At 41.1% G+C, this 72089-nt stretch overlaps 1 protein-coding gene across 3 annotated transcripts; it reads right to left on the reverse strand.

Moving 5' to 3' along the window:
* Positions 1–23929: 23929 nt before the first annotated feature.
* On the reverse strand, positions 23930–60194 carry LOC117248561 (cationic amino acid transporter 2-like). 3 transcript variants are annotated; one of them, XM_033613761.2, is made up of 12 exons: positions 60032–60194; positions 59374–59759; positions 54769–54924; positions 54499–54664; positions 52905–53041; positions 52549–52729; positions 51927–52063; positions 48585–48687; positions 48345–48469; positions 46029–46195; positions 24592–24700; positions 23930–24471 (listed from the first exon to the last, which is right to left on the reverse strand). In XM_033613761.2, exons 1-12 carry the CDS (start codon positions 60040–60042, stop codon positions 24359–24361), a joined length of 1791 nt encoding a protein of 596 aa, XP_033469652.2. In that variant the 5' UTR covers positions 60043–60194; the 3' UTR covers positions 23930–24358. The 3 variants fall into 3 exon arrangements, with proteins under 3 accessions (XP_033469652.2, XP_033469651.2, XP_078032326.1); XM_033613760.2 differs by having other exon boundaries at positions 52507–52729; XM_078176200.1 differs by lacking the exon at positions 46029–46195 and having other exon boundaries at positions 52507–52729.
* Between the last annotated feature and the right edge of the window lie 11895 nt (positions 60195–72089).

Genomic DNA, 72089 nt, shown 5'->3' on the forward strand with positions numbered 1-72089 from the left:
ATATTAAGTGTGGCATCTAAATGTTAAATGTTAAATCTAAATATTAAATCTAAATCTAAATGCTATATGTAAATCTAAATGTTAAATCTAAATATTAAATCTAAATCTAAATGTTAAATCTAAATGTTAAATCTAAATGCTAAATATAAATATAAATATAAATGTTAAATCTAAATGCTAAATATAAATATAAATGTTAAATCTAAATATTAAATCTAAATCTAAATCTAAATGTTAAATCTAAATGCTAAATATAAATCTAAATGTTAAATGTTAAATCTAAATGTTCTGGGTGAAACTAAATATTTAGCTAATATGCAAATTCACACTGCCGGTCACTGGAAGTACTAAAATAAAAGCTCGAGATGGTCATACTGTATTTATAGAATCAAATAACGAATTAAAAACAACTTATCGGGGGAAATGGACAAAAACGTGTTTGGAGAAATTTTATTTGATGTGTACTTTGAGTTGTTAGTGTCCCTTCGGAGGGAATCACCTTGTTGTTTACAAATACTTCTGGGTAGAAAACCAGCGGAGTTTAGCTACATATATATATGCATATCTCACGTTTTTCACGTCACTATATCACCGTTTAGACTAATCTGGTGTTTGTAAAGTCTATAAACACAATGATTGAACAAACATTACTATCACATTCTGAAATTAATAACATGGTTATCGTAGATTAGCGGGGCTAACCGTTAGCTGTTAGCCCCCTTAGCGGTGTCTGTAATGACTCATTAACTCTAAACGGTCCGTGAAAAAAAAATTTTTTCCAGCAGATGTCTTAGTTACAACATGATTGAGCTAACTGGAGTAGTTTCATGTCGTATCCGACAACGGGAGGCTTTTAACAGATGACGTCCTGGTGTTAGCTTTGCTGCTGCTGCAGCCACTGATGCTTTCTAGACATCGTGATTTCCCAAAACTGAATAAATACCACACATCGCAACACAAAACTGCTTTGCTAGCTCAGTCATGTTGTAACTAAGACATCTGCTGGAAAAAAATATTTTTTTCACGGACCGTTTAAGAGTTAATGAGTCATTACAGACACTGCTAACGGTGCTAAGAGCTAACGGTTGTTAGCTTAGCTTAGGTTGTTAGTCCCTCCGAAGGGACACTAACAACTCAAAGTACACATCAAATAAAATTTCTCCAAACATGTTTCTTGTTATTTTAGGTAGTTATTATCACGCTAATGTATGTTCAAGTGTTCACTTCCCCCGATAAGTTGGTTTTAATTCGTTATTTGATTCTATAAACACAGTCTGACCATCTCAAGCTTTTATTTTGGTACTTCCGGTGACCGGCAGTGTGAATTTGCATATTAGCTAAATATTTAGTTTCACCCAGAACATTTAGATTTAACATTTAACATTCAGATTTAGCATTTAGATTTAATATTTAGATTTAACATTTATATTTATATTTATATTTAGCATTTAGATTTAAAATTTATATTTATATTTAGCATTTAGATTTAACATTTAGATTTAGATTTAGATTTAATATTTAGATTTAACATTTAGATTTAATATTTAGATTTAACATTTAGATTTAGATTTAGCATTAGATTTAGATTTAATATTTAGATTTAACATTTAACATTTAGGTGCCACATTTAATATTTAGATTTAACTATTTAATATATTTCTAAGTTAACAAATATTGCTGTAAATGTGGTAAAAGGTAATGTTAAAAAAATCACAGTATTTTTTTAAACATTGTTTGAAGCTAAATGTGGCAAAATGTTGATGTTATTTTCAGCATGAGACACTTTACAAATGGCATCCCATACATATGAAGCCAGGATAAATCACTCATAAGACTTCAAATGCTATTTTGTGGTGTCTTTATTTTCTTCACAATTTATTGTTCATTATCTGTGAAACAAAAGTAAATAAAAGCTTTGTTTCCACTGAGGGAAATGGTTTTCAAAAATTCAAAAAATAGAGAGGAGGTTTGCATCTGCTCTGCATCAACCCAGAGCCCACAACATCGGTACGGCATTGATTGATATTTAAACTTACCTGGGCATTGAAATTATATAAAATAACTAGCTTTGTAAATTACAAAAATAAAATAAGATAGATGAATAAAAAATGTATCTAATCGATTAGCAGTACCTCTGCAGCTCACAGGATGGCACTCCGAGGCCCACCGGAGAATCACTGAGTGATAGTTTGATTTAATAATTTGCTCAACCATTTGGTAGAGCACAGTTTGAATTAATACATTTCATTGAAAAGTATGTTGAACTTAACTCAGCCTTGTTGAGCCATCTCTACCATTCCGTTGAGGTATGCTATGCAAAAAAAATCACTTCTAGGTCACTTTGCTTTTTGTTCCTTTCCCCCTTCCATCTGTCTGCCACCAGGAAGTTCGAAATTCAGAAATTACTCCTGACATTTTGAGCTATATTTTCCTGAATCTTCAGGGGTAAGCAGTTTTTTCAACATATTTTATAATCAAAAACAAAAACATCTTAAACAAGTCAAATCATTTTTTAAAACCTACCAGACTGTTGAGTTGACACCTTGGCACGGAGTGTCAACTCAACCGTTTGGTAGGATTTTTGTCATTGTATAACAAAAATGCTGACATGTAATGGTGCATATGTTCTTTTTCCCCTGTCTGTGTTTTACAAATAATAGATGTATGTTAGATCATTTTATGGTCCAAGGCCACGGGATGCCCTTGTACCAGAAGATCCCCAAGACTCTGAAGCTGATCTGAACGATGATGATGACGACATAGGGGATCCTGATTATGTGCCCAAACAAGCAGAGGTGATTGGAGATTGTTTTGAATCTATTGCAGATTTTTCCTTGGGATCTATGGATGACGAGCATCTGGATGGGGAACCCTCAACAAGCACTGCTAAGAAGTCTGCTAAGAAGAAGAAAGAAGGGAAAAATAGAAAAGTTTGAATGTCGACTGAAAACAGTCGACATCAAAGAATCGGATGACAACCCTGACTTTGCATCCCCCCCCAGGCTCAAAGAAAAAGAAAATGACAGAAAAGAAAGCAAAAGAGGCCAGGAGAATCTGGTAGTATGTGGATATTGAGGAATTACAGGTTCCTGATGCAAGTTTTATGCCCCCTGATGCTGTCAAGACACCCTTCCAGTACTTCAAAATGTTCTTCACTGATGAGATGATCCACCACATTAGTCACCACACCAGTCTGTACTCTGCCCAGGAGTTGGGGGATCCAAACAAGACTAACCCTGGTGAGATTGAAGCACCTAGAGTTGGCCGACCATCCTCTGCCTCTGCCAACACAGATGAAGCACCTCCCCCCACAACCCTCACGACCATAACCAGATGTGTGCTATGACAACTATGGACATTGGCCTCTTCACACTGACAAACGGGGGCGGTGCAGCCTCTGCCCAATGGGTCTGTCAAGATGGAAATGTGGGAAGTGCGATGTCTTCCTGTGCTTGATCGGAGAGAGGGAATGTTTTGCAGGATACCATCAAAAATAGGGTGGACAAGGTTCCCATGGACCCTTTTTTTATTTGTGCATTCGTTTGAGGGAAAACAAATTTTTGAATTTGTTCAGTGCAAGATCAGAAGTGAAGTTCTTTTGAATTTTTTTACAGCACAGTTGAGAAGTTGGACATGTCCCCATGGGTCATTTTTTGTGAATATGAGAGGGGTACATACATAAAGGCCCCATACATTTTTGAAGTTCTTTTGATAAAATTACTGGACATGACTTGTTTCTGATTATTTTTTTATTTTTTCTACTTTCTTTTTGTATTTGTAGCTAGAAAATTATCATAGAATTGTTATTATACATTTATCAAGTATACGGTACTTTTACCAACAGGTGGAATCTCAACCATTTAGTAGAGATCTATATTTTAAAAACTGGGGGGTCTATCAAAATTATTTTTTTTTTATTCTTGATACTTCATAGTTATTATTATAATGTTTGCATTGTTTTTTTTCTTGGGGGGAACATTAAAGGGTTAAAGTTCTGAATTACTTAGAGAGCTGAAATAGCGCCAGATGTGTTCTACCAAAAATGACCCTGCTCTGGCCCATACATGGCTGCCAGTTTTGGCATAATGTTGGAGGTGCAGACTCAGGCTAATTTAGCACTGAGAATTGGAGCATGTAGCAGCACCGGGGCTAGCTTTGGGCCTTGTGAAGCATCTTGGAGAATCTATCACAAGTCACAAGTGCTGTCATGGCAGTATGAACCCTTCTGGCATCAGCCTGCTGACACGCACACACACACACACACACACACACACACACACCAAACACACACACCAATGGTCCCAGTGACCTTGAAGGGTGTTAGATTTGGGTCAGGATCAGAAAGTCTCTTACAGCCCATCTGTGCAACTTAGGAAACAGGTCCAAGCAAATCCGCTGAGGGAGAGGACACCTTCACTGGTGTGACTGAGTAGACCAATAGGAAAACCCTGTGACAACCACAAAATATCAGAGGACAGTGTCAGACAGAGAAAAAGACAGACAGATGAGGGGACAACATAGAATGTTCAAGCAGACAAAGTACAGAAAAAATATGTGATGGAGAGAATGTTGATACAGTCTTGTTCAATGCATATTAAAAAAATCTTTGCTGGACATCCAAATGTGTGTGTGTGTGTGTGTGTGTGTGTGTGTGTGTGGTGATCAACACAGATGTTTAGAAGAACTATTATTTACACTCGAAATCAACAGTTCAGAAGCATGCACAGTTTTTCCCTTTCTTTATTCCAGTCTCCATTGTAGTGTCCCCTGAGGGTCAGAGTTCATGACCTCCTGCTGACAGGACAGCAGTGTTGACCTTTACTGGCGATGGAAGCCGAGTCCTTCTGAAATGTCAAGCTGAATGTCAAGGCATGACCCCAGGCCAGGGGTCGACACTTCACCCCCAAAGCACTGGATTGTGGCTAAAAAAAGCTGCTTTTGACATTCGTCAGCCAGTAAGGCATCCAGTCCACCTTCACACAGTCAATTGGCTGCTTTATCAGTGACCACTTTGTGCTTGTACTCAACTGTAAAAATCACAATGTGGAGGAATCTCCATTCTCATTCATTACCATTGCTTATGTTAGGGCGGGTGCTCTTGAAGGAACCATTCGAAATTTTGGGAAATATGCTTATGTGCCGCCACTGCCCCTCTTATACTCCCAAAGGCAATGCCCCACGTTCTTTCTATTCCTCTTTAACTATTGGCCCTGCACTTATTGTGTTTTGTTATGTTGTTTTTTTCCTTGTGCCCTAAATAAACCAGTGAGTAACTAAAACTTATTTACATAAAGTTCATATTGCATGCACTATCCCTTTAAATTCACTTCTAAGTTAATACCTTTTCCTCTTTCCCTTGCAGGTACTGGACCCCTCTCAGATAAGTGAAGGTTTTCCCTTATTCTCAGGTAAGTAACTTCAACACCTTATCAGTTTCATACACACCTCAACTTTGCAGGTAAGTGATTACACCATAAACACACACACAAACTCAGGTAAGTATGTATAGTGTAGGGAAATTTAATTAAGAGTTTAAAATGAAATACAACTTTAAGATATTTTTTGGGGCATTTTCAAGCCTTTAATCGATAGGATGGACAAGCGTGAAAGGGGGAGTGACATGCAGCAAAGGGCCACAGGCTGGAATCAAACCCGGGCCGCTGCAGCAACAGCCTTGTACATGGGGCGCCTGCTCTACCACTAAGCCAGAACCTGTGGTACAGAACCTGTGTTTTACCATGAAAATGGGTATGAGTGACACATTCATGCAACAATACCAACGTTACTCATATGTTGGCCCACACATGATAGTCACACTTTAACCTACGCCGGCAATATCAACTAACACCACAAAAACATTGCAGGCCTGATTCGATGCTTAGGGACGTTGTGGCTCAAAACTAAATGGCTGGTTCACTCCTAATGGAGCAAAAATAAATATCAAAAGGTTCCTTAAGTATGTGTCTGTGATGGAGGGTCAAATCTGTCACAGCATCAATCCCGCTCCAATGGTAGACGTTCCGACAGCAGGCCAGCAGCATACAGTTTCTCCCTCGCAGCCAGGGGGAGTCCGAGCCATACACTGAAGACTCAGAGCGCTATCTGGGGTCCTCCTGTCCAAACGTCACTACCGCTTCATTAACTTCAGTCTCACTGTTTTCGCAAGCCCCAATAGTCAAAGCTAATGTCCAAATGCCGTGCTAGCAAATGATGAGCTAAAAAATCACCTCAGGCCTACCATGTGCAGAGTCTGACACTTTCCAAACCTCATGTTGACTGAGAATTACAATAAAATTTGAATTCAAGCTAATTGTTTTCATTTCTCTCTCTCCTCTCTGAATGGCCTGACTCCTCTGCTGCCTTCATCACTCTGCTCCAGCAACCCTCCCAATCACCTTTCTTAACCAATCACATTTCTTAACAAATCAAATGTCTGGATTGTCCTTCAATCACATGATCACTGCATGGTCAACTCAATACATCATATCAAGGTAAATTAAGTCTCATAACTTATCTCAACTTTTAAACAATATGAATCACAATAAAATACACATGAAATTTGAAACATACATACAGAAAATAAAACAAAATACCTTTATAAAAAACACAATTTATTTTATTTATTCAAAAATATATTTTCCCACTGAGTTACACTTATTCATTTTTTTGGTGAGGGTTAGATGACAAGATCAGTGATTTTCATGTCTGTATGCTAACTTTGTAGCAAGACCCAGGAGGTCATTATTTTAGCTTAGCATAAAGTCTGGAATCAAGAGGAAACAGCTAGCCTGTCTTTGTGCAGAGTTCAAAAATATGCTCAACTTAATAACAATGTTTGGGTAGGAGTGCTTCCTGGACTCACTTGGAGATTGTTTAGGGGGTTCATTGGGCAAGGATACATAAAGACACATAAACCACAAGAGAACTTAAAGGTCTCCTTTCAAACATTCAAAATGCCTGGGCACTTAAAATGTAAAAACAGTCTCCAATGGCATCACGCCTATATCAGGGAATCAAACAGATGTTATGGAACAAAAGACCCTCTGATAGTGATGTTCTACCAGTTGGAATCTTCATTTGGACATGGGTTGTGGTCTAGAGAGGGTGTGGGCATCATTTGGCCCAAAACATTGATCAAAGCTGAATTAAAGAACAACATGGCAAAAACAAAGAAATTGGTTACAAAACACAAAAACAAATGAATTATCTTAATTTAAGCCTGGGGAGCCTGTAATTTATTACTCTAAAAAGCTTCTCGTTGGTAAAGTTTTTTACGTCACCTTTTCTTATGGAAGATGGGTTGTGGTCAATGCCAATGGCTTGTTATGTAGATGGGTTACAGTTATGGAAGTCCAGAGAGTGTCTAGCCATAGAGTAGTTCACAATCCCTTTGCTAATGGCATATTGCAAATGTCTTTTTGTTTTCCCAGTGTAAAAGAACGTAGCAGCTGTTTATCTTTAATCTTCTTTAATCTTCTGGGATATAAATCCATAAATGTCTTGGTCTGTATTACATTTGAGCCGTGGTTACATTAGTTACACTTGGATCCCCTGAGCTTTGTACCTAACCATGTTTGTTGGGTGTTACGTTGAAGACAGCTGTGTACCAGTTTATCTCATAGAGTCTGGCATCTCCTAGAGGTAATTAATGGTGGTTCAGGGAAGATTTGTTTATTTATTTATTTATTTATTTTATTTATTATTGCTCTCTGTTTCAATACGGTATGTTGTGACATTTTGTTAGTTTGGGAGCATTTTTTAAAGTAGAGTTTGTGTGTCTAGATGTTTGGCTCTAGTGTCAGCGTTCTCTCAACACATTCTCACTCTGACCTCGTCACATATCACTGCTTTATCATGGACTTTCCATGTTGACGTATGATGTGCAAGATAGCCTGGGTGTGTCTGTTGTTGACGTTCTTCGACACCTTGTCAACGTCTGCCTGTATTGTGTCTTTTCAAAATACACTTCTATTTTTTATTTTTTTTTTTTTACATATGGTCTCTTTCAAAATAAATGTATACATCGATACAGCGCTGCAAATTGACCTTTTTTTATCTTCAACAACAAACGCACGTGGTTACACTTAGCTTAGTTAGGTTTACGCAACAAAGGCATGTGGATAGGTTTAAAAAAAGGATAACAGGGTTTGGCTTTACAATTGACCTATGGCTAAGGTCCGCCCTCAAACGCGATGAGCCAATCACAGTGTATAGCCATTCCCATACACTCGGACATTCTCTGTCTGGACGTTCATTGAAATGCATTACAGAAAGTCAGTTTTGTTCAGTTTTAGGAGCTTTTTTGAACTTTGAAAATGGTCAAACGGTGTGCATGGGGTACATGCAACTCCGACACAAGGTATCCTGAGAGGCTGGGCGACGGGATGTATTTTTTACACTTTGAACCACATCTCAGCCAAGAAAAGTGTCTCCTTTGGATAAAGTTGTGCGGTAACATTAGACCACAACATCAACTCAACGTGAATAAGATTAACAATGATGTCTACATCTGTTCTAAGGTAAGTTAACATTGTGTTTGAGGCAACATATTGTCACTTTGCTGGAAAGAAATATAAAGTTATCTTTAACATCTCTAGCTAACGTTAGCTTAAGTTAGCCTCACGTTAGCCTCACGTTAGCTCCTAGCTGCGTTGTTCATCATGTCACCTTGTTTGCTGGGAGTTCATTAGCCTATTTTGTTCTAGTTTTGTACTTTGGTGATCGTACATCATTGTTAGCTGTTGTCCAAAGGGCTCTAGATAAGCTAACGTTAACTTCTGGAGTTTAGCTTCATCAGAGATATTGGATAAAGCGAGATACCCCACTCAGCTCACTTCCTGATTCAGTGACATCAGCGCCACGCCCTCGTAGGAGACTTGCGGCAACTCTGAATGTATTGTCGTCAATGAGGAAAATGAACGTGATCACAATTTATGGTCAATTCTTTCACCCTATAGTCACTAAAGTAAATATTGGGTTCATTTTCCACAAGCCACACATCTTACCAACATTCTGACACTAAAGCTGCATTTTTCATCTGCACAGATCAAGAGAAAGTTAACTTTGTTTTGTCTCAGAAAACAAGTTCTCGCGAGGGAGAACAGGCTCTGATTGGAGGGAGAGCTAACCACGCCCACTTAGGAGACAGGAAGAGTAACCGTTTTCTTAACATTGGATAAGCCTACGGTGGGGTATCTCCTTTATCCAATATCTCTGGCTTCATTAACTTATCTGTAATCGCAGAGATAACAAAGATTGGCAAACATTATGCTGAATGATTCAGTGTAAATACTGTAGCACCAAACTAACAGAGAGACACTCTGGGTAAAGATGGTAAAAAGGCTGTTATCCTTTTCTTATATTCTGAGCCAAAAACCTTAACTTCAGTGGCACTTTAACTTGTTGTCTTTGATGGCGACGGCAACGAGATGCAGTTCACAAGCGTACACTGTGACCTGTAAATTTTGGCTTGTAATTTAAGCTTCTCATCGACCTTCTCAACAATAAAATGATGAATATATCCCTCCAATGCGTAGTTTAGGCTATTTTGATTACTTCTCAATGACATCTGATCATTATGTCCCCAAAAATTCATGAATTGTCTCCTGCGACATGCCGTGTACTGTGACACCTGCCATAGCACCGGTCACTTAATGTTGATACTTTGTCTGAGTGAGTGGAAGGGGGCGTGGCTTAGCCATGGGTCAATTACACGGGAAGCAAACACAGGTGAAAGTTTTTGAATGTTGGACCAACCCACCAGCCCTTCCAACCACTCTACTCTGAGTTTTCACCCCTTAACATTTCCTATAATTTGGCCTCAAACTTGTTTGTTTAACACAAAGTCTTCTAAAAGCCATTAGACTGTTTAGACTCTTAATATAAGATAGTAATGGAAAAGTCAGAGACAAAGTCTTTCATTGTCCGCATGGGGCTGTTTAAATCCTTATTGACGTGTAACACACGTCAATAAGGATTTAAACAGTCCCTGAATAAACTGACAACAAACACTGTTGTCAGTTTAATTTTCATATTTAGTTTTATCAGACTATTAAGTGATAACCTCATAAGAATAAATATCATATTGAATAATACGGTTACTCTTGAGTCACAGATTGCAATAGTGATCTTATTTTCAGACGACTCAGTTGCTGGAAGGAAATGTTGGTATTGTATATTTCTGCAAACCATGGATACGTTACACACATTTCAAATGTATCATATCAGTCATGTCATGTCATCCCTATCATATCAGGCTGCAGCCCATTGTTCAAGACCAACAAGATATCGCTACCTTTTAGGAAAGTGCCACAAAAAGTAATTGTTCTTTACGGGAAAAATCACTGCTTTTCAGCGGGGATTGTGCCACCAAAACCAGGTATTTTAAGCCTAAACATGATCTCCATATCCATATCCAAGTGTTTTTTGTGCATAAACATAACCATACATAAACCACAGGACTGCTGAAACGTGAAGAAATATCAAGTTTCAACATATCTGCTACATAATACCATGCAAATGCAACATATCTGTGGTTTGCAGAAACGTACAGTACCAAATTTTTTTCTGGCAATTTGGCTGTTTTATGAGGATTTCAATCCAAAAACCAAAAAGGAAAAAGAACAGTATATCTGTAAAACTAAAGCATGCTTCTGTTTTTCTCTCTGTTCATTTCTTCTATTTTTCCTTCCAAGACAAAAAACAGCTGCTCAAGGTCATCCTCAAGGTCTCCTCCGTTCAGTTCCCTTTGTTTCCCCTGGTGAACTTTCCTCCTGAATAAAGAGGAAGACAGAGAGAAGCAAAGAGAGACAGGAGTAAAAGTCCTGAGTAAGCGTCGCCTGCTGAGAGAAGTTTTTCCCCACCATCAATCCTCTGTCGGCGTCTGGCTCCCTCGCCTCGTTAGCTAATTGAATAAATGAAAGATTGCTCTCTGCTCCTTGGGCATTGTGTGTCCCTTTGGCTTTAAGCTTTTTTTTTCCTGGTGTTCCTTTCTGTCTTTTCTGTCCTCCCCCGCCTATTTTCATGTTGAATTCGCATAAAAATAACATTACAGTAATGACACCAGAGGTAATGTGTGTCCATGCTGATCTACTGTATGCATGTGTGTGTGTGTGTGTGTGTGTGTGTGTGTGTGTGTGTAAGGTCCTGAAGGGATGGGGGTTTCGAATGACACCTCCAGATGTGCTGGGAAGAGGAGGAAAGAGGATGTGGGGGAGAAGAAGAGTGAACAGAGTTTATTTCAGCAAAGCAAAAATAATTAGCCTCAAGTAAGGAACAAGGAGGTAGATGAGGTGAGGGAAAGAAAGCAGGAGAGGTGAAAAGATGAGGAATGGAGGAACTGAGTGGAGAACGAGGAACAGAAGGAAAGAAGAAGAAAAGAAGAAAATGATAGGATAGAAAAGGATAATGATAAGGAATGTTAAGAAATAAAATTCCTCTTTTATTTTAATTCAAGCCCCTGGGAATCATCGAGAGAAACATGATATCGTTTGTAAATGTTTTTAGTGTGTGTATGTGTGTGTTGCTTTATTAATGCGGAGAAGGGCTGCTGTCACCCAGGCCTGTTCTGCTGTCATTAAACATTGACGTGCAGATGGTGGGAGCCTGTTAAAGCGCTCTCACCTCAGTCCTCGATTCCATACTGTTCACTGCCAGCTATTAATTATAATCAGCAGCCTCTCCTATAGAATCTCTGCTCTTTTACTTCACTGACTTCTGTCACTCTGTGAGTTTACCTGCACTGTGATCTACCTTCAGATGAACTCTTCATGGTGCTGCCTGCAGAATGTTGTCTTCCTGAAAATTCAATAAGCTTTAGGTCACCTGTCACCTTTGTTGACCTCAGTAAGTGTTACAACATCAGTGGAAGTCATTCTGAAGAGGTAATAAAGTACATCACTGAGCAAAATGCAGGCATAATGATAATACAAAGTTGGGGGGTCTTTGTTTTGAAATCTAAATGATTGTGAAGTTGATTTGGTATGAAAGAAAGAGACTTTTAAAGGCCAGATATACCTAAACATGGAGGAGTATTTCAAGAAGAAGGAGTCAATAGAGGAGCCCGATCTCACTCTGAAGTCGTCAAATCCCTGCACTTGGGCAGGGACCTGCAGCGTCAGAAACCAACAAAAAAAAAAAAGCGTCCTTTAACGTCGGCATATTTGGCCAGTTGACGTCATAGTTCAACGGTGCTCGGCGACGTCAGGGGGAAACGCAGCTGGACAAGGACAAAAGTAAGGGCAGCTAAAGTTCGAGAGGTGCGGGTGGATGGGTCCAACAAACACCAACGTTACCCGAGAGAAGATTCTACAGCCAAACCCTGTTCTTTTTTTCACTTAAACCTAACCACCTCCTTTTGTTGCCTAAACCTAACTGTGTTTTTGTCGCCTAAACCTAACCACATTTCTTTGTTGCCTAAAGCCAACCATGTGTGTTTGTTGTTGAAGGAAAAAAATGTCAATATGCGGTGTTGTACCGACATAGTGCATTTATTTTGAAAGAGACTGTATGCAAATGTTAAATCTCCTGTGAAAACAGAAGTGTACCTTGAAAGAAGAGAACTTGACACGGTGTCCCAAAGCATCAACAACCAACGCACCCAGGGTACCTTGCACGTAGTATGTATGGTATGACGTGGAAAGCCCATGACGGCTGGAGTGAGATTGTGTTGAATAGACTCATACCATGTACAGATCTGAATCATCATGCAGGTGTGGATCAAGCTCGCAGTGACAGAAATGATTTGTTGATGGCCTAAATGCTGAAAAAAATTATATTAAAAAAACCCCATAAAACTATAGCAATGTACTGGTTACATGTCTTTGTAGCATCCTATGTACATACTTACAGTTGAAATTTGCACACAATCTAAATGGTTGCAATCGCAAAATTCAGTGTCAAGTCTTTGGCAACAAAAAGTTAATTGCCAAATGATTTTTGGCAATGAATCTGGTAAACTTGCTCGGTAAACTCTGGTAAGCTGCCTACAGCCCTCTCAGAAGCACACCGAAATTGCTTTCAGCTCCCTTTTCCACTGTGACTTTTGCTCGTGTTGAATCAAGACATGCGTCACCAATTTTCGTTTCCATCGTCAGTTGGAAGCTGGCAGAAGATGTGCCAGAGATGGACCCTCTCCCGAGTAGTGGGGTAGTGGGGACGTCTCGCCGACCGCAGCCAACCCTCAACGAACCCACTTCTCCCCCTAAAACGAGCCGTGTCTGTTGCAAGACTCTACTCACCTCTGTCTGCAGGAGACCAGAGAGAAAGGCATTTTTAATCTCTGTATGTTAAACTCTCAGTACTACTGTAGCTTCTAACTGAATCTCTGTGGTTTGGAGTTTAGCTTCTCTCCTGCGTCCTGTTTTTACTTTAGATATCTGCTTTTTTTACTGTTTAATGTTCACTATCAGCCGTATTAGAAGTTGTGTGAAGTTGCTGCTTGAGAACTCAACATTTCCTTATTTTGCTGCTTCACAATGTAAGTTTTTACATACCAAAATAACAAGGGACTTTTACTGTGAAAAATCTAAAAGAGAGGAAATGTGTTTATCACTGAATTAGCAGAACTTTGCAAGTGGCTTTTCTTCAATAAAGTCAGGTCTAATAATACTGCAGGGGGGAAAGTAAAAGCAGAAACAGTCACAGTGAGATGTTAGATATAGAGCTGCAGATAACAGGCTCTTACTTCACAAACAGCTCACCTCCAATAGGTAAACTTCTTTTACCTGCCCTGCTTTGGAAACACATGCAGCAAAAATAACAGGGGACTTAAGCCGTGGATCAGCCTGCTGCTTTCAAACGTCATCACTCAAGACAAACAGTCATCAGTTAAAGACACACCTTCAAGTGGGTAGCCCTGTTATAATGGAAATGCAAATCCCTGCCATGCTTGGCTGATGGCCCAAACCAAACCAAGCAAAGCCAGCCCATGACTGTCAAAAAGGGATATTACAGTCCTGAAAGGTGATAAGTTTGTCCATGGAAGAGTGGACATGTCCTACACTGCTGGGTTTGTCTTATGTCAGGGTATGCTGCAAGAAAGAAATGGGTCCATATCCAAACAAAGAGGCCACATGCTATCGTTCCTGAACCTGGATGAACACCTATGGCTTACCACCAGTTACCTGAACTGTGTTAACACATATTCAAGGTACCATGCTTATTTACAATTGGACTTAAGGATTGAGAGAAGGAGCAAAAAAGGTGCCAAAAGTAAGAGTTGTTAGAGTAACATCACCAGCTCATACTATCAGCCTTTTGCCCAGTAAGAGAATTAAGAATGCCGATATAATGACATATTAGACATTATTACATTTGAGAGCCCCCATATTACCAGTCGGCAAAACTCATGTCGGTCAAGTTGATTTTGAATTATTGCAGATGCAGATATCCCAGGAAGCATTCCTGCTTTGCAATCAGGGCTAGGTCGGTGGTTAGGGTTTAGACAACAAAATTACTTGGTTAGGGTTAGGAAAGACTGTGGTTGAAGTTAGTCATGTGAGTCGATTCATGTGACAAATGACTGACCAAACAAAATAACTCAATGGTGACTTTTAATTTCACACAGACACAAACACCAGTCTCCTGGGTCAAAGTCCCTTGCTTGTTGGACCCATCCACCTCCCCTCCCACCTGCCCTAAGCGGACTCACACACTTAAATCTATTGTCCATTGCTCTGGAGGTCTATTAATGACTCGGATGGGTTTACATTGGAGTTGGTTGAAAGCCCAGTACATGTCATACAGAGGCAAAAATGTGCCTCCAGCTTCTTTATAAATGTGCCGAGGACACTGCCCACCAGCATATTTTGGCACTCTGGGAGTGAGACCAGGCTGGAGCTTTAAAGGCATCAGTATGTTGTGCAGTATGTTTCCATAACAGATAATCCAAAAATGATGTCCATTTCATCTAGTAATTGGCCAGGTGCGTGGAGGGGAAGTCTGCAGCATTTGAACTTCTCTCTCATGCTATCTTTTGCCTTAAGGTATGGTCCGATGACACTCAAGTACAACCTCACTTGAACGTCACCAGTTGCTATTTCTACCCTCAGGACTGCCTCTGAGAAATAGTTGCATTGCTAAACCCCCAACCATACTTGCAAACTCTGAAATGCTAAATACAAGTTAGGTTTCTCAGAATATATTTAAATACCTCAAACTGTAAAATTCTGTGGACAAATGTTCTTTATATGATGCAATGTGACTTGGATGGTGGACAGGCTTTCCCCTTATTGCCACCAGCAGGCAGGATGCAGTTGATAATAACTGAAAGTCACTTACAACACACTGTCTGTCTTTGAAGACAAATGACTATTAGCTCAGCTGTGTGTGTCCAGCCTGCCCTGCGGGATGTGAATGCATTTAGAAATGTGGTACATGTGCTGATAAAGTGAATACTGACACCCTTTGAGCCTCCCTCTGATCACACCTTAAATGTGCAGTCTTGTCATCCCCAAGAAAAGGAGCGCTTCCACTTGCATGATATTGCAATGCCCTCTGCAGGAGAGAGAGGAGTACCTCGGGCTCTCCTTCACCTAACAGTCTGCATAGATTTCAGTCTAAAGCCACTGCATGTCTGATTATATGCCGAGCATTTGATTTTTGACATTTTACATGGACATTCTGACTTTATTATAAGTGTGTGCTTTCTGGCCTTTCAATATCCAGCATGTTCAGAAAGTTTAACTAAATTTTGTTCATGCATTTCACTTTTTGAGATGACTTATTTATCAAATTATCAAATTACTACAAGCACAGTAAGTGATGCATAATAATTAAACTTGCATACTTTTAAACCACTTTCTGTCAGCTGTTATTTTCAGCAGGCTGTAATGTGAAATCACCCAGATGAGTGATCACACTCAGTCCATTCCTTCTGTAATACTGCTGCTGTAATTTCAGGATGACTCCAGCCGCCGAGGAGACATCTTAACCTGAGAAGAGACTTATTAAGACAGATGAGACATCATTTGCTTCAAGGCTTTTACCTTGAGGGAAGAAAATATATTTTCAAAATAACCCATCACTTAAGTTTCTGCATCTAAGTAGTGGTAAATGTAAGACCTTTAAATGAGTCTTGAGTTGGAAATGATTTGCTTAACATGCACTGCTTCTTCTTTCAAATGATGTACTCTAAGGTACAGAGCGCCTTAATGGTTTTCAGGAAATGCCACTTTTGTGTTGGAGTGCTTTGAAATCTGTGTGTGTGTGTGTCTTGTTAAAGGATAACCTTCTCTCCCTCGCTTCCCCTCTCCTGTGCACTAGAGGAAAAGTGTGTGTAGCCTATAGGCGGTGTCTGTGTGTCGGGGGAATGTGGAGTGTGTGTGACCGTGCTCTGATAGCGTGTCAGAGTGAATTAGCCTCCGTGTGGCGTCCGCCTGGCACACACCGCTGCCTGCCCTCTGCCCACCACCTCACATATGTGCCCAAGATTAGAATTAATAACCAGCACTGCCAATCATGCTTTAATCACAATAACTCTGCATTTAGGGGGCGCGGGGAGGTCACAGGCATCTGGGCCTCAGGATGGCCAATCTGGAACAGCTAATAAGGCGAGTTTACACGTGTGTGTATGTGTGTCCCTGATGGACTCATTTTCAGTGTTGGTGGTGGCAGCTGCTCAGGTGAGCCACGGAGACTGACAGGAGGAGTACGGGATTAAAAAAAGTGCAGGACAACACACCAACTGCTGGGAAATACATACAATATACTGTAGGTTAGTGTGTGTGCTTGTTGTGTGTCTTTGTGCCTGTATACTGAAGCCACCGTGAGGCAAAGTCTCACACAGAATGAGTGTAGCAGTTGCGTCTGGGCCAGTTGTGACATTACTGATCAACTGATCACACTGAATCCAGGATATCCACGATCTCCACACCAGTCTGCAATAATATATATATATATATATATATATATATATAAAACAAACTGCATTTAATTTTTTTTTTTAAAAAATCCCGCCTTATTTTTATTTATACAATGCTGTACTCCTTAAACTTTCCCTGAAGTGGCTGTAAGGTTAGAGAAACAAATCTGCATGCTGATTGGAATGCTTGTTTACACTCGCCATTGAAGATATGTGATGCTTTCACTGATAAGAACCCCCAAACACCATGTTTTTGTTGCTAAATTGATAAACTAAATTTGACTGAGGAATATTTTGTGCCATGGACGCTCAGTATACATAGCAAATATATTAAAGGGAAATTTCAGTTTATTTCAACCTGTCTCCTATCGCCCTAAATTTGTTTCAAGTGACTAGTGACATAAAAATAATAGTTAGCATGTTAGCCGTTAGCCTAGATACAGCCGGAGCGCATAGTAGCGTCAGACCTGTTAAAACGTAAGTGAGCGGGCAACATTCAAGTGCAAAGTTAGTCCACTAAACAAGCTTTTTTTTCCCACAAAGACCACCTCATATCGTTAGGATAAATGTCAGAGAACATATAGAAAACGACATGTGAACGTGTTGTCTTACCTTACTGGTGTGCTGCCATGTTTGTTTACCCATCTAGCTCTGCTTTCCAAAGCGCGGCCAAAATATCGCGAGAACAAGCAGCGATCTCATAGCGTGCCTGTACAAGCAGCAACAGCTGGAAGGCAGAACCAGACAGTAGCCTGAAAAGTTCATTCATTTATTTTATGAAAGATTTATAGAATAATGGCTGACTTTTTGCCAGACTTCGACTTTGTGGAGGAGGAATTTGATTTTGCAGAGTTTGATGGCCGCCCTTATTTATTTGAGCCAGAATACACTGACCAAGAGCTTCATGAAATTGAAGAACGGAGGAGGAGAGAGAGAGAGAGGCGCAACAGATAGAGGACGAGAGAGGAGGAATGGCTGCTGCAAGGCTGCGTAGCTCTGGAGATTGGTGGTGTACCTGTGAATGCTGTGCCCCAGTGCCCACAGAAGAGGAATGCCTCTGTTGCAAGGAATGGGACCGGTTGCAGCCTTATTTTCAAGGTCTGGATGTGACCGAGGACGAGACACCTCCACCTGGAGTAGTATCCAGCTGAGCTGGATATTTTTTTATCTATTCTTTATCTAGAGCTTGCGAGATATATTTTGGCCGCACTTTGGAAAGCAGAGCTAGAGGGGTAAATAAACATGGCAGCACACTGGTAAGGCTAACATGCTAACTATTATTTTTATGTCACTAGTCACTTGAAACAAATTTAGGACAACAGGAGACAGATTGAAATAAACCGAAAATTCCCTTTAAGTTTATGTTGTAGTAATTTTAGAGCTGGGGTGGGCAGAAATCTGGAAAAGGAAAAAAGGCAGAATTTGAAAATACACACTCCTGCAGCTCTTCTCTCTGTCCTAAGCCCCTCCCACCAGACCACCACAGGCATATGCACACACTTAATACAGTATACAAGTGTTTCCTATACAGTGATTTATTTGATCTTATTTTATTGTACAGTTGCCTGCAGCCCCTCCTTGCCCCACTCTCTCAGCGCTAGTCAGCTAGCCACACCACGGTGGCTCACTCCCTGCTGTTGTGGACTACTTCCCCATGAGGAGGGTGGGCAGGAGCCTGGGAGATGGACCTTTCATAGCCAAGTGGCAGCATCTGGGACTGAAAAATGAAGCCAACATGAAGTGCCACAAACTGCTGTTCCTTTAATAGCCACCTGAGGCTGACTCCAGGAACCAGTCAGTCCTCATAGACCTCAATGTTAAAATGCCCAAGCTAATGTCCCCATTACGACAAATGTGCAGGGTTTTTTTTTTTTTTTTTTCATATAACTCACCTGTTAACATTTTAAAAAGGCTTAAAGTTACACATAATTAAGGGCGGGCTGCTTTGAGAGACAGGCTGTCTGACGATAGTGTCCTCAGCTTCTATGTCAGATCCCCTCATCTTGATCCTCCACAGCTCGAATCTCTCGCCCACAGATGGTCACTTCTGGCACCAAATAACCAAGATGGGGACGGCCGAAATGCTGAACTTGAGGTTTCAGAACAGGAGTCTACAAACCAATAAGTGACATCAGGGTAGCTACCTTACCACAGTTGAGTAGTTAAGTTACAATTATTTTTAAAGTCTATGGTCACAGCAGGCTGGTGGCCAGTGGTGGCGATGGGTCTAACCTGTTTAACTGCAGCCACAGAAAGTTTGCTTCCAGCCAGGTGGTGTATCTTTATTTTCATGACTATTTACATTGTAGATTCTCACTGAAGGCATCAAAACTATGAATGAACACATGTGGAGTTATGTACTTAACAAAAAAAGGTGAAATAACTGGTTTCTAGTTTCTTCAAAATAGCCACCCTTTGCTCTGATTACTGCTTTGCACACTCTTGGCATTCTCTCCATGAGCTTCAAGAGGTAGTCACCTGAAATGGTTTTCCAACAGTCTTGAAGGAGTTCCCAGAGGTGTTTAGCACTTGTTGGCCCCTTTGCCTTCACTCTGCAGTCCAGCTCACCCCAAACCATCTCGATTGGGTTCAGGTCCGGTGACTGTGGAGGCCAGGTCATCTGCCGCAGCACTCCATCACTCTCCTTCTTGGTCAAATAGCCCTTACACAGCCTGGAGGTGTGTTTGGGGTCATTGTCCTGTTGAAAAATAAATGATCGTCCAACTAAACGCAAACCGGATGGGATGGCATGTCGCTGCAGGATGCTGTGGTAGCCATGCTGGTTCAGTGTGCCTTCAATTTTGAAAAAAATCCCCAACAGTGTCACAAGCAAAACACCCCCACACCATCACACCTCCTCCTCCATGCTTCACAGTGGGAACCAGGCATGTGGAATCCATCCGTTCACCTTTTCTGCGTCTCACAAAGACACGGCGGTTGGAACCAAAGATCTCAAATTTGGACTCATCAGACCAAAGCACAGATTTCCACTGGTCTAATGTCCATTCCTTGTGTTTCTTGGCCCAAACAAATCTCTTCTGCTTGTTGCCTCTCCTTAGCAGTGGTTTCCTAGCAGCTATTTGACCATGAAGGCCTGATTTGCACAGTCTCCTCTCAACAGTTGTTCTAGAGATGGGTCTGCTGCTAGAACTCTGTGTGGCATTCATCTGGTCTCTGATCTGAGCTGCTGTTAACTTGCCATTTCTGAGGCTGGTGACTCGGATGAACTTATCCTCAGAAGCAGAGGTGACTCTTGGTCTTCCTTTCCTGGGTCGGTCCTCATGCGTGCCAGTTTCGTTGTAGCGCTTGATGGTTTTTGCGACTCCACTTGGGGACACATTTAAAGTTTTTGCAATTTTCCGGACTGACTGACCTTCATTTCTTAAAGTAATGATGGCCACTCGTTTTTCTTTAGTTAGCTGATTGGTTCTTGCCATAATATGAATTTTAACAGTTGTCCAATAGGGCTGTCGGCTGTGTATTAACCTGATTTCTGCACAACACAACTGATGGTCCCAACCCCATTGATAAAACAAGAAATTCCACTAATTAACCCTGATAAGGCACACCTGTGAAGTGGAAACCATTTCAGGTGACTACCTCTTGAAGCTCATCGAGAGAATGCCAAGAGTGTGCAAAGCAGTAATCAGAGCAAAGGGTGGCTATTTTGAAGAAACTAGAATATAAAACATGTTTTCAGTTATTTCACCTTTTTTTGTTAAGTGCATAACTCCACATGTGTTCATTCATAGTTTTGATGCCTTCAGTGAGAATCTACAATGTAAATAGTCATGAAAATAAAGAAAACGCATTGAATGAGAAGGTGTGTCCAAACTTTTGGCCTGTACTGTACATATGTGTGAAGCCACATCCGTGAGCCTTAACCTCTGGTTAGCAGAGGGCTAAACTATTTGCAGCATTTCCTTTCCATCTCTCAAATGCTTCATTGATATTGACATTGTTTTTTTTAAATTGTCAGACTCATTTTGATAAGTCCGTCTTGATTTTTTTGGGCTGTTTTTCAATGTAGGCAGTTGTTTCAAGTGCTGGAATCAAACTTTCACTAAAAGGTGCGTGCATGTGCATTTGCATTTGTTGTACAACAAGAGCAATGCGAACACCCTCTCTCTGAAATGACCTGTGATTGGCAAAAGTCTTGTGATGTTGACTAAATTTTGTAAAACCTGAAATCAGAGCTAAGGGCAGGTGCAACGTATAGTTTTTACTCAGACCACTTGAATTACAATATGCTCAAAGTTTTCATGGGATTATTGCCCAGTGATGCCAAGATTTAACTGCCTCCCCGAGCTTTAAGGAAATACAAATGAGGGTGCAGCATGCAAATTGGTGCTGGTTAGTATGTCATAAAGGATAGCTATTGAGAAAAAAACAACACTGAACACAACAGTTGGATTACACAGAAATATAAAGGAACTGGAAAAGGCTACACAATTTTATGAAATTAAGATATTTTAAATGTTCTTATTTTTACACACATTTAGCCTGACATTTTTAGTGTCTTCGTAAACTTGGATCCTTCTTGTGAATTAAAAATAAAGTGTGCATAATTGCAGAACTTGGCCATACAACAGGACTTGGTATGAAAGGACCCACCTACTCCCTGGTATGTCTATAACCTATGGGATCTTCTCTGGAATTTAAAATAAAGTTTTTGGCTGCTGCCCACAGATGTGGGTACTGATTAACAAGGCAGCGTCCTTGAAAGGCTATAGAGCATTAAGACTCAAAAAAACAAAAAAAAAAAACAAAAAACAAAACAAAAAACATTCGAAATTCAAAGCAACAGAAATGTCCCTCACCAAAATTCTGAACTAGCAGTGAAAGGTATCATTTTGACTTGATTGCTCAAACATTCTACATCATGCCCGGAGAAAACCCACGCTGACATGGGGAGAACATGCAAACTCCACACAGAAGGGCTTCCCCACCCAGGGTTTGAACCCCTCACCTCGGGTTCAAAACCAGGAACCCTCTTGCTGTGAGGTGACAATGCTGTTGCAGGGATGTGACTAATTGCTGGATTTCAAATCAGTATGGGAGTGACAACAAGAGGTTGAAATTAGTTATTTGTTTGGGGGGTAAGTGTAACGGAACTTATTTGTAACACTACTCATTACTGGAAAAAGTAGTATTATTACTGTACCGCCTAACTCTGGCCTGAGCACAGCTTCACAGAGATGCATCGCTGTAGACCCTGAGTGTTGTTATTGTATTACAGTACTACAGTAATTTGTTCTTTGTGCATGCACATAATCACAAAAAAACCCCCACAAAATAAATTCTACAAAATTCCTCATAGAGAACAGAGAAATCCAACCCCCCCTTTCCTCTGTTGTTCTCTCTCCAGTAGCACTAAGGTGTGGCCATATTGCAGTGGTCACGTTCCACTGCCTCTTTAATACGCAGACACATCCTCTAATTGCAATCAAAACAACAAAACAACATATGTCAGGCCCTCAGAGACTGGCAGCAGCGTGTCCTGCAGGCTCCACAAATGATGAGTGATGCTTGACAAATGAACACTAGATTGGCTACATAAATTACCCTCTCTGTATATTCACCCTGTAACAACTGAAGCCCGGCAATCACAGCATCGATCAGAGCTGTGATTGAGGCACAGCACGGTGATGGTATGGATGGATAAAACAAAAGAATAGATGGGGAATGGGACATTGAGAGGATTAGGCAATGTGTGGATGACAAATGGAGAAATATAATGAAGGAAGAATGGAGAGTTGGAAAGCAGGAAGAGCACAATTTTAGTAGGGAAGTCAGCATCATAAGGAACAGTGCCTTGCTGCAGTCAGCTTAATTCACAAGGTGTTACTTAGATAAAACAACACCAGCAGTCATGGAAATAGGAGTTTAACTAGCCAAATATCCAGAAGCGAAAAACATAAAGGGCCAATTCACCCAAACTAGCAGTGGTAGCCAGCCATGTCAATTATTCTGGTTTTACTTGACCATAATTTGAGGTATCTGTCTCTATGATTTCTGCCTTAATGTTAAAAAAGAAAAAAGTACACATAATTACATTTGTGGTCTCCACAGCATTAAAAATGACATTCAATGTGTGTAACAGTGAAATCTTTTCCCAGATGTAGTGGATTAAGAGGTGTCATGGGGACTTTTTCCTCAGTGTTTCCACTGAAAACTGTTGTGACAGTGTGTTCTTTGGGTTATTGAGAGTAACGTGGACATTGTTTGTGAAAAGAGACACAGCTGCAATTTTTTTTAATGTCATTTTTAGATGCTATAAGCAAGGGCATAGGTTTTGTGTCAACATTACCAGGGACACAAATCAAAGCAGGGGGTTTGGAAATTTTGAGTGTCAAACAATTTCCTGCATATTGGTGATTTTTTTATGCATCAATCTGAGGCTTTTCTGCATAAATTTATTTGATTTTGATTTGCACAAATTAAAATATGCTCGCTTTAGCTGGGTTTTGTTTAATTCGAAAAAATGTTGATTTGCAAAATGGGGGATGGAAACAGTTATGTTCGAATTACGTCTGACGTAGCGCACCTCTCTCCATGGTGATATCCACACTCCGGGTCGGGAAGGCGGTAATGCATTTACAAGCTGGTTGCCAACCGCCAAAAAAATGTAGAAGAAGTCGTCGTCGAGACCTGTTTTGTTTCCAGTTCTGCGGAAAACTCGCACAAGTTCGTAGTTTTCACCAAAGTCCATACATTTAATGGAAACACACAGGATTCGTATTTCTTTTAATGCACATTTCCCAATGATTCGAATCACTTTTGGATGGAAACATAGCTAATAAAGGATTACCCTCTGGAGCTAAAATGAATGTAAATGTTGAACTTACATTAAGCAACAACATGACAGGGGGAATGACAGGGTGATGTGAACTAGTAAATGCCAGCACAGCACATTAACAACAACCTTATAAAGTAATAAGTTGATGTATAACCAGATTTTTCTGCTGCTCCTTAGTGGTAAAATAAATAAATTAATAGATAAGTAAACTGTAGCTTCCATTAGTATAAACTCATAGAAAAAGACAATACACTACAACTCTCATCCACTTAGTGAATTTTTTTTTCTTCAAATTTATTAACATGTATTCTTACTGATTTAAATAACCACTATAATAACAATGAATATTTTTTAAAAGTTTTGTCACAGTCAAATACAGATATTAAAAAACAATATCCAAGATTGCAAAGTCTTGAATGACTGATAAGCCATAATGAATAATATGACAAGACTTGTGATACAGGTACAAGACATAAAAATATTAAAGGTACAAGACATAATACTATTAGCATACAGTTAACAAAGCAGTTGTTAGCATAAAAACATGTCCCAAAGGAACAGGTCAATTCCACCAAGGCTGATTCCTGAATAAAATACTAAAAAATATTTCAAGGTAATTCCTTGATTAGTTTTAACATTCTGTGGCCATCTTATTCCATGTATGATGACAAAAAGATGTCACAGTTTTATAAAACACATCAAGCAGCAACATCAAAGTTCATGGGAACAATATTTAAGTGGGTGCGAGCCTCCTGGAGCCTTTGTTTTTGGACACTATGACGAACCCCATAGCAAAAGTAGATAATCAGGCCTGTGGAAAGATTTGAGAGGCTTTTTAGTGATGATGATTTTTTTTTTTTTTTTTTAAGGAATATATAGCCCTCCACATCAAGCTGGTTATCTAAGGCACTTGAAACCAGCATGTCCTTACCTACTGCCATCCAGACAGCATAGCTGATCCAAGTCTCTCCTCCCAGCTGAACCATCAGATAGGTATTGATGAAGACACTTAAAACTGGAATCACAGGTAGACAAGGAACCTACAATAGCATAGGAAGTCATTACTAGTTTGGTATGTTAAAACAATAGTTTGACATTTTGGAAACATTTATTTGCCTTCTTGCCAAGAGTTAGATGAGGGGATTTCTAGTCTCATACCAAAAAATTGGGGAGGAAAGAAAAACCAACTGACAATATCCTATTTTTGTACAATAACTGGCTACTTATCTAGCTGATAACTCAATATACTTTATTTTTTACAAAACACCCAGTGTTTCAGTAATGACTGCACTGTTTCGGTAGTGACCATTATTCTGTTTTTAAGGTTGCATCATATTTCCTGAAATGTATGCCTTATGGTGGGAATATTACAAAGACAAAGACAAATGTTTTGTGGTCAATAAAACAATTTAATTTTTGAGAGAGCAGAGCAGAGCAGAGCAGAGAGGAGTAGAGTAGAGCGGAGCAGAATAGAGCAGAGCAGAGCATAGTAGAGTAGAGTGGAGAAGAGTATAGTGGAGCAGAGTGTAGTAGAATAGAACAACAATAGAATCCCTCGCTATTGGATCATTATCTGATTACTTTTGATTTCTTTTTACTCGATTACACGCCACTCAGCAACAGTTACTATACTAGATGTTTATCAGATAGTGCTGTTGCAAAATTTAAGGAAAAGATTACTCCGTCGTTAAATTCAATACCAAGTCCCTCAGTAACAGAGGTTTCCTGTACCGACTTTGATCATTTTGTCGACAGCGCCGTAGGCTCGCTGCGAACAACACTCGACTCTGTAGCTCCTCTTACAAAGAAGTTAAAAAAGCAAAGAAAGTTCGCTCCTTGGTATAACTCTCAAACCCATAAGTTAAAACAAATATCGCGAAAATTTGAAAGGAATTGGCGATTAACCAAACTGGAAGAATCTCGTTTAATCTGGACAGACAGTCTCAAAACTTATAACAGGGGCCTCCGCAATGCCAGAGCAAACTATTACTCAGCATTAATAGAAGAAAACAAGAACAACCCCAGGTTTCTTTTCAGCACTGTAGCCAGGCTGACTGAGAGTCAAAGCTCTATTGAGCCTTGTATTCCTTTAGCTCTTAGCAGTAATGATTTTATGAGCTTTTTTAATGACAAAATTCTAACTATTAGAGGCAAAATTCATGACCTCCTGTCCTCAGATAATACCTATCTAACCTCAAACACAGCTGTAAAACCTAATATATATTTAGATTGCTAAATGCTTCTCTCCAATTTCTCTTCAAGAATTGACCGCAGTGATTTCTTCATCTAAATCATCAACGTGTCTCTTAGACCCCATCCCAACTAGGCTACTTAAGGAGGTCTTTCCTTTAGTTAACACTCATATATTAGATATGATCAATATATCCTTATTAACAGGCTATGTACCACAGTCTTTTAAGGTAGCTGTAATTAAACCTCTACTAAAAAAGCCCACCCTGGATCCAGAGGTGTTAGCCAACTATAGACCAATATCTAATCTTTCCTTTATGTCAAAGATCCTTGAGAAAGTAGTCGCAGACCAGCTGTGTGATTTTCTCCATGATAATAATTTATTTGAGAAATTTCAGTCAGGATTTAGAGTGCATCATAGCACTGAGACAGCACTAGTTAAAATTACAAATAACCTTCTGATTGCTTCAGACAAAGGACTCGTCTCTGTACTTGTTTTATTAGATCTTAGTGCGGCATTTGACACAATTGACCATCAAATTCTACTGCAGAGACTGGATCACTTAATTGGCCTAAAAGGTTCTGCACTAAGCTGGTTTAAATCTTATTTATCTGATCGTTTTCAGTTTGTTGATGTTCATAATGAATCATCCTTACGTACCAAAGTTTGTTTTGGAGTTCCGCAAGGTTCTGTGCTCAGACCAATCCTATTTACTCTATATATGCTTCCTTTAGGTAACATCATTAGAAATCACTCTATAAATTTCCGTTGTTATGCGGATGATACTCAGTTGTATTTATCGATGAAGCCAGAAGAAAGTAATCAATTAACTAAACTCCATAACTGCCTTAAAGACATAAAAACTTGGATGAGCACCAATTTCCTGATGTTAAAGTCAGACAAAACTGAAGTTATTGTTCTTGGCCCCAAACAACTCAGAGACTCTTTATCTGATGACATAGTTTCTCTAGATGGCATTGCTCTGGCCTCTAGCACTACTGTTAAGAAACCTCGGAGTAATATTTGATCAAGATTTGTCTTTTAATTCTCATTTAAAACAAACCTCACGGACTGCATTTTTTCATCTGCGTAATATTGCGAAAATTAGGCCTATCCTGACCCGAAAAGATGCAGAAAAATTGGTCCACGCTTTTGTTACCTCTAGGCTGGATTACTGTAACTCTCTATTATCAGGTAGCTCTAGTAAGTCGTTAAAAACTCTCCAGCTAATTCAGAATGCAGCAGCACGTGTACTAACAGGAACTAAGAAACAAGATCATATTTCTCCTGTTTTAGCTTCTCTGCACTGGCTCCCTGTAAAATCCAGAATTGAATTTAAAATCCTACTGTTAACTTATAAAGCTCTAAATGGTCAAGCTCCGTCATATCTTAGAGAGCTCATAGTGCCTTATTATCCCACCAGAACACTGCACTCTGAGAACGCAGGGTTACTCGTGGTCCCTAAAGTCTCCAAAAGTAGATCAGGAGCCAGAGCCTTCAGCTATCAGGCTCCTCTCCTGTGGAATCATCTTCCTGTTACGGTCCGGGAGGCAGACACCGTCTCCACATTCAAGACTAGACTTAAGACTTTCCTCTTTGATAAAGCTTATAGTTAGGGCTGGCTCAGACTTGCCCTGTACCAGCCCCTAGTTAGGCTGACTAAGGCCTAGTCTGCTGGAGGACCCCCCCCCCCCCCCCCCCCCAATTCTCTCTCTCTCTCTCTCTCTCTCTCTCTCTCTCGTTGTAAGCTACTGTTATTACCTGCATCGCACATCTGTCCATCCTGGAAGAGGGGAGGGATCCCTCCTCAGTTGCTCTTCCTGAGGTTTCTACTGTTTTTTTCCCCCGTTAAAGGGTTTTTTTTGGGGAGTTTTTCCTTATCCGCTGTGAGGGTCATAAGGACAGAGGGATGTCGTATGCTGTAAAGCCCTGTGAGGCAAATTGTGATTTGTGATATTGGGCTTTATAAATAAAATTGATTGATTGATTGATTGATTGAGTAGAGCAGAGAAGAGCAAAGTAGAGCAGAGTAGAACAGAGCAGAGCAGAACAGAGTAGAGAAGAGTATAGAGTAGAGCAGAGTAGGGTAGAGAAGAGTAGATTATAGAGTAGACCAGAGTAGAATAGACTATAGAGTAGAGCACAGCACAGTAGAGCAGAGCAGACCAGAGTAAAGCAAAGTAGAGCAGAGCAGAGTAGAGTGTAGAGTAGAGTAGAGTAGAGTTGTAAAAGTCGCCTAGTTCTACCTTACACAAGGCATTTAGTGATGGGAAAAATTTATAATTTTTCATGTTCCGCTGTCACATTTATTAATGCTGTATGGTGAATTTATCAGATGCCATTTATATGTACACGGGTATGGTATGGACTGAAATATTGTTATTATGTTGATGCCAAAACTTGATATAAGGGGGAAGTGATGCATGATGGGGGAAAACTGAGCAGTCAGCGTTTGGAGGTGTGCGAGGAGTTTCCCGTCTCTAAAGGATCTGTAGTGTAAAAGTTTGTGCCAACAGATCAAACAGTAAGGTTAAGATGTATAAATTGATTAAGAAACTCATATAATCATGTTTTTATGTATAAGGCATTATAAAGCTCTTTGATCTACATTTAAATATGATAAAACATTGTTGTATGTGTCAAAATACTCATAGCACCATAGCACCAGACTATGTAATCATGTTGTATGCACCTACTGAAAGAACACACTGTGTCTTGTTAAACGATGAAACACATACTCAAATGCTGTAATACATACACACATTCACAGATTGCACTCTAAAGGTTCACCTTGCATAAGACTGAGAGCACTGAGGACTGTATAGAAAGTCCCCAAAATACACATGTTTTTTAAAAATAGAGTGAAAGCGAAACCAGACCTAAGGGAAGAAAACTTGGGAAATTCCAGGCTGCATTACACCATTAAAAATGGGCCCAATCAGAATTGGACACAAAGAAAGGTTTTCCACCAATAGAATTGGTCTTAAGAGGGAAAGATTAGCAAAAAGAGGTGGAGACTCATTTGAATCTCCACCAGCATATAAGCCAGGGTTCTGAGAGCAAGTTTTCAGTCACACTCCGGAGTCTGACTCGCTAAGTTGTATGTGTTAAAGCCTGTTGACACATTAAACTTGATTGCATCGGACTTTGCCTGTTTCCAGTGTTTCTTTAAGTATTTGCCAGCTGAGCCTAAGGTACCAAATCGACATCTGAGGACACCTGATAAGAGACAAGAGGTTCAAGGTCGGGAGCCTACAGGCCCACTTCCAGGCACCGATTTTTGATACTTCAAGTGGCGATTTGCCAGCCAGGAGAGAAGGACGTGTCGGGGCCGGAGACCAGGAGCACTGGGCTGTACGCCAGACACACAGGTGGCCACCAAACAAAGGTAAGCAGAGTCTTTTTCTGCCTAAACCGGGTGTGTCTGGGGTGCAGTGCTGGAGCCGCCCAGGTCGAAGGTATTTGGCATTGTTCCTCCTCTAAAGAACCTAGTTATAACGATTTAATTAATTGAATTGCTAAAAGTGTCACTGAATTGGTTGAATTATCAAGAACACTACTGAGTCACAACTAACATCACTGGGAGACGGCTAAGTTTGATGCAATATATGTGATCTTGGTGCGGGAAGAGTGCATGTGTGTGTGAATGTGAGAGGAAACAAAAGTAGAAAAGATAGTTAAAATATTTAAAGTATTGAGAAAATAAGAAGTAAAACCGGTAAAAGAGTAAAGAGATGTAAAAGCATATCCGTGGTTACCGCTATTGACTTGACCAACGTACCCTTTAAATCTGTAAAGGCAGGGGCGTTGAGCCAACCAATAGGCTGCTCGGACGGAATGCAAAAATAAGAGAGTCAGAGGTACTCAAAAGCGAACCCGTGGATACCGCTAGCGACTTGCCACGCACACCTTTAAGCCTGTAGGGGCAGGTGTGTGTGAGTCAACCGCTGGGACTGCTTAGACGGGGAGCTTAGAAAATAGAGATTAAGGAAAGGCCTAAAGAAAAAAGCTTCTGTGGATACCGCTGTTTTGAGGAAAGTGACCTCCCGGCCAAGAAGGAGGGGAGTCACCGTAGACAGAACAGGTCTGACACGGGCAGAACGCTTAAAAGTTGCAACCAAAGAGATAAAGGAAAAGGAAAAAAGACAAAAAACAAGTCAAAACAGTTAACAGATCGATCAAAAGTGTAAAAACTGTAAAAATCTAACTGTAAGCTATAAAGTTGCTGTACATATATTTAGCAGTAAGTTAGAGTAAACACAATAAAACCTATTCAAGGTAATGCATGAAGCATTGTATAAAGTGTTGTAAATACAGTAGAGTGTTAAATAAATGTAGCGGAAAAAAAAAAAAGGAAAAAGACTGGCAAATCATTGGGAGACTGACTGAACAGAGAGCACAAAAGGAGGGGATGAGAAATACAGCCAGGATAGAGTAAGGAACGTAGCCAACAAAAAAGGGCTTACGCAAATAGAGTTTTGTTAAAATTGATATTTTGATTCTGACCTCTATTGGGCTAAAAAGCCATCACAAAGGAAAATAGACATTTTGGGTATATGTGTGTTTGTTTTATGTGATTTGTTTCATCAAAGCTTTGTTACATGAGGTAGTTATTAACAGTGTCTCAGTGAAACAAAATCAAATAAGGGTAACCTAATGGTGCCAACAAAAGTCCACGTGTTTCACTGATTGGACCAGTTGCTCGGGTGAATTCCATACAAACTGGTCGGCTGTTAAGGGGAGATTAGGAAAAAGATATTTGTTATTGTGAGAAAAACAAAAATAAGTGACAAGTATAGTTTAAAAAAGAAAATTGTACATTATAGATGATAAAGAGTCTTAGTTTATGACAAAATAAAGTAAATAGAGAAAAGAGAGGTTGAAATCAAGCTGTTGAAAGCTGGATGGAGTAGAGCCAACAGAAAAGAAATTAAACTGATAAATCAACCTGTTGCAGTAGGGAGGTGAGCTCTGAAGGACAGAACAGTAAACAGCTAAAAATAGATGGATGGGGGAGAAATTGTTGAAGACGAGATTTGGGGAGAAGAACACTGTTTAAACGAGGGCCCGATAGAATATAGGGGAATACGAACACATTTTTGGATAGAGAGATCATACTACGACAGCGAGGGGGTCGAGCACTGGCAAGACGAGCAAGAAATTAAGCAGAAGCTTTGGCAAATCACTAAATTTGTAAATTTGAAAAGAGTAAAAGAACTGTTTCCAGGTGCCCCGTGGGAAGCGATTTTGCGCAAATTGTGGAATCCTTTTTCATTACACACACTATTGCAATACTTGTGTGAAAATTATGAAGGTGCACCAGTAGCCTCATTGCCTCTGCAACAGATAAGAATACAGAGTAGAACTGGAGAGATATATCATCCACGGCTGCAGATTACTGTAGTACCCAGAAAAGTTGAGTGGGAGACAGGAAAATTTGGGTGCATAGTACAAGTTCCACAGGGGGACGGGTCAAATAAATTAGAATATAACCCAGTTGGGGGAACACGATACAAACCTGCTATAACAGTAGGCAAGATAGTGGTGCTGATACGCACTACAGAAACAGACGAACAACCAGAGATCTCCAGAAACAGTGAAGCCAAACAAGGCTTCATGGGAGCCAGACAGGATAAAATGGAGAAAGGGGCTTTAACCCCCATAGAGGTAGTAATAAGGCAACATCCAACTCGAGCTAAAAGAATCCGACGGTGTGTAGCCAAATGGCACAAAAGAACATCAGGTAGGCATCGTTGGCCTATGGAGGGTACCTTCAACCTGGCATGCTGTGATGAGGTGGAGTCAGAATTAAGACACGTTGAGGCTCGCGACATTAAGGCAAGTTACACACTAAAAAACAAACGTGCAAAGGAGAGAGAGGTTTTGGGATGGTTCAAACAAACAGGGTCAAGAATGATGGTGCAATTGGAAGAAAAAGACAAAGAGCAGACGAAAGAACAGGTGACGCCCACAACCCCTACAATGCCTACAGCCCCGCCCCTACCCACACCACCACCACCCCCATACCCACAAGAGCCGACGCAACCAACAATAGGACAGTATGCATTGTTAGAAACCACAGAACTGGGAGGTCAAATGGAAGGGACTTTTACAGTAACTTTAACCAAGAACGCTAAGAAAGAACCCAAACGGAGAAAACCATTAGCTCCGAGAAAACGGCTACCAATGGAGAAAGCTCTCCTCTCAGATACAGAAAGTACTGATGGGTCAATAGCTGATGAAGAGGACGAAGAGGCTGGGATCCCAGAGACAGATCTGCGCCGACAAGCACCTCACAACAGGAGAAACAGTGATGGCGCCTGGACCACAGATATGGAACTGACAGGACTTGTCAGCCAAGGGGAGGCTCCTCCCAGTGAAGAACAAGTCCCACCTATGAGACGACATGAAGAGCAGAGACGCAGACAACCAAAGGTGAGAGACACCAAGCCCCACCACTCAAGCTGCTATGATCTCCCTACTGGAGAGATTAGACACCCACAAAAAGTAAAGCAGGAGCGGATGCTGAGACACCAGAGCACCCCAGAAATAGAAATATTAATGGAACAAGAGGTGGCACGCCTCGAAGAGGAGTGGCGCAGGCGACAGGCTGCCTTTAGCCCACCACCCGACCTAAATAACGGGGTGAGTACCATGCAGGCCAACAGGAGCAGCCAGAGTCCCAATGTGGAGAGTGGCTATGGGGATATGGTTCAACAAATGCAAGGATTAATTGACAAAACTAACGAAAAACTGGACCACATGTCCAAAGAAATAGAGGCCTTAGAGGAAGGAATTAGACAACCCCAAGGCCCCAGGCAAGGACACAAAGAACCTAGCACCAAATCCACTAAAGAGCATGTCACTATACGACTTCAGGGCACTCTGGAAACTGACAAGGCACGAACAGAGGACATACAGGATACAGACAACGAGTTGACGTCATACAACGGCGCAGCACACAGCAGCGGTCTGAGTCCAGCAGGTATGACACTAAGAAATGGGAGAGTCCTAAAAGTACTCAAAATGGCGAAAGAAGAGAGTGAGGATGGCGAGGAATCCCACGTGCCCTATTATAACAAAAACCAGTGGAAGATTGCAGTACGAACCTTGGCCATTCATGGACATGATAGGCCTGGCAGAACGTCTACCAACACTCACAGATGGCGCTGATAAGTGGATACTAGCCCTAGAAGAGACCACAGCTGGCATACGGTTGGCGATAGGAGACATCAAAGCCATCCTCATGTATGTGGCAGGAAAGCAGACCACCAAGGAGATATTTACAGACGCTGGACTGAATGCAGCATTTGGGACCAATATTAATGACGGAGCGGAATTTGGGCGCCATCGCGCTCGTGTGTGGGAACAGCTAAGAAAACATTACCCAGCAAAAAGAGACCCATCCAAACTAGAAGGAGAAACCATGGGGGAGGATGAGTGTCCCTCAAAATTCCTGCACAATTTCCAGAAAAGATGGAAGGAAGAAACGGGAGAGGCATGGAACGCAAACAAAACCACCCAGAGCCTCTTTAAGATGATGGTAAAAAAGGCCATGCCTGAGGAGGTACAGCGACGCCTAGAGGGTGTGGTAGGATTGATGAAGATGGAATGGCCACTGTTTACAGAGCACATCGTTCATCATGTAGAACTCTATAAGAAGGACAAAAAGAAAAAGGAGGAAGATGATAAACAATTGGCCAGCAAGCTGACTCAGCTACAGCTGGGTGAGTTGAGCAAACAGGTGAAAAAAGAGAAAGAGAAAGCCAAGGTTCAAGCCCCCATGGTAATGGCCACCCAAGCAGTTCCACAGGGCGGCCAACCCCAAGTTCCTCCACAGCCAGCCCTTGCTGATTCCAACGCAGCAAGCAAAGACACTGCAGTCAATGCCACACATCACCATCATTATTATCAGTCACAAACACCAAGAGGTGGTGGCGGCCAACGACCCCCCAGAGGGAGGGGCCGAGGAGGAAACCGGGGATGGAGAGGAGGCAGAAATTACACACCAAGCAACCAGCAGGGCTATCAGGAGCAGTTCAATCAACAACCAGGAACCAATCAGGCTCCACCTGATAACCTCTGTTGGGGGTGTGGACAGCCAGGTCACATACGAGCTCAGTGCCCTAGCAATCCTTGGGAAGGTCCAGCACAGAATTGGCCCTGTACAGAACAGCCACGCCCCTGGTAGGGGTGCCCAGAGGAGCCTGAGGGGGAAACAATGTTACCAGCTATATCACTCCAGTCACATGACGAACCCATCATACCTGTTGTCATCCAGGACCGTGAGTATCCTTTCATGGTAGACACAGGAGCCACATATTCATGCATTGGAAAAGAAGGCTCAAGGCTCCCCCTCTCTACATCATCAATAAAAACAATAGGCTTCTCTGGGAAATCACAAGTCATACCATTGACTGAGCCCGTTCCAATGCTCATTGCAGGAAGAGTCATTTGTGCTCCTTTGCTATATTCAGCCTACACCCCAGTAAATTTGTTAGGAAGAGACATTTTATGTCCCTTGAAGGCTAAAATCATGTGTACCCAAGATGGGTTGTATTTGGATTTCCCTGATGATCCCCCACAAGGCATGATGTCCCAGCTTCCCCAAACCACACCAGACAAACAGCAGGCTCTGGTTTATTGGCTTCAGTTGACACCTGAGGAGTCACATCTTCAACAGAAATGGGCTGAATGGGGGGCGTGGATTCGCATGCACTACGACACAGCACACACCCCCACTCTCCCACTGCATTGCACACTCATGTATGACAAAGATCAGACTCATGTAGATTACCAAGAATGCTGGGATGCAATAGTTAACAAAAAACCATGTTTGATCACAAGTGAAGACATATTTCTGGGAGCAGAGGGTGTAGCAGCTGCAGTTCGCCTTCCAGATGAATTATCAGGGTGGTTTCAGGTACCTAACTCCACGCCACATGTCACATTGTTGGTGGCAGAACATTATGAGTCTCATCATCTTGGTCCCATGGTCAAGCGTGCCATGCAGGTGCAAGAGTGGATACCTACACAAAGCAAATACATCCATATTTCTAAAGACAAACAGTTCATTAGAATCTCACTTAAAGTAGGTGATGAGGCACTAGCAGACAAGGTGGTGGTAGATGTAGCCACATCCACCCAAATGGCAATTGCAACAGAACATGAGGAGATGTTAAATCAAGTCCCATCACAACTGTGGACAGCTCACAAAACAGACGTGGGTTTAATTAAATCAGCTCAGCCAGTTCACATTAAGCTAAAACCGCACGTTAACTTACCATATCAAAAACAGTATCCTCTTAAGCAACATGCCATTGATGGTATCAGACCAACAATTAAGGGGTTGGTAGAGGCAGGGGTATTGGTTGAGACTAGAAGCCCCTGTAACACACCTATCTTCCCCATAAGAAAACCAAATTCAACAGACTACCGTTTGGTCCACGACTTACGAGCTGTAAACGCAGTAATAGACGGGGAAATACCACACGTTCCAGACCCACATACGTTGCTCTCAAATATTCCACCAGACACCCAGTGGTACACAGTCATTGATCTGTGTTCAGCTTTTTTCAGTGTACCACTACACCCAGATTCTCAGTATTTGTTTGCCTTCACGTATGAAGGTCGGCAATTTACATATAAGCGCCTCCCGCAGGGCCTATCCGAGTCACCTTCGCTCTTCAACCGTGCGCTGACACAGGACTTGGCAAGTTTGAATGTGCCAAGCACTGTGTTACAGTATGTGGATGATTTGCTTATCTGTAGTGCAACCAAAGAACAGTGTGAGAAAGACTCCATTGCTGTGCTTACAGCCTTGGCAGAAGGAGGACATAAAGTCAGTAAAAACAAACTGCAATTCTGCCAGCAGTCAGTAGAGTATTTGGGGAGACAATTGTGTGGAGATAAAAGGTTTATTGCACCCTCGCAATTGGAAGCAGTAATCAAGGCCCCTCAACCGCAAACGGTTGGTCAGATGCTGTCTTTTCTGGGTATGACAGGTTACAGCAGACCTTGGATTTGTGACTATGCCATAAAAACTGCTCCCCTCAGGGCTCTGATTAGGGCAGCAGGACAAACAAACAACGCAGCACAGTTGCAGTGGACAGATGAGGCGGAGGGAGCGTTCCAAGCCTTAAAGAATGACATGCAATCTGCCCCTGCGTTGGGGACTCCTAATTATGCTAAACCTTTTCACCTTTATGTTGCAGAGAAATCTGGTTTTGCATGTGCTGTCCTGATGCAAGACACACCTACAGGTAAACAACCACTAGCTTATTACAGCACCAAACTTGATAACATAGAGGCTGGTTTGCCACCCTGCTACCAGGGATTGGCGGCAGCTGCCTTTGCCTTTCAGAAAGCATCATCGCTGACCATGGGACATCCTGTGACACTGTACACTTCTCATCAAATCCATGCGTTGCTAACAAGTCCACGTTTCGTTCTGACGCAAGCCAGGCGTACGGGCTATGAAGTTGTTTTGTCAGCCCCTGAACTTAACATACAGCGTTGCGCCATCGTTAATCCCGCCACAAAGCTGATGTTGCCAACAGAAGGTGCACCACATAATTGCATTCATGAGACAGACAATTTCATGCGCGCCAGGGAAGACTTACATAACCAACCAATTCCTGCAGATCTCACACTGTTTGTTGACGGTTCTTGTTTTCGAGATGGCACTGGCAGCCACGCAGGATATGGTATTGTTCAGCTCAATAACACTGATCAAAGTTTTGTCACACTGCAAGCCTGTAGCCTTGCTCAACCTTGCTCGGCCCAACTCGCAGAAATAAAAGCCTTAACAGCGGCATGTCAATTGGCAAAGGGGAAATCATTGAATGTTTACACGGACTCAGCATATGCCTATGGCGTGTGCCATGTTCATGCTAACATCTGGAAACAAAGAGGGTTTCGTAGAGCGGACGGCACTCCTGTAACCCATGGAGCTGCCATTCTTGACCTTTTAGAAGCCATGTTACTTCCCAAAGCTCTAGCTGTAATTAAATGTCCAGCACACCAAAAAACTGATACATTGATAGCAAAAGGTAATAATCTGGCAGATGAGGCAGCTAAACAGGCAGCAATAGGTGCAGTAATGGCACCTATACTTACCATACAAGATTGTGAATCCCTCACTTCCTTGCCCTCGCTTAAAGCCGCTCAGGATAGAGTGGAGGAGGCTGAAAAACGTTTATGGATAAAAAGGGGTGCTGTAAAAAACATGAGACCAGGGCCATTGCACGGAGTTTGGCTAGATGCCCATGGCCGCTTTGTACTACCAACCTTACTATTGAGACATGCCATAATTTGGGCGCATGGTAGTGACCATTGCGCAAGGGGGGAGATACTAAGGAAACTACAAGCAGTATGGTGGTCACCATTTATGGCAGCTACAGTGGATAGGGTACTAAATGAATGTGACATCTGTGCACAACACAATATCAGGAAAGTTTTTTCAGCCCCATTGGCACACATACCACCCCCAGACGGTCCCTTTAGACACATCATGTTAGACTACATAGACATGGGACCACAGTCAAGAGCTAGGGGAATGAGATACGTTTTGGTGGTCATATGTAGATTCAGTAGATGGGTGGAGGCAAAAGCTACAGCAAAATCAGACCACAGAACAGTTGCAAAATTTTTGTGTCAAGAAGTATTCCCAAGATTTGGAATGCCAGATACCATATCATCCGACAACGGTAGCCATTTTGTGTCTAACGTCATACAGGAGACACTGAAACAATTAGGGATCAAACAAAAATTTGGCTGCGTATACCATCCCCAATCACAGGGAGCTGTAGAAAGGGCAAATGGTATTTTGAAAACCAAAATAGCTAAAATAGTAGCAGACAGTGGAAATAAGCTTAACTGGGTGGATGCTTTACCGCTTGCACTAATGTCTATGCGTTCACAAGCCAGCCGAGTCACGCATCTAACACCGCATGAAATGCTTACGGGCCGGCCCATGCCGCTACCATACTTAAGAGGTCCCCATGAGGGACCGTCCCTGGAACAACTACAAGGCGAAATGTTTGAATACTTACGAAGTCTAACTCGTATCCACAGGGCTGTGTTCCAGCAGGTGAAGGGTGCCACTGAGAACAGAGGGGTCGACATCCCAAGAGACCTCCAAAGAATACGTCCAGGAGAGCTGGTGTACGTCAAGGTGTTCAAAAGAAAGTGGGACCAGCCACGAAGGGAAGGTCCATACAAGGTGATACTTGCCACACCAACTGCCTTGAAAGTTGAAGGTAAGGACGTTTGGTTCCACCTTAACCACTGCTGCAGAGCTAACCCACAAGTCCCAGAGAGACCACCCATACCCCGGCCCAGACGCAGGCAGAGAGCAGTTCCCCCAGATCCACAAGGGGACGGCGAGGCCGCCCCAAGGGCAGAGAGAGATCAACCAGAAGGGGATGGCGACGCCTCCCCACAGGAACAGGGGACAAGAAGGTCAGCACGCGTTGCACAGAGACGCAGGGCAGAGGCAACCCAGGGCGATGGCAGCAGTTCAACCCAGAGTGAGAGCAGCGGGTCGCTACCAGAGAGGGTATCAACAGTGGCAGGGAGCTCATCAGAGAGGAGCTCCTCAGCCTCCAGGACTGGCAGCCAATCTCAATCTCATGAGTCATCATCTGCTAGAGATAGGGAAGATCATGAGAGGACAAGTGCAGAGAGAGAGGTGGCTGCAGAGGCAGAAGGACAGGAGAGAGAGGGAACAGAGACGGAGGGAGAAGAAGGAGAAGAGAGCTCAGCATCAGACTCAGGCACAGGCCCAGCGTCAGGCTCAGGCACAGGCCCAGCATCAGGCTCAGACACAGGCCCAGCACCAGACACGGGCACAGGTTCAGACTCAGGCTCAGACTCAGACTCGAGAGACACAGACACAAGAGAATCAGACCCTGAAGAAGGAACAGCCCCCCGGCAAGCAGGAGGGTCTGAAGATCAGGCGAGGAGGAGCTAATGTGGGAGTGATAGGTGCAGTGCTACTAACCCTCTTACTTATTCTGAAAGTGAGGCAGAGTGCAGGAGTAGAACTGGGCAATCGACATCAGATGCAGACAAGTGACTGCTTAGTGGCATTAGGAACTATGGCTGCAAAACAGGGACAGTTACCACACAGGGAAATGATACAACTAACCTACTATAAATCACATGCTTATGATGACATCTTGGTGGAGGGTCCAGGAAACATCAGGTTGCATGGTCAGTCCATAAGTCCACACTGTACTGCAGAGGGAATGATGACGGCAAGAGTTTGGTGTAACATGAGAGGTTGTACCAATATAGAAACAGGGCTTACCTTATCTGTGAAAGTGGCCCGTAAATGGCTAAGATTGAACTCAAGGTCCCAAAGAAAGCCGAGAGACGTGGTGATGCAAAAGGTTGAGATAATTAGAACAACTACTTGGACGTCTAACATGTTCTACCAGTGGTTAGAATACTCCGCAAAGCAGGTAACTAACATCACGTGCGTAGCATGCCATAGAAGGAGGGGCATACCCACAGTTAAGCCTCTCCCAAACATAGATAAGTGCTGGGAGCATAGTACATGTTTTGCTGCATGTGTCATGTGGATGGCGGCAGGACGAGACAGGTGGACCAACACAACTGCTATTTGTCCGGGAAATCTTAAAAATGCCTCTGACAAATTCCAGCAAGAGTTCCACGTGCCCCCAGTAGTACATTTGGCACCAGATCTTGTGTTCCCCTTTTGTGTGGCACGGGGAGATAATATAGAACATTGGTTAAATAATGTTACTTCCACTAACTCTTCCCAGGAGGCAGAGAGACTGATCCAATGTCGGTATGAGGAGATTGTGGGAAACGTATCTTCATCAGCGGGTAGGGTACAGCTCACGGGGGTACAGAAAGTATGTAACACAACTCAAGAGGCTAAAATTCAGTGCCATCAGGTAGTCAATGGTGGGAACGATTCAATGGTTATGGGACGAAATTATAACGATACCACCTGGATTTTGACACTTAACTTAACTAATGGTACAGTGCCACTGGCAGATATATTTTGGATGTGTGAAAATGATCTTCAGGTGAAAACTGTGCTGCCAGAGAATTGGACAGGAATCTGTACCCCAGTAATGTTAACAGGACAAATCACAATCATGAGTCTGAATAACAGCCAAAATAACAATAATCACTCACGGTCTCGCAGGTCTACCAATTCTCCAACTCTCTCCTGGGAGGAGGATGCTAGTGTGTACATCACATGGGATCAGGTGCCACAAGGGGTTCCCAGGGACACACAGGCTATATCAGATGAATGGATAGAGACAGGTAGAGTGTTAGGCTCCTGGCCGATCTGGGGAGCCATAGCTAATGCCCAATATATAGCTCGTAATAGCCGTTGGATAAATTACTTATGGTACAACCAACAAAGATTTGTGAATTGGACTATAGAAGCCTTACAAGGGGTGAGCGAGCAGTTACATGCTACATCCCTGATGACACTGCAAAACAGGTTCATCATCGAGACTATGCTTGCTCAAGACCAAGGGATCTGTGATGTAGTTGGAGAACATTGTTGCACCGTCATCCCCATGCACACCGGGGAGGATGGCAATTTAACCAAGGCTCTGAATAGCATACGTACCATGCGAGACCAACACGTACAGCACTCAAATTGGAACACTAAAATCTCCTCAATTTGGGACTGGATATCAAAGTTATCCCCTGAAAAGATTTTACACATGATGGGGATGTTGTTGGGATTTGTAGTACTGGCCCTTTTTGTACTAGCCTGTTGTATTCTTCCCTTGGTACAACTCCTCATCAGAAGAACGATGGCAAGTGTTGCCGGACAGTTTATTGTAATAGATCAAGGCTCCCATCCCAAGACAATCACAGAATTATATAAAGACATGGGTGGCCCCGAAGGGAAAGAGCTTAGCAATTTCCACCAGAGCACAGGATGGAATGAGGGAAACCAATATGAAATGATGACGTCAGATGAGATACTAGGCCCTGATGATCAGAAATGGGAGTCAGTCGAGGGAAAGTACGAAGAGATAATGTAAGAACACCTAGGAGTCTTGCCGTCACCAACCCCACTAATACTTAACCATTAGACACAGTAATTTTGCTTGCATGGCTTGTACACAATATCAAAATGCTGTAGGGACAGACACCGTACTAACAAAGAAGGGATAGCACATTAAAGATGTCCTTTACAAACTTTTGAGATAGACATAAACCATGGCTCAACCTTGGAGAACCCCACATCCATACCAGCAGAACCCAGAGGACCAGCCCGTATTCCAGTATCAACAGCAGGCGCCAGGCGTGATGGGACCTCCTCGTCCACCTCCGCCACCATACCCCGTGGGCAGTCGCCTGGTGCCCCTTTGCAACCCCGGTGAAGGTGTCCAGACGGGCGGACGACGCAGTTCCAACCCCTACATGATGACGCCGCAACAGGTCTTCACTGCAGTCTTGGATGACCCTGCACCTGCACGTACCATTCGCCAGCTGCTGATGTCACCAATAGTCCCCAGTCATGCCGACAATCCCCAAGAAGGTGCCAATCCAGAAGCAGAATCCTCCACTTGGGGAGTCCAGGCCCCAGTCGATCCCGTTCCAGGGAACCCAAACCCGCCATACTCCCAGTTAGAGTTCATGCAGAATGTCGCGGGGGCCCAAGGGCCTTCCACCTCACGAGCAGGCGCTAGAGAGGTCCAAACTCCCACCTCCCCACAAATGCCATGTCAGAGTGGATGTCTTCCTTGCCAATACCGTGGGTGTGATGACACCTCATCAGTAACGGACGAGGAGACCGAGTCACTAAGTTACTCACCTACTACTCCTGACCCCCCCCCAGAGCCAGCTAAACAACAAAGGAGTGCACGAGGCAGACTGCTAGGTCCCGCGCCAGTACAACCACTGCACACCTATATGCGCAACAGGCTACAGGATGAGTATGACATAGTCCCAGAATTCGTTGAGGCCAATCTGTGGCTATTGCCTGAGGGGAAGGCTAAAACTAAGCAAGATCGTGAAATTGAGGCTGTACTGCGTAACCAGTTTCACGCAGTTGGCCAAGGACCTTATTGCATGTTGATGCGCAGTCTTCCCCCAGTACTGCGTGAAAAAATGCGCAGGATTCGCCGTGACACCTATGCAATCAGAAAGGGTGAGAATCATGTGTTGAGCCGACAGCAGCAGCAGCACACCGCCAAGGAGCTGCTGAAGCTGCGGGCCCAGCTCAAAGAAATGACTGAGTCCCGAGACACCCTCATGGCGGAGGTCTCTTTGCTGAGAGGGAGGGTGGCGGTTCAACACTTCTTAAGTCACAAGGACTGATATGGACATGATGAATCGACAAAAGGGAGTTTATGCATGATAATGCCACGATGATTGGATAATAAGTAATAATGACTGATGATGAAACCTAAAGGTACTGATGATTATGCTTGCTCTTTCATAAGGGGATATATGACGTGTGTTATTCACTAATACAGATATGTGTGACAAAATGATACTTGATGAAATCTGATTTATGCGTTAATCTTATTACTAATCACTGAAGATGATTCCAGTATGGTAATATATAAATCTTAATCAGTAGTTATGGGACTATAAAGTCCCAAAGGGGGGAATATATATTTTTCTCTCCCTCTGTGATTAAAGTATTATATGGGACTATTGTAGCCCCAAAGGGGGGAATGTAGTGTAAAAGTTTGTGCCAACAGATCAAACAGTAAGGTTAAGATGTATAAATTGATTAAGAAACTCATATAATCATGTTTTTATGTATAAGGCATTATAAAGCTCTTTGATCTACATTTAAATATGATAAAACATTGTTGTATGTGTCAAAATACTCATAGCACCATAGCACCAGACTATGTAATCATGTTGTATGCACCTACTGAAAGAACACACTGTGTCTTGTTAAACGATGAAACACATACTCAAATGCTGTAATACATACACACATTCACAGATTGCACTCTAAAGGTTCACCTTGCATAAGACTGAGAGCACTGAGGACTGTATAGAAAGTCCCCAAAATACACATGTTTTTTAAAAATAGAGTGAAAGCGAAACCAGACCTAAGGGAAGAAAACTTGGGAAATTCCAGGCTGCATTACACCATTAAAAATGGGCCCAATCAGAATTGGACACAAAGAAAGGTTTTCCACCAATAGAATTGGTCTTAAGAGGGAAAGATTAGCAAAAAGAGGTGGAGACTCATTTGAATCTCCACCAGCATATAAGCCAGGGTTCTGAGAGCAAGTTTTCAGTCACACTCCGGAGTCTGACTCGCTAAGTTGTATGTGTTAAAGCCTGTTGACACATTAAACTTGATTGCATCGGACTTTGCCTGTTTCCAGTGTTTCTTTAAGTATTTGCCAGCTGAGCCTAAGGTACCAAATCGACATCTGAGGACACCTGATAAGAGACAAGAGGTTCAAGGTCGGGAGCCTACAGGCCCACTTCCAGGCACCGATTTTTGATACTTCAGATCAAACCAAATACAGCGGATTGTTTTTGTTCCTTGTGGATTACCTCAAGACACAACTTTGCTGCGAAGCGGGACGAGTGGTGAGGTTGCGTGGTTCTTTGTTTGTTTTTGTGAACTGCGGCGCTTCATTACGCTCCAACAGACTCCCCTTTAACATACATGTTTTCTTTTTTGCTGGCTTCTGGGACTTTGATTGACTGCTGGGGGGGTAATTCGGGTTATTTTGTGAAGAGTGTGTTTTGTGATAATGTGGAAAAAGGGTTTGATAACCTGTGAATTGTTTGTTGAACCGGTGCCCACGCCGTTTCTTGTTTAAGTGTTATCTCCGTCTGGACACGGACATGATTTATTTTCTTTCACTAAAGTTTGATTATTAATTCAACTTATTGTGACTCATTCGTTAATCTTCGTGTATTCTGAATATTTTAACACAGCAAGTGTGAGAATTTGAGTTTGTTTTGGGTGATAAAGCAAAATTAATTAATCTCTTTTCGTATCTCAAACACCTTGCATCTGATCCACCCGTAACCTTTAGATTAGCGTTGTAACTTTTCCTTTGGTTAATTTTATTACAAGGGGAATTGTTACAGAGTAGAGCAGAGCAGAGCAGAGCATAGAGCATAGAGCAGAGTAGAACAGACCAGAGTAAAGCAAAGTAGAGCAGAGTAGAGCAGAATAGAGTAGAACAAAGTACAGTAGAGCAGAGTAGAATAAAGTAGAGCAGAGTAGAACAGAGCAGAGTAGAGAAGAGCAGAGTAGATTATAGAGTAAAACAGAGTAGAGTAGATCAGAGTAGAGTAGAGAGAGATCAGACTCCTCTGCTATATTCCATGCAGCTATAGCTTGCAGCAGTTAAAGGAGCTATATGTAAGAAATCTAAAGCAAATAATCATAAAATCATCCTAATATGTCACAGAGACTAAGGAATAATGTTAATATAACATACTGATCTCACAACAATAGTACAGCCAGAATATTCGCATTTTAAAAAAAAAAATTACGGTCCACAAATCATGTTTATGTTTTGAATTTGTGTTTTGGCCTGTTGCGCCACCCACCACCGTCTACCAGTAACGCAGTTATGGGGTGCCGTTTGTAAAGTGGCTCACGCTGAAAATAACAACATTTTGCCACATTTAGCTTCAAACAATGTTTAAAAAAGTGTTGTGAATTTTTTAACATCACCTTTTACCACATTTACAGCAATATTTGTTAACTTAGAAATATATTAAATAGTTAAATCTAAATATTAAATGTGGCACCTAAATGTTAAATCTAAATGCTAAATATAAATATAAATGTTAAATCTAAATCTAAATATAAATATAAATCTAAATGTTAAATATAAATCTCAAACACGTCAAATAAAATTTCTCCAAACATGTTTCTTGTTATTTTAGGTAGTTATTATCACGCTAATGTATGTTCAAGTGTTCATTTCCCCCGATAAGTTGGTTTTAATTCGTTATTTGATTCTATAAACACAGTCTGACCATCTCGAGCTTTTATTTTGGTACTTCCAGTGACCGGCAGTGTGAATTTGCATATTAGCTAAATATTTAGTTTCACCCAGAACATTTAGATTTAACATTTAACACTTAGATTTATATTTAGCATTTAGATTTAACATTTAGATTTAATATTTAGATTTAACATTTATATTTATATTTAGCATTTAGATTTAATATTTAAACATTTAGATTTAATATTTAGATTTAGTTTTAATATTTAGATATAGATTTAGCATTTAGATTTAACATTTAGATTTAGATTTAATATTTAGATTTAACATTTAAGTGCCACATTTAATATTTAGATTTAACTATTTAATATATTTCTAAGTTAACAAATATTGCTGTAAATGTGGTAAAAGAAGACGTTAAAAAATTCACAATACTTTTTTAAACATTGTTTGAAGCTAAATGTGGCAAAATGTTGATGTTATTTTCAGCGTGAGACACTTTACAAACGGCACCCAATACGCAGTCAGTAGAGTCTCAGCATCAGTTAAAGTTTCGACTACAGCAGCACGGCAAGCAGCATTAGCAGTCTCCTCAGCTGTATCCTGGCAGCAGCGTTAGCAGCAGAGAAGCCGGGCTTGCTCGAACGGTCAGCTGGAAAACCGAAGATCACGGACGCGGTGACGCAGCCTTGCCACGGCAGCCGCCCGTGGGCAAACAAATCAGTCGCCAGCGTGCCGCTGTCCAGCAACCTCGAATCTGTAGGGGAGGGGGGGGCGGCAGTATTTTGAATTTGAGTGCAGTAACCGTTTTTGCCACATTCTTACATACAGCGCCTTTAACAACTCGACTCACTCTGCCTAAAGGTAAGGGAATCAGCCTACCAGCCCCTCCAGTGCTCACTAATTAACATCAACATAAATTCCCATATAAAATTACCTAGCAAAACTCCAAATATCTCAATCCCAAAAGTCTTAAAAGTGGAGTTCTTGCAACCAAAAATAGAGTAATTTAAACAGCGGTCATTCAGTGTGGGTTTAACCTGGGTAGGCCTCCCTTCAATGGGCACATCATGTCTTTGCCATGAACTTTCTTTGCCCTGCAGCAGCCCCTCAGTAAGGCCCACTAACTGACCACCCTAACAAGATCTCCTCACTGGAACTGTAAAGGTGCAAATCCTCAGGATGCATGAAATCCTGCCCACTATCATCGCCCCTCCAGTTTACCATGAAAGCAGCTTTAGTTGTGCTCTGTGGCTGTCTCCAGATGATAACAACAGCGAAGACCAGTGTCAGCACGAGGACACAGACAAGCAGCACGCTCCAAAGCTCTCGTCTGCGGAGGGAATGCAGAGCCTCGGACAACAGCACGCTTAAAACGATCACCAGGAACACTGGGGAGAAATCAGAGCTGTCAGGAAAAACTAATAATTGGAATTTTGTTTTGTGCCCAAATTTCTAATGGGGAAATTTGTTTGTGGATTTATGTTTCAGTAACTCTGGATAGTGGCACTGTGGGCACCCTATAATTAAAAAAAAATCAGTATGGTTGGCAACAAGTGTGAGTGCAGAAAACTATGAGGTAAGAGTCTGTTGAACAGCCAACCTGATCTCACAGAAATACGTGAAATGACCATGACCTCTTAACACCGCATTCCGTGGCAGCACGTAATGGGTTGAAATTACGTGCTGGTACCGCGGAAACAATGCCATGTAAAGTCAATTAGGATCCAATGTCGTGGTGTCCACACGGATTCCCTGATTCAACAACGTCACATCAACCTCGTTTTCCTCAATGATATCTTTAACATTCCTGTATACACACAAAAACACGAAAGTGTCCTGATAACTCAACAATATGACAGGTTAATGTCAAGGCCATAAAATAAAGCTTTTGATAGCATTGCGCTGTGGACGGATGGGGCGCATTCCACTACTGTTTTGTAGCTACTGTCTGCCGTCTGTGGGCTAAGCTGCCCGGCCCCCCCGCCAAATCCTGCTGACAAATGCAAAAATGTGGCTGTGCTTGTTTAAAAAAGGATTATTATACTGTTAAAATTTAATTAAACATCAGTTTTTCAGTTTTTTTCAGTGTGAAACCATCTAGTGGTTAAAACAAATTACCAACATCTCCATGCTGTCTAGATGCAATATGTGTATTTTCAGATTTTTGTTTCGATAACTGAATTTTTTACAGTGGTTTGAAATCTGCTTTTCCATGCATGGACGGCTGCTAAACCTGCACGTCTGGCTTAGTCAGTTTGTGAAGCTACACATGAATTGTCACTGACTAATTAGCTCAGTGAGATAGAAATTGATTCTTAGTCTCAGAGGTTGTGAGTTCAAGCCTAAGCTGATGCAAAAGGCAGATTGTGTTGCTAAATTCCTAAATGTCTTCCAATTCTTCTGCTTGTTGCTCAGAATTGCCTAAAAATGCCCGGAGCCGACCCATCTCTGCGCCGCAGCTATAATTCCATTTCAAATTGCCGTCTGTCTGCCGTAACCAATCCAAACGTCACTAATAAATAAATAAATAAGAAGAAAAAAATAAGGCTAAGCAGGGAAGAACCAGAAAGGACACACCATCACATGGAGCCGGCAACCCGGCCACCCTCCACTCCACCAGGGGAGAGCGGACCCCAAGCCAGCGCCACAGAACCAGTACAACTTCCAAATCTGGGAAAAACACTTATTTTTTAAAAACTACAATTGCCTAGGAATGCGCCATGCAGCTTGATACATATCAGCAACATAGTTGTAGGTCTTCTGATTTGCAAAGTAGGGCTCTAAATAGGGTTGTAAAAAGATATATCTACTGAATATATCTAATATCTAGTAAAGCTGAACTAATAATAACACTGCACCTAGATGAACTATGTTAAGAAAAAAAAGCAAGGATGTTGGCTAATTTCAGATATTTTAGATTATTTTTTGGGATGGCAGTTTTTTGTGGCTTGTTGTAAAATAGAGTCGTAAAAAGATATATCTACTGAATATATCAAATGTCTAGTAAAGCCGAACTAGTAATGACACTGCACCTAGATGAAATATGTTAAGAAAAAGTAAGGATGATGGTTAATTTCAGATATTTTAGCAAGTTCTCTAGAAACGGCGTTTTTTGGGACTCTGGTTGTTGAGTTGTCAAATAGTGTTGTAAAAAGTAAATCTACTGAATATATCAAATATCTAATACAGCCGAACTATCATATTATTATCATTATTATTATTATTGGTGGGAAATTATAACAGAGGAATATATTTGCCGTTTTAATATCAAGAACACTTCCGTGTTTTTGTGTGTATACAGAAATGTTAAAGATATCACTGAGGAAAACAAGGTTGACGTGACGTTGTTGAATCAGGGAATCCGTGTGAACACCACAGATCCTAATTGACTTTACATTGGCATTGTTTCCGTGGTACTGGCACATAATTTCAACCCATTACGTGCTGCCACCACGGAATGCGGTGTTAAGAGGTCGTGGTCATTTCACGTATTTCTGTGAGATCAGGCTGTGAAGAGAACAATGAGGGATTACTTACATATAATTATGGTGACTATGTTGACATTTTTAGAGGTGCGCTGGGTGGGTCGAGACGGAGGTCTTAAAAGCCCCATTACACTAAACGGTTCCAGGCCATGGATAAACCCAGAGTCTTCTTTGTATCTAGGAGAAAAAAACAATGCAACATGCTTGTAAAAGCTAAAGTAGATGGTTTACATGACTCAAGTTGGCAGAGTAAGTCTGTAAATTTATCTGAAATTGCTCCAAGTGTACATACCTTAGTATGAGAACACACACGGCAACAAGACAGTAGGCAAAGATGGTCCCAATTGAACTCATGTCAACCAGTCCCTTTAAGTCAAATATCAGGACCATGAAAGCTGGAAAGAGATTCACATATGTTAGTGACAGAACAAGAGTCTGGGAATGCTTAGTCAGATGATAGGAGGGGCATTAGTAAAAGCTCTTGGGGTGTAAAGATCAATTGATTTGGATTGATATATTGATTTAATTATTAACAGTCTCATCATTGCAAAGCTAAAACATAGATCCATATAGTCATCCTCAGATTACACCTTATTTTGAAACTCCGTTTACCCAGCAAACATCAGCCAAGAAAAAGACGATTGAAGGTAATGTTATTTACTCAAGAATAAATCAGCAGTGTTAAAATTTCGGAGAAGATACGAGTCAACAGACAAAGCTCATGCTGTATATAAATAATGCGGTTATGAGATAACACAACGTAGCGTTACCTGTCTGGCCAGCATCACACTCTGCTAACCATATGCCAGCACAGCTAGCTTTATCTGCCATTAGCTGTTCTGTTTCAACAATGCTGGGCTCAAGTCATTTTCTGTTAGGAGATGCAGTGACTTAAACCAGTGGTGAGTAAAAACAAACAAACAAAAAAATAATAATAGCCTACATGTAATTTGTTAAGCTATGAGTAGAGAAAAACACAGCTAGCCACTAGGCTAATTTATGCAATGTAATTTTGCATAAACTAATAACAAGTGACTGGCGAAAAACTATTTTGAATGTGAACCTTGACAGTTATTATTGGGCTGAATTTTACACTTTTGTTAAACAATGTCATTGGTAATCCATGTTCAGGGCTTTTTGCCAGATAGATCTTTTAGAGTTTTAGTTTTAGGAAAAAAAAAAAAAAAAAAGATTATGGTTTATGTTAAAATGAAAACATTTGTTCCAGAAACAGCTTTTTGACGGAAAGACCTGCGGGTTAATGTGTTGTTTTATGTATATTGGTGGAATTGATCATCAAGTACTTTACTGCTCTGAAGCAGTTAGTCATTTACATTATTTATGTGTTGCTTTTATCTTTTATGGCCAAAAGTAAAAAAGAAAGGGGTGGCAGCTTCTTCTGTAACAGACTGTGTTAAATGGGCAGATGATATTGTCTCATATCCATCGCAGGCCCCTGAATCGCATCAAAATAATTTTTTGGCAGACTTATAATATCTTTTATAATATCGGCAAATATCGCATCATTACCCATTGAAGTGTTATCATATTGTATAGTGATGAAACTAGTGATTTATATCCCGAGCTCGTACTGCTACAATATTCCTTTTAATGACCAAGACTCATGTGTAGCAGGTTACAATATTCATATGTCTACGCTAGAGAGAAACAATAACTGCATAGTATCGCTACTTTTCACTTTGGACAAGCAAAATAACTCATCTTGGGACAAGATAATAGGGTTTAGACTAAGACGATAGGTTGCAAAATGACATAATTTTTAATTTGAATATGTTTTTCTTTAATGTGCAATGGCAATGTTTTTAGAATTATTTCTTTGTAGAGGTATCTGTGCATGGCATCTACAGTATGGTTAGGGAATTGTGATTGTGGCATACAAATTATGGTAAACCCTTTAACATTTAATCAGTGGTGGTGATAACAAATGTAGATCAACAATTGCTTTTTGAAGGGTTAGAATTCCAAGCCAAATTATATGACAAGTCCCTTTAACATTTCTTCAGTAAAGCTGAGAAGTAGTGTTGTTTTTACAAGTGTAAATGACACGTTTAACATGTCAAAATATCAATTTATGTGCTTTATAATCAGATTAAGAATTTAGATTAAATTTAAATAAATCCATAAATCAATTGACATGTTACAAATCTATTTTCACATGCAGATATTGCATTTTGGCTAATAGAAAATGATTTATAGATATCTAGTGTAATGGTTACATATCTACATTTCTTCTTGTAGCTGTTCACAACAGAATTTGAGATGTCAAAAAGGAATTTCCACTAGTCAAAATACTATTGTAGATATCTTAAATGACATATGTAGGATACATATTCCAAATTAATGCACTAATTTGGGCTATATATCCAAAATGTATTTATTAATTTATTATTTATATTATATACGGATTATATATATATTTATATTATATACTGAAACTAAATCTACTGGTGCTGGAGCAAAGCAATGTATTGCTGTGGACAAGGGCTGCAGCAATACATATTTTAGCCTCCTTACAAAAGAAGTAATACCAGTTTAAGTGTGCGCTGTATTTGGAATATCTTCTCCGCATTACCTTAAGGTCCAGACACACCAAACTGACTTTAGAGAACTAGTGGCAACGAAAGCTGACTGGTGCGATGCCTCAGGTCTCTTGTGCATTGGCCAAAGATGCATATGAACACACCGCAAAGACTACAACAGATGGCCAATCAGTACATAGGTTCTGCACCTGCGTGAGAGGAAAAAACTTTCCACACCGGCAGACGGAGGAAGTCTGTATTCATTGTTCAAAGAGAGAACCAGAAGACCGTCTTGATGTTAGTTAGCTAGTTAACACATTGAAAAACCATCACACAAACCATCACGTAACGTTGCTGCTTAAGAGCTCAACGGCTACCTTATGTAACCAGTTTAGGCCTATTTCAAGCTCACTCCCTCTTGACTTCAGCTCTTTGTTTGTGTTCCTCAAGTCTGTTTCTCTTCTCGAGCACTGAACTGAACTGCCAATCTGAGAGATTTCATTCAGCAACTGGCTCCACTGTTGCAGACTCAATATGCTGACTCAGCCCAAAAAAAATGCAATTGGGGGCAAACAAGGGGCAACAGGGCAGGACATGCTGCACCAACCAGGGGGCAACAGATGCTCATTAACAGTCCAGCAATTACTGACGGCTGACCATCAGCCTGGTGTATCAGGGCCTTTGTACACTAACTTCTCGAGGCAGCAGTAGACCAACAACTGTAAATTTTTGTCAGTGGAGTCTGATGGCTTTGAGATAATGGCTTCAGTTTCCTGTCGGAAAAGGCTGTCTGATTGCAAGGTAAAGCATTGAAAGTATTCTAAAAACAGTGTACGATTAAACTGATTGTTTTTTTTTATTTATTTATTTATTTTTTTTTAGGAGGGCTTTTCTTTAGGTGGCAAAAAACCCTGACCAATAGAGGCAGCATTTGCTCAGCATAGTTTCATTTTATGAGCATGACGTGGTGGGATCTACCCAAAACAAATCTTGTGATCTGTTTTATACATATATTTGCAACCCAAGAGTTGTCTAAATCCCTCTCTGTGACATATAGTTGCATAAAGTTCCAGGTGTAATTGCGAATGGATTACCTGCCACAGCTCCTGAAGACAGTGTAGCAAAGACAGGACTTTGCCTGGGGCTCATGTAACGAAGAGGCTTGAAGAACAGGCCGTCTCTTGCCATTGCAAAGAGCACTCTTGGCATTGGAAACATCATTCCCAGGAGACTGTGGAAAAAAACAAAACCACCATTTCACAAGAGTGAAGGAAGAGCTTTCCAACACCAACTAGGTTAGACATTCAGTCCCATTTAACATATGCACGTTCAAGCAATCAACAGACCTTGCCACTCTGAAAAGTTTGCTAGACTATACACAGCTAGCTTTATTACAATTCAACCATTTGTTTTAAAAATCTGACTATTAAGTGTGTAAATTATAGTAAGTGGGGTGGGACTACATTAAATAGAGTATTTTCACATTTTGACATGCAATTAGTAATTTTTGACAAATATAAATGCTAATCCCTGTAATCATGTCTTTCTGTGCCCTGTCGCTTAACCTTAGCACAACTTTTTTCCCAGGGGTCAAATATTACCTACCAAAATTGGCTGCAACGGTTACCTTAACCCTGTCCTGAAAGCCTTATGTATAGGACTACAGAGCATTACCTTGTTGAGAGTGCACAGAGGGATCCTATAGCCACAACATACTTTGCAGGCTCCCAGCCAACATATTCAAAGGCCACAGGTAGAGGGCTGTGGGTGTCGAGCAGATAGTAGGGCATCATAAGTGTCAGAGCAGCTGACACGCCAAAGTAGGCCAAGAAGCAGATGAGTAGGGATGCCATGATCCCAAGAGGTATAGCCTTCTGTGGGTTCTGCACCTCCTCCCCTGAATGAGTAAGTCCATAGGATTAATTCTTGCATTCTATCTGGGGCAATACTACTGCAGACATAAAATACCTGGTAATATATTTGAAATGCTTTGGAATAAACAGTTGTTTATATCCTGTGTATTAGTTTAAAAAATGTGTCTATTCATCCCAGGATATTGTACTCAGCAGTACCGGTTGTAGCAATGCTGTCAAATCCAACAAAAGCGTAGAAACAAGTTGCTGCTCCTGCGAATGTGCTCTCCAAGCCAAAGGGAAAGAAGCCCCCAACACCAAAATCAACAGCTTCATTTTGTGACAATGTAAGGTTCCTGTACAAGGAAAAAAAGAACAAACCTTTATCGATTGCTTTCACTCAGAGTGGACATTCTCATATGAATTCTTTATGTTCCCTATTAACATGGCAGCAGCTAAAAAACATTTAAAAGCATTAAGAACATACATAAATACATTTTTCTGCTTTGACCAAATGTATCTATTCATGCAGATATTCTGCGTCTTATTTGCTGTGGTTTTGACACTAATCACTGTCCAATGTTTGTGCCCCTCAAAGCACTGAAGAAATCCTAGATGGCAACTTGTCTCTCCAGAATTAACGTCCTGGTTATTCTGGACAATTCACAGAATCAACAGTACTCAACAGTTTTACAGCCCGTATCAAAGTGGTAGACATTTATATCTGTGGATTACTGTACACAAGGGGTTTTCAAATCTGACACCATGGCCCCCTCCACAAATGAAATTGAGACAACTGCGCCCCCATCATCCCCCACCCCCAGGCACAAGAGTTTTTTGCTTGCATGTCTACAGGTTTTCAACACAGGGTCACTAACTATTTGAATGGATAGAAGAGAATGTCAGTGTTCAAGGAATATCAGAACTATGTTGATGAGGTATTGTGAGCCTTTGTAGTGTGGAAATAAACAGATGGTACATGCAGTGGCGCCCCCAGAAGATTTTCATAGGGATGGCCAGATGAGGTCACTGAAAATCTTGGGGTGGCACACCAAAAGCAAAAGTCCTAATTAAAATCCAGTAATTCTAAATGCTGTTGAAGTATATAGGCTAGTTGAAAACTATGTAAATATGGGATTTAATGAAATTGCACATTAATATACTTTGGTTTCTTATTTAACAATTAATATTTCTAAGTATCTGATGTGCATAGACTAATACCCTTTGCAATTCATTATTTGAGTTCCACAACAATCCTGTTTTAATGTATGTGTCTTTGTATGTTAGGCGATTCATTGTCCTTCAAATAAGAAAGTTCCTTTTCCCTAAAAAGACAAATACACAGCTTTAATTTGAAGGAGTACTTCGACTGATGAGGGTGGTCATGGCAGTTATAAGGGGAGTTTCTTTCCCTTCTTGTTTCTAAGTGTATTTATGGATGGACATATTTACAGAAAGTGTAAGTCACTGAACCACAAAATGTGTATCATGCCCTTGTTTTCAGATTTGAATGTGAGAACTTTCAAAAGGGCCAGTCTACAAGAATGAGCTTCATACTGTTTTTAGGACACCAGCATGTGTCCATTTGACCTCATGCAGTATCTTTACCTCACTTCAAGTTTTTATGTCATTTTGACAATTGGAGTTTACAGTGTATTAGATGTAGGAGAGAAAACATTTTTAAGTAATTTAGGTGTGCTGACTTGACTATCTTGTGGAAGTAAAAGTCATAACAAGGTTTCTGTAGGTGAACCTGAGGAATGGTTATCATTTGAATCCAAAATAAGCATAAGTTTAGAAGAAGAGATCTTACTCCATGTCTCGAGTTGCATTCAGGATAGTCTCCTCACTGATGCGCCAGTTGTTGATGTCTCCTTTTATAAAGCCAGAGATGATAATAAAAGCCAATACAGTTACATTCACTGCAGTAAAACCTGTGTTCACGATCACGGACTCTTTCACACCATAAGCAAGTATACCTGAAATTCAGAGGAAAAGGTATTAAAAATATTAACTGAATTTCAGCTTGTGGAATGTTTTACATCTTCTACTCGTAGCCTTTGCAAAAAATTGCAGATATTACCAGTGAGGAGCATTATCAGCCCAGCAGCAAAGAAGTCTGGGTATGGAGCCAAGCCAGGTGAATCCATTGGTGTATGTTCTCTTAGAGTTTCAGCAATAACGTTATGGATAAAGTCATCAAAGGCCCCGGTCCAGGCTTTCGCAACACTAGATGTTCCTGGGAAGAACAACAAAGTATATTGACATTTAGATCAATCCTTTTTTACAACCACACAGAAATAATGACTAAAAAATATGTCCCCTCATAAAACTGACAGTTACATAATTCAACAATCAAAACCTTCAGGACTGATTTTGTCTAATGCCACAATGTCATATGGGATGGATGGTAAAAAAAAAATCCCAATGTTAAGGGTTCATCAAGAGGTTTGTATTATTACAGATGACAGTGTTTGCTGTTTGATAATTAAATATACTGTGCAATTGACCCTTTGCTAAGCCCCATCCCTTTGCGATGGTCTTTCAAGCTGTTGGAGCTAGCATGGAGCCTACGCTGTAACTAACTGCACTCTCTGAAGAAATAATCACATTTTTGGAAAAACAAAAAAGTGATAGAAGCAGACAGAGGGGTCTACAATATGTGTTTTAAGGATATACAGTGGCTAAGCACAGGTTTGGGCAGCCCTGGTCAAAATCTCACTTACTGTGAATAGTTAAGTAAGTAGAAGATGGACTGATTCCCAGAAGCCATGAAGTGAGAGATGAGACATGCTTTTCAACATTTTAAGCAAGATTAGTGTATTATTTTTGTTTCTTACAATTTTAAAGTGGGAAAAAAGGAAAGGAGCACCCTGCAAAAGTTTGGGCACCCCAAGACATTTGAGCTCTTAAACAACTTTTACCGGGAGCGTATCTATGTTTCCAGGGTTCTATGTTCCCCACTTAACCCTGCAAAAAAGGTTCTATGTTTCCCGGGTTCTGTGTTGCCCGCTCAACCAACATAGAACCCTTTTTGTGTAAGCAGGGAACATAGAAGCTTTTTTGCAGGGTTAAGTGGGGAACATAGAACCCGGGAAACATAGAACCCTGGAAACAATGGGATGACCCCCTTTTACCAGGGTCTCAAACCATAATTAGTTTGTTGTGGCTATGGTTTGTTCACAGTCATTGTTAGGAAAGGTCAGATGATGCAAATTTCAAAGCTTTATAAATACTCTGACTCCTAAAACCTTGTCCCAACAATCAGCAGCCATGGGCTCCTCTAAACAGCTGCCTAGCACTCCGAAATCTACAGTAATTGATGCCCACAAAGCACTAGAAGACTATAGGAAGATAGCAAAGCAAAAGTTGAGGTCTGGAAGACCAAGAATATTTTCCGAGAGAGCTGCTCGTGGATTGCAAGAAAGGCAAATCAAAACTTTTGTTTGACTGCAAAAGACCTGCAGAAAGATTTATTGGACTCTGGAGTGGTGGTGCACCATTCTACTGTGCAGTGACACCTGTACAAATATGATCTTCTTTGAAGAGTCATCAAAAAAAAAAAAAAGTCTCTCCTGTGTCCTCACCACAAAATTCAGTGTCAGAGGTTTGCAAAGGAACATCTAAACAAGCCTGATGCAAGCCTGATGTAGTTAAAATACAACTTGAAGGGAAGCAATGAGCAAATGTATGTTTAGAGAAGGAAGGGTGCAGAATTTCATAAAAAAAGAACAGCTGTCCAATTGTTAAACATGGAAGTGGATCAATCATGCTTTGGGCTTGTGTTGCAGCCAGTAGCATGGGGAACGTTCCACAGGTAGAGGGGAGAATTGGCTCAGTTAAATTCCAGCAAGTTCTGGAAGCAAACATCACACTGTCTGTAAAAACAAACTTAAGATAAGGAGAGGATGGCTTCTACAACATGACAATGGCTATGGTTACATTCAGAATGAAATAAATCTGAATGAAATCATTAGGAATTAAAGTTTTTCCAGGTAGTTTACATGGGAAATATTCATTCCGAATGAGGGTTTACACGGGAGATCAGTTTATTCGCCTTTATTCGGGTCTGCGCAAGGTTTGGGGCAGGGAAGGTTTCTGATCAGATAGGGGGTGGGGCGGATGTTACGTGTTTACGTTTACCGGAAGAAAACACTGTAGTCCTCGCTCCGGATAACAAGATGCTTGACTACGCCGTTCTTAGTGCCTTTTTTGGGCTTGTTTTGCTTATATTCTTGAAGCAGCAGTACGACAACAACCTTGCTCTGCTAATGCTTCGTCTGTTGAGGAGGAGAAGGGAGGTAGAAGGTTGAAGAAGGGAGATTGAAGACCGTGCTTTGGCGTATGTGAGTGCAACGAGTCAGACTGCTCTATCTCAGCCCGTTGCTATGCGCGCTATATACGTCATCGCGCCAGAAGGGCAAGGAAACAAGCATGCGCAGAAAGACCGGAATGAACTTAAAGGGAAATTTCGGTTTATTTCAACCTGTCTCCTATCGTCCTAAATGTGTTTCAAGTGACTAGTGATGAAAAATAATAGTTAGCATGTTAGCCATTAGCCTAGATACAGCCAGAGCGCATAGTAGCGTCAGACCTGTTAAAACGTAAGTGAACGGGCATACTTCAAGTGCAAAGTTAGTCCACTAAACAAGCTTTTTTTCCACAAAGACCGCCTCATATCGTTAGGATAAATGTCAGAGAACATATAGAAAACAACATGTAAACTTGTTGTCTTACCTTACCAGTGTGGTGCCATGTTTGTTTACCATCTAGCTCTGCTTTCCAAAGCGCGGCTGAAATATCGCGAGAACAAACAGCGATCTCATAGCGTGCCTGTACAAGCAGCAACAGCTGGAAGGATACACTGACGAAGAGCTTTGTGAAATTTGAAGAACAGAGGAGGAGAGAGAGAGAGATAGGCGCAACAGGTAGAGGACGAATGGCTGCTGCAAGGCTGAGTAACTCTGGAGATTGGTACCTGTGAATGCTGTGCCCCAGTGCCCACAGAAGATGAATGCCTCTGTTGCAAGGAATGGGACCGGTTGCAGCCTTATTTTCAAGGTCTGGATGGGACCGAAGACGAGACATCTCCACCTAGAGTAACGTTAGTATCCAGCTGGGCTTTATCTAGAGCTGGCAAGATATATTTCGGCCACGCTTTGGAAAGCAGAGCAAGAGGGATAAACAAACATGGCAGCACACCGGTAAGGTAAGACAACACGTTTACGTGTCGTTTTCTGTATGTTCTCTGACATTTATCCTAACGATATGAGGCGGTCTTTGTGGAAAAAAAGCTTGTTTAGTGGACTAACTTTGCACTTGAAGGTTGCCTGTTCACTTACGTTTTAACAGGTCTGACGCTACTATGCGCCCCGGCTGTATCTAGGCTAACGGTTAACATGCTAACTATTATTTTTCGTCACTAGTCACTTGAAACAAATTTAGGACGATAGGAGACAGGTTGAAGTAAACCAAAATTTCCCTTTAATTTTCAATCGGAATGACCGTTTACATGACCACTTTTAATCGGAATGGTCTTTCATTCCGAATAAAAGTGAAATTAAACTGTCGATGCAAATGTTCCTAAACACATCTCAAAATCCACAATAGGCTACCTCAAGAGGTGCAAACTGAAGGTTTCACCATGGTCTTCACAATCCCCTTAACATCACTGATAATCTGTAGATAAACCTCAAAAGAGCAGTGCATGCAAGGTGGCACAAAAATCTCTCAGAGCTAGAAGCCTTTTGGAGGACGAATTGGTGAAAATCCCCCAAACAGGAATTGAAAGACTCTTAGCTGGTTACAAAAAGCATTTAGAAGCTGTGATACTTGCCAAGGGGGGGCGCTACTAAGTACTGACCATGCAGGGTGCCCAACTTTTGCTTCAGGCCCTTTTCCTTATGTTATTTTGAAACTGTATAAGATTTAAATTGACACATTATCTTGGCTAAAGACTGAAGAAATGTCATCTTTTTTTCATGCCTTTTCTAATCAGTTCATCTTCTACTTGCATAACTACTCACAGTAAATGAACTTTTTACCAGGCGTGCCCAAACTTTTGCATGTCATTGTAGCCAGGATGTCAAACTCACTCAGCAGCAAATCAGGTTATAAAGATGGAGAGTTTGAAGCTAAGGCCTAACTATAGGCTACAGATATGCATGCTGGTAGTTGTAGGTTTGCTACCTCTTGAGCAGGAGCAAATGCCACAGTCCTTTTTCTCTGTTTTCTCAGCACAAATTTCAAAAGTATTTGCATCTTTCTACTGCATAGACAGTCAAGTTTTATGAAAAACACCGTCTGCCCAGCAGTGATGAAATACTTCTTTAAGCTAAATAAACTCTAAAAACCCTCTTGGATCAGCTGGAAAATGCATCATCACAAAGCATGAAAAGTTGACTTTTTAAGAGATCTGTGGTTCTGTCAACAGAGAATATGATGCATTGCTGTAGATTAAAGTACCCACCAGTATGGAGTTAAAATGAGCACAACATTAAACATCTACAGCAGTAAAATGCAACATACGCATTTATGCAGCAGTAATATTAATCCAAAACAAATGATATAATTGTAAAACAATAGGGGAAGATTTTACTGCACAGTGAATACTTTTACTTTTCATACTCTTTGTTCATTTTGTTAATACTTTACACAGAGTGGTATACCTTTGTTGTGTTTTACTTACTGATAACGTAGGATAACAGCAGGTTCCAGCCACTCACAAATGCCCACACCTCTCCTACAGTCACATAACTATAAAGGTAAGCTGAGCCTGTCTTGGGGACCCGGGCTCCAAACTCAGCATAACACAACCCTGCAAATACTGAAGCCACTGCCGCAACCAAGAAGGAGATGATAATGCTGGGGCCGGCCACTTCCCTGGCCACCTCTCCTGACAGCACGTACACACTGGCTCCGAGTGTGCTGCCAACACCCAGACCCACCAGGTCCAAGGTGGTCAGGCATCGACAGAATTTAGACTCCTCACCCTCTGGCACCACAGGCTTCTTACGAGTCAGGCTCCGAATTAACCGCAACACTTTGGCACAAGTGATTCTGAAATCAGCACATCTGCCATTGAATCAGACACAAGAAAGGCAATAAAAGAATTACATATGTGTAAATATGGTATTATGGAAACACTGTTTGGTAAGTAACATAAGACATTACTTGGCCGATGTTCAAATAATCGGCACTTGCCACCTGGGTAAAATGATGCCTCTTAATTAACAACTCAAAATGAAAACCAAAATAAATTCATACTTTGAGATGCAAAAGCCTCAGCATAATATTAAACAAAGCTCTGAGCAAAGTGATGTGACGCTGATGTAAGTAAACATTACCTGTGAGCCATGTCTGAGCCAGTGTGTTTGGACTGCAGGCAACATGGAGTGAAAAGCAGCCCGTGTCCTTCGCTGCTGGTGTTTGATGGAAGCTCCTTTCACCCCGCAGCCAGCAGACTGCCACCACCCCTGCTGCCTGCTGTAGGTCCACACCTGAAATGAATTAAGGCAATCAGGGCACTGAGGTGGAGGCCTCCTGAGTGAGATCGTCTGCTTCTCTATCAGTTTAACATGCAGTGCAGTGATTCTGTTGACATGTACAGTACAGGCCAAAAGTTTGGACACACCTTCTCATTCAATGCGTTTTCTTTATTTTCATGACTATTTACATTGTAGATTCTCACTGAAGGCATCAAAACTATGAATGAACACATGTGGAGTTATGTACTTAACAAAAAAAGGTGAAATAACTGAAAACATGTTTTATATTCTAGTTTCTTCAAAATAGCCACCCTTTGCTCTGATTACTGCTTTGCACACTCTTGGCATTCTCTCCATGAGCTTCAAGAGGTAGTCACCTGAAATGGTTTCCACTTCACAGGTGTGCCTTATCAGGGTTAATTAGTGGAATTTCTTGCTTTATCAATGGGGTTGGGACCATCAGTTGTGTTGTGCAGAAGTCAGGTTAATACACAGCCGACAGCCCTATTGGACAACTGTTAAAATTCATATTATGGCAAGAACCAATCAGCTAACTAAGAAAAAAACGAGTGGCCATCATTACTTTAAGAAATGAAGGTCAGTCAGTCCGGAAAATTGCAAAAACTTTAAATGTGTCCCCAAGTGGAGTCGCAAAAACCATCAAGCGCTACAACGAAACTGGCACACATGAGGACCGACCCAGGAAAGGAAGACCAAGAGTCACCTCTGCTTCTGAGGATAAGTTCTTCCGAGTCACCAGCCTCAGAAATCGCAAGTTAACAGCAGCTCAGATCAGAAACCAGATGAATGCCACACAGAGTTCTAGCAGCAGACCCATCTCTAGAACAACTGTTAAGAGGAGACTGCGCCAATCAGGCCTTCATGGTCAAATAGCTGCTAGGAAACCACTGCTAAGGAGAGGCAACAAGCAGAAGAGATTTGTTTGGGCCAAGAAACACAAGGAATGGACATTAGACCAGTGGAAATCTGTGCTTTGGTCTGATGAGTCCAAATTTGAGATCTTTGGTTCCAACCGCCGTGTCTTTGTGAGACGCAGAAAAGGTGAACGGATGGATTCCACATGCCTGGTTCCCACTGTGAAGCATGGAGGAGGAGGTGTGATGGTGTGGGGGTGTTTTGCTGGTGACACTGTTGGGGATTTATTCAAAATTGAAGGCACACTGAACCAGCATGGCTACCACAGCATCCTGCAGCGACATGCCATCCCATCCAGTTTGCGTTTAGTTGGACGATCATTTATTTTTCAACAGGACAATGACCCCAAACACACCTCCAGGCTGTGTAAGGGCTATTTGACCAAGAAGGAGAGTGATGGAGTGCTGCGGCAGATGACCTGGCCTCCACAGTCACCGGACCTGAACCCAATCGAGATGGTTTGGGGTGAGCTGGACCGCAGAGTGAAGGCAAAGGGGCCAACAAGTGCTAAACACCTCTGGGAACTCCTTCAAGACTGTTGGAAAACCATTTCAGGTGACTACCTCTTGAAGCTCATGGAGAGAATGCCAAGAGTGTGCAAAGCAGTAATCAGAGCAAAGGGTGGCTATTTTGAAGAAACTAGAATATAAAACATGTTTTCAGTTATTTCACCTTTTTTTGTTAAGTACATAATTCCACATGTGTTCATTCATAGTTTTGATGCCTTCAGTGAGAATCTACAATGTAAATAGTCATGAAAATAAAGAAAACGCATTGAATGAGAAAGTGTGTCCAAACTTTTGGCCTGTACTGTAGATGTGCTGCATTGCAGAAATGGCAGATGACAAATCAAACAAAAACAACAACAAATGTAATAGGGATGGGAAATGTTCTATAGATGTCTTGAAAATAGTCACAAATATTTCAGTGTGACAATATTGTATAGTCCTGCAGTACTTTATGAGTTTTATTGTTTAGTATTGAAAAAAATGATTTTTCACTTTCACTGAATTCATTGATTAATTTTTGGAACTGATTGACACTAAATTAAAGGAGCAGTGTGTAAGATTTATTGCCATTGCCCAGCACCTGCTGATGTGTTTTTTCTCTGATAGCTTAATGTGTGCTCAGCTTTTTGAATACACTGAATAAAGCAGTTCAGTGTTAAAAAAAATGTGTTTTTACGACACAACTCCATTTGGGGGCTGCTAACTACAGTGGTTGATGCAAAAATGTAAATGGACCTATCTAGAGCCAGTGTTTGGTTTATCCTTTCTGGGCTACAAGAAGTGGCTACGTAAAATGAACAAATATTATATTCCATGTCTGCCAGTGTATCCCCCTAAATCCTGCACAATGGACCTTTAAGTTAGGATGAATGTGAAAGAGTGCCTGAAATCAAAGTTTTGGGAAGTGTATTTTATCACATCTGGTTTTTATGTGCATATGAGACACTCAAAATGACAAGTTTAAATAGAAATTTCTACTTTAGAATTTTTTTTTTTTTTTTTTTTTACAATTACTAACACCCTTTTGTTCAATGTATAGTCACATTTTTAAAACTCTAAACACAATTAGCACATCATCTTTCCATTGTGGACCATATCATTACTGCAATTCATTGTGTTTTCACAGAATATACAATCAATTAAGTCATTTCCAAAATGTTTAAATTTTCTTTATTTACGATGCTTGCACAAGGCATGCCAGAGATGAAAACCTAATTTTCCAGACCGTACAGGTTTTTTTTTTGTTCCCTTGAACACATTGGTCCATTTAGAGGTTGCATTTTCAAAACAGTTCACACACACAGGCCTAATCCGGAGGTCTCTGGCCAAAATGACACATTTAAGTTTGCAAAATGCTCTCACGCTCACAAAACATTAAAAGCATGCTAAAAAAGCAAATACTTCAATGAATCAACACAACTGATGGCCAAATGAAAATACTCTTTCAACCAGTTATTACAAAATGGACGACAAAATATAAAATATAGCTATCAATATGGGCCAGTTTAACCTTGCAGTAATTTGTGCTATATGCCTGTGCCATTTGTTGATACTGTGCATAGTTATAGAAGATGCCAAAAAAGGCAAACAAGCATTTCACAGCATGAACTGTATTCTCCTCTCCAAAGATAATTTTACTAGAGATGCCAAACCCTGACTATGGTCTGCCCTTGCACTTCTTATACCAGTTGAAATACTAGTAAAAAAAAGTCTAAGAAAGATTTCTTCATTCCTTTTATTTTTGTGTTTTTTTTTGTTTTTTTTTGTGTGGAGGTATGAGCGAGTGTCCGTCAGGCAATTTGGCAATTTGTTTAACACAAAATTATGATATCAGGAACTTCTAACCTGTAATATGCACATTGTATCACAAGATGGCAGCAGAAGTATTGAGAAGAAATGCATAGCTGTGTCTGCAGACCCCTGTCTTCTCTCACGCCTCCATCGATGACATAATCCCTCTGCCAATGAAAAGGAGGGAATTCTGTTTGAAATCAGGGAAGATGGAGAAGATAGGAAGAGCAATCTGTTTCCTTATGCTCATGAGGCAGAGAGTGGTGGCACGCTTGTCATTTTCACTTTGTCAATATTATTATGATGATTTTGATTATAGTGTGTTCATTTTATGAATGTAATTCCACATTTCACTCTTGCTCTCCCATATCTGGCAGAATAATCCTCCATTCATTTGATAAAAGATTGTGGATAATTCAATAAAGGCTCTTCCTCCCCTCCTCCCTCCATCTGCTTCTTACTGTGGGGTGTGTGAGGGATGCCCTTGCTTTTCACTGACTATTAATTATTCAGCCTGCTAAATTAATATGCACATTGTGACTGTAAAATCACCTACAAATAAATACAATCACTCTCTAGCACACCCACCTCCCACATTGATGTGTATGTGTGTTAGCAGTAGTAGTATTGGTGATGGTGTGGATGGCAGGAAGCCAGCAGAGTGTGTGTGTGTGTGTGTGTGTGTGTGTGTGTGTGTGTGTGTGTGTCTGGGTTGCTATAAAGTTGTTCTCTACACTATCTATCTGCTCTAATGGAGTGGTAATTGTTAGCAGTGTACTAAAGCAATTTCTTAACCTCATCTTGGCAGTGGGGGGGAAATCAATGCTGTCTGACATTGCTCTCACTGTGCTGTATATTGTCACACCTGTGTGTGTGTGTGTGTGTGTGTGTGTGTGTGTGAACGCCTGCATCTGTCTGTGCAGCGTAAGCTTGACACATCAGAAGTTGAGGCTGGTCACCATGGAAACCCCCTACCCAGGAACACTTTCCCATTTGGTAAACGGCCGCTTGGGTGGGGAGGTCCTCCGTGAGGATGCTGATAGAGGAATGAAAGAGTATCCAGGGTGAAGCATCAGTCACCTACCCAACAGGCTGGAAACCCCTCTGTTAAAGCATAAAATGGCTCTTCCATTTTGCACTCATGACAACAGAGGTGTTCGCTGTACAGATTACCAGTGCGGGGAGTAACTATTTACATGTAACATAATTCAAATTACATAATCAAAATACAAAATAAATGTAATTGTAATTGGTTACTGTTACCAAGAAAAAAGTACGTCATTAAAAAGCATATATGTAACATTCATTTTGTTGCTTTGCATCTTTTTGTCATGCAGGAATGCCTCCTATCGGCTTATTAAGGCAAAGCTGTTGGGACAAATTTCAGTACAACACCATCAAGGTTTGGATGGCTTACAATGAACTGTCTCTATATTCAGACAGGCTTCATCCATTTGGCAGGATGCACTCAAATTTTGAGAACTGTTTTTTATTGGTCTTCCTTTTTGGAAATTCTTCCAGCTCTCATCTGCCAATCAAGTCAATGCGCAGTGCTCTAAGCAACCTGCTGTAAGCCAGGCCCCAGGCACTGAAGCCAATTTTCATAGTAGCTAAACAGTGGAATTACACCATTAAGTGATATCCTGTGGTCCAAAAAGACTTTACCTTACTTTTTCCACCTGGCAAAAGAGATGTCATTGAATACAATTTATTGAGCGTCACAACCCTAACGAAATGACTTGTTTCACTATCAGGATTTACTACATTCAGTCTAGTCAAGTCTAGAAGAGAAGCACAATTGAATCATTTTCTATCCCCCATTCCAGTTAGTGGAGTGCTAACCCGGAAGTAGTTGGCTCGGATGCAGTAACTCTTTAGTGTGGCCACTTTATGGGCTGCACAGTGTGGAGGCAGTGTCAGTGATCCAGATAATTTTATAAGCAGCAGCTGAACCATTTTGGCTTCATGTGCCACTGAGCAACTTTCATAGGAATGAATGAGGCCCTCCAACACTGCATCCAATTCTTTTTATTTGGTTCTCTTCACTGAACAAAAATGCATTTCAGTGCTGGAAATTCAACAATATTTTCCATCTGAAAAGGAGGAAAGGGCCCTTACATCAATGTGAGTGTTTACCAGCAGCTGTCAACATGCCTACTGTAGTATACAATTGCATGCAAATGTTTATACATACATATATACATATATACATACACACACACACACACACACACACACACACACACACACACACGTGTATATATATGTACTAGTCCATACCCACTGAGTGCACAGTTGCCCACGTACAGTTTCACATGGTGTGTGTTTGGGATACAGGTCATAGGAAATTGCAGATTAAATAGTAAACTGAACCCATTAAGAAGAGCAATGTATTCAGACAGAGTTTTTGTGAATTTGATAGTACGATTGCTTTATTGAACCTACAGTAGTACCATTGCCAATAGTGGGATAGTTAGTGGGCTAAAACTGTACATTAGTAGTTGAGGTAGCACGTTGAAAGGCAGATAGTTTAAGTGTTTATATGTTGTATTGACTTAAAAGTGGGGCGCACTGGTAGTTCACATGGGAAAAGAATATACTAATAGTGTAATTTATGGAAAAAGTAGCTTTGTCACCTTCTACCTATGCCAATCCTCAATGCCTATGTGCAGTTTCACATAGATTGACCACGTCAGTGAGTAGAAAAACGTGGGACAGACAGAATGACTGACTGACAGTTTCCGTGATAATGTACAGCATACCATACCATGACTTAGTCATACCAAAAATTAGAAAAAAAATCCAAACATTCGGCCACAGGGGGAGCCACAGCGATCGGTCGCATTTTAGCCATTTTTAAGCATTTTCTGTTGTTATAGCGCCAGAGTTAAATTTCTCCAGTCACCTTGAGGCGTTTAGTAAAAATCGATATGGCGGTTAGGCCGAGATAAGAAGTTAGCTCTCTAGCACCCCCACTTTGTTTGATGGGGTCAATAATGGAGGGGTCCCCTCAGATTATGTGTGGTCATATGCCTACAAAGTTGCGTGGTGATCGGTGAAACCCTTGAGATGTTATACACCTTTATGTGTTGAGCCACGCCCTCCGCAATATTCATTGCCTTATAGAAGCTCAGTTTTAGTAAGTTTTCCAACTGTTGCCAAGAGGGAACTTTAGATATTGGTCCCTAGATTATGTTCACCGAGTTTCATGCAGATCGGTCAAACTTCCTAGGAAGAGATCGATTTTAAGTGTTTTTCAAAAAATTCAAAATGACGGAAAATCTATATGACCGGAAGTTATGGGTTCTTGAGGCAAATTTGTTCCTCATGAGGAGAGGCATCTCTGTGCAAAGTTGCATGTGTCTATGACATACAGAGCATGAGATATGCCCATTCAAAGTTTGCAATTTCAATCGGTTGCTATAGCGCCCCCCTTTGGCCGATTGATTTAATATTGCTTCATTTGCATCCTCCCATGACCCTCTACCACTGTGCCAAATTTCACATGGATTGACCAAGTCAGTGAGGAGAAGAACGTGGAACAGACACACAGATACACCCACAGACAGAGTTTTCATCATTATATAGTAAGATGTATGTGTATATATATATATATATGTATCAGAAAAAAACCTGAAATTACCTGTCCTGCTTTGCATTACATTGCTCTGCTGATATGGTAGTTTTCCCTTAAGCCTGTCTGACAGATAAAAACCCTGTTTGGGACTCTCTGGGGGAGGCAAAGTTTAAGCAGCTGTGCGCTGCTCTTCATTGGAGTTGGAATACCAAAACTAACAGAAAACACTTCTGATTAGGCATTTTCCCAAATTGCACAGAACTGATAGAATGAGGATAATGTGAACCTACCTCCTTGTTAAAAGGAAACAAAAAAACCACCCTTTCTCTGTATAATACAAGTGACATTAAAAAAGTACATCGGGTGCTCTTGGTAAACGGGGAACAACAGAATACACAGGAAATCAATCCAGGAAATCCAAAAATATATAAACACTGAAAGAAATATTAAAAATCCTTTATCAGTGTTACTAAATCATTAAAAGAGTCAATGTGTTTTGGCCTCTGTAGGCCTTCCTCAGGGCTTGAAAAACACAGAACAAGCAGCTACAGACATTAAATGATGCATCTCATATAGATGCAAAAAGGTGCGTTTAGAATCTGTATCACATGCTGTGCTGAAGGCACAAGAAACCAGTATTGAACAACCTGGGATGAGAACGTGTTAGTATACTTATTTACTTATTCATTTTAATTAGTTATTTAAGTGTATTATATAAATAAATTGACTTGATTTGACACCTGCACCTGCTCTGCAGTTGGATGATACTGGGTGGGCTTTGTTTTGGTCGCTTCACATTAATGACATTGTCTTACCTTGTTTCTTTAAACTGATAGAATTTCACCCTCAACCACAGGTCATATGGTTATCTTTTATACATCATCGTGCTTGGATGATACTGTAATGCTCAGTAACACTGTTTGCTGTATAGTGTTATCTCAGATCAGACACAAGGGCTAAGTGATTTGATATGGCTTAATCACTGACAAATCAACTGCAACATCACCACGTGTGCCTCTAACCCTCCAAGGAGCTTACAGATAGGATGCATCCTCCCTTCTAATTAAGACAGCTTTTTCACTTCCCTTATGTCTACTACATCACACTGTCAGTGGCCACTCACCACCTAATCCTGCACCCTGAGTAATGGCAGAAAAGGTGACAGGCATTAAAGTGTCGAGGCATTTGCCATTGTGTGCGGCCGGTACAGCCCATTAAAAACTCATTTCTGAAACGAGACATTTGTGGAAAAGGGGGTGGGATGCACTGAGAGGGTGAGATATGTCTCCCTGTTATTAACGCGATCAACACAGGCCAGTTATCTGCTCTGTCTTCATTTGCATGAGGGCACAGAAGAATGAAATAAACAGAAAGACAGGAAGAGATTAGGGACAAGACAAGATGGCTGCAAAGCTGCAGACTCATGTTTAGGACATACAAACAACAAAACCAGATGTGTTTTAGCAACCTGCCACTTTGTCACGCCCCCTAGGCATCTCATAGCAGCACACAGGGCACCTTTTGGTGTCTCTATGTGATGCACACCTGAAACACATTGTAACAAGTGGTTAATGTTGTCAAATGATTGCAGTCAGGTTTAGTCAATGAAGCTGCTTGGTTAGGTTTAGAAAAAAGATAATGTATTAAGTTAAAATGAGTATATCTGTTACATAATGTAACATGATGTAAATTTGTCACGTGAGTAACCACAGACCATACAAAAATGATGTAATGTTATGTTAAAACAACAGTGACTGTGGGCTTCATACAAAGCATGAACGATGATCTCCTGGATGAAAATCTGGTTTTGTTTGACCCATCCACCTCCTCTCCCTCCCACCTTACAAAGTCTTTATTGCTCTTTATATTACATCAGTTGCTCTCAGCATCAAGTCTTGCCTTGAATGTGTTTACAATGGAGTTAATTGACAGCCTAGTGCAGCTCATAAAGATGCTACTTTTGGTGTCAATATAACACGCTAAGGGACATGACAAAGTGACGATCTGGGATTGAGAATGGGCTGTTGTTTTTTACTGAGCCATTGTCGCGTCTTTAGGGATAGTGCCATGAGAGTGGTTGTTTATTACACAGACATCACTGCATTTCCAGATGGGATTGTGCCCTCAAAAGTAAGTATTTTAAGACAAAACATGATCTTTTCCTAACCATAACCAGCTAGTTTTTGTGCCTTGACCTAATTACATGTTAACCACAGCGTCCAATATATAATTTCGTATCCGTAGTTAGCAGGAACGTTTAATGCCAACAGTTTTTCTGGCAATTAGTTTGAAATTTTAAAGATACCCTCCCTCCAGCATCAGTTGTGTCTCAATTTTGAGATGTGATCCTCTGAAATCCTCACTCCTACACTAAACCTTACAGCAGGCTGACAAAGACTGTTCAAAAACAAAGGCTCATCCACCTGCGGCCGAGAAATGCAGCCCTCTTTTTCCTGAATTTTGAAGCACCCTCTCCAGGCCTTACTATTCTATAATTTATTGGTCCATTGTTTAATACAGTGTCAGGTATAGTCTCAAAATATGATCAGGTATTCACGAGGTATTTATATGCAGGTGTGTGTTAGTCATTGGATAGGACATCACATGGATTGCTTTTGAAAAAACAAAACAGTACAAGGTGTGAATCTTGTTAACACTCTGGACATGTTGTGAATCACATGCTTTAATTTTCTATTGAATACATGTTTTGTACAAAGCCACAACCGATGTTAATGTGTGTTGCTTTTGGGAATGAGAGTTTTTTAACAGTTTGAGGAGTTTACATTCCTTGACTGAGTACAAATTACGTATTATTCTAATTGCTGTACAGGAACATCTGTGTTGAGTATGGACTAGAACAACAGTTCCCAACTGGTGGGTCACAGTCCAAAAGGGGTTCACATGTTAACATGTCAAGTTTGTAAAAAACTTTGTCTTGAAGTGATGTGAATATGTGGTGCAGACTGCGTGATTAACAGACAGTTACTTGACAGAGACGGCGAACTAGCTCGACAACATGGCCAAACACAAGCTGAATATTTTTAACTGTGTGGACCTTGAACTAATGACTAAGGAGAAATCTCGGGCCTGTGGCTGAACCAGTTGGGAACCACTGGACTAGAAGTCCCCACATCCCAATAAGACACACCACCAAAAGTGGTTGAGAACAACAGGACTAAGATCCTGTGGGACTTGTCAAGCAGCTGGCAGTTAAACCAAGCAGACATAGTGGTGGTTGACAAGGAGCAGAAGAGGGCAGTTGTGGTAGACGTAGCGATCCCAGCAGACAGTCACATCAGGATGAAAGAGCATGAAAAGACCGAGAAGTACCAGGGGCTGAAGGAACAACTGGAACAGATGTGGAAGGTAAGGTCCAAAGTGGTCCCAGTGATAACAGGAGTATTACCCCCAAACTGGGAGAGTGGATCCAGCAAATTCCAGGTACAACATCTGAGGTCTCTGTTTAGAAGAGTGCAGTCCTAGGAACAGCTAATATACTGCACAGACCCCTTTAAACACCCAGGCCTCTGGTAGAGGACTACAGCTTTAGGAAGACACACACCACCCCCACTAAGTGAGGGTGAGAGGGAGACTTTTCATATGTATGCTATATGTTAAAATGAGTTCATTTAGCAGCTGTAAAATTAAAGCAATGAACGTGTGCAAATAGATATTGATATAGATATAGATATGAGAGTGGTTTACCCCTTGCATAGAACATTGAATGGCCATGACTGGGATGGAACTGACCAAGTAGGTTCAATGGACAGAGGACAAGATCTTAGTGTGGAGCAGAGTGAATCTGTAGCATTATTTGCCAATAGTAAAAGGTAGCGGAATGAAAATGCTTTCTGTTTAGATTGCTCACTTCACAAAACCCAGATAATGGTAAGTGGGCTGGACAGGAAAAGTGGTCTGCAAGATGGCCTGTAGGTGGCTTTGCTCAGTGAACTCACACAAGGAGACTCACAACCATCTGTGAGGAGAGGAGAGTTCATAACCTTATTGACATTATGCTGCCACCTGTCTAATGGTCCTGCAGATTTATGACAGCATAACCTGATGTCCTCTAGGCTGAGACCCACAAGAGCCTTCATATGGACATTAATTTCTCAAAAATAAGTAAATAAATACAAAATGAAAATGTATTTGAATCATTGGTTGTATATGTCTGTGTGCTAATATTCAATAAACACTTTCTTCATTTACATCACTGTATGAGTACTTGACACTCAGGAAACTTTTCTGCATCACTATAATCATTGTCATATGCTTCTTCATATCACTTTATTGTCCATTAGATTTGCATAAAATGAAAATTTGTGTTTGGTATTGGCATTTAAGACAACGCACACCTTACACAACAATATACGGCAATTATGTTGCTTAAAATCCTAAAGTGACCATGTGGTGGTAACAACAGTGAGTGTTCTTCCACTGCAAGTCCATAAAAGACATCACAACAGTGCCTGATACATGGCAATTTTAAACAATAAATAAAAATAAATGAATAAATATAAATTAAAATAAGTGATGGTGTTTGTCTCCAGTGATCTTGCTGGCCTGACTGATGACTTGTGTCAATTTGCTCTTTTATTTTACTGAGAGGTTTCCATACCATGAGCCGATTTTAAATGTGAGAACACTCACCTAGTGATTTGTAGACCATGGGCAGGGTGTGCTGGCTGGTGTTAAACAGAAACCCAGGTACTTTTCACCCTGAAACCCATTTTCCCACGCTTTTGTGCCTAAGAGACTAATGGAAAAAATAGTTAATGGAATCGGTCCAATGTTCGTGGCTGCAGTTGGCAGCAGCCAAACAGGCTATGTTACCTTTCGGGGCAGGTGTGCCTCGTCAATTTATGTCCATTTAAAGTGCTTGTTTTGCCACTGACAGATTAAGATTGTTATTATGAGTGCCTTACATTATTACAAAAACGAGAAATTAAACATCTTTGTTCTATTCTGTTTTATGTTCAAATCTTGCTAAAGAAAAAGTCTCATTCTGAAATCTCGCAGACATTTTCACATTGTCGAAATCAGCGTGATATTTAGAGATGTCATCCACGGACTTAATAAGCGAAAGGTCACTGCTGTTGCACTG

This window comes from Epinephelus lanceolatus, chromosome 17, assembly GCF_041903045.1.
Source record: "Epinephelus lanceolatus isolate andai-2023 chromosome 17, ASM4190304v1, whole genome shotgun sequence".
In the NCBI taxonomy this organism is placed as follows: Eukaryota; Metazoa; Chordata; class Actinopteri; order Perciformes; family Serranidae; genus Epinephelus; species Epinephelus lanceolatus.

What these genes read in the sequence shown, in the direction of transcription:
- LOC117248561 (XM_033613760.2), bottom strand. An exon ending in GCTGTTATCCTACGTTATCA is followed by an intron (nt 54,925 to 59,373) that starts GTAAGTAAAACA and finishes TGTTCTTCCCAG; the next exon opens with GAACATCTAGTGTTGCGAAA. An exon ending in GCTGATAATGCTCCTCACTG is followed by an intron (nt 54,665 to 54,768) that starts GTAATATCTGCA and finishes TCTGAATTTCAG; the next exon opens with GTATACTTGCTTATGGTGTG.